The 72,089-nt window shown below is 33.0% G+C and overlaps 6 protein-coding genes across 20 annotated transcripts; 2 read left to right on the top strand and 4 right to left on the bottom strand.

The window, feature by feature from the left end:
* Positions 1-16,826: 16,826 nt before the first annotated feature.
* Positions 16,827-20,589, top strand: LOC139876897 (protein NCA1-like). 2 transcript variants are annotated; one of them, XM_071864297.1, is made up of 8 exons: positions 16,827-16,987; positions 17,646-18,014; positions 18,448-18,679; positions 18,906-19,051; positions 19,157-19,244; positions 19,368-19,514; positions 19,832-19,981; positions 20,190-20,589. In XM_071864297.1, the coding sequence occupies exons 2-8, from the start codon at positions 17,659-17,661 to the stop codon at positions 20,244-20,246; spliced, it is 1,176 nt and encodes a 391-aa protein (XP_071720398.1). In that variant the 5' UTR covers positions 16,827-16,987; positions 17,646-17,658; the 3' UTR covers positions 20,247-20,589. The 2 variants fall into 2 exon arrangements, with proteins under 2 accessions (XP_071720398.1, XP_071720399.1); XM_071864298.1 differs by having other exon boundaries at positions 16,843-16,987; positions 17,576-18,014.
* Positions 20,590-20,846: 257 nt separating this feature from the next.
* Positions 20,847-24,631, bottom strand: LOC139877374 (nudix hydrolase 23, chloroplastic-like). Of its 2 annotated transcripts, none has more exons than XM_071864798.1 (7): positions 24,244-24,631; positions 23,249-23,374; positions 22,431-22,522; positions 22,182-22,317; positions 21,638-21,778; positions 21,496-21,554; positions 20,847-21,043 (listed from the first exon to the last, which is right to left on the bottom strand). In XM_071864798.1, exons 1-7 carry the CDS (start codon positions 24,493-24,495, stop codon positions 20,983-20,985), a joined length of 867 nt encoding a protein of 288 aa, XP_071720899.1. In that variant the 5' UTR covers positions 24,496-24,631; the 3' UTR covers positions 20,847-20,982. The 2 variants fall into 2 exon arrangements, with proteins under 2 accessions (XP_071720899.1, XP_071720900.1); XM_071864799.1 differs by having other exon boundaries at positions 22,431-22,507.
* Positions 24,632-36,254: 11,623 nt separating this feature from the next.
* Positions 36,255-37,124, top strand: LOC139874383 (cyclin-dependent kinase F-4-like). Its single transcript, XM_071861826.1, has one exon. It carries the CDS (start codon positions 36,255-36,257, stop codon positions 37,122-37,124), a length of 870 nt encoding a protein of 289 aa, XP_071717927.1.
* A 907-nt stretch (positions 37,125-38,031) lies between these two features.
* Positions 38,032-39,310, bottom strand: LOC139874382 (uncharacterized). The gene is made up of 4 exons (XM_071861824.1): positions 39,260-39,310; positions 38,479-38,774; positions 38,352-38,406; positions 38,032-38,106 (listed from the first exon to the last, which is right to left on the bottom strand). The coding sequence occupies exons 1-4, from the start codon at positions 39,308-39,310 to the stop codon at positions 38,032-38,034; spliced, it is 477 nt and encodes a 158-aa protein (XP_071717925.1).
* A 2,283-nt stretch (positions 39,311-41,593) lies between these two features.
* On the bottom strand, positions 41,594-43,793 carry LOC139874381 (uncharacterized). The gene is made up of 6 exons (XM_071861823.1): positions 43,788-43,793; positions 43,649-43,741; positions 42,797-42,914; positions 42,402-42,705; positions 42,071-42,125; positions 41,594-41,695 (listed from the first exon to the last, which is right to left on the bottom strand). The coding sequence occupies exons 1-6, from the start codon at positions 43,791-43,793 to the stop codon at positions 41,621-41,623; spliced, it is 651 nt and encodes a 216-aa protein (XP_071717924.1). The 3' UTR covers positions 41,594-41,620.
* Positions 43,794-45,505: 1,712 nt separating this feature from the next.
* On the bottom strand, positions 45,506-52,442 carry LOC139876326 (uncharacterized). Of its 13 annotated transcripts, XR_011768038.1 has the most exons (9): positions 52,311-52,442; positions 51,146-52,238; positions 50,644-50,716; positions 49,769-49,895; positions 46,770-49,561; positions 46,576-46,662; positions 46,421-46,468; positions 46,210-46,292; positions 45,506-46,035 (listed from the first exon to the last, which is right to left on the bottom strand). XR_011768038.1 is itself a non-coding variant. In XM_071863636.1 (6 exons), the coding sequence occupies exons 2-6, from the start codon at positions 51,274-51,276 to the stop codon at positions 49,101-49,103; spliced, it is 378 nt and encodes a 125-aa protein (XP_071719737.1). In that variant the 5' UTR covers positions 51,277-52,238; positions 52,311-52,442; the 3' UTR covers positions 49,090-49,100. The 13 variants fall into 13 exon arrangements, 2 of the variants coding, with proteins under 2 accessions (XP_071719735.1, XP_071719737.1); XR_011768037.1 differs by having other exon boundaries at positions 46,576-49,561; XR_011768040.1 differs by lacking the exon at positions 46,576-46,662.
* Positions 52,443-72,089: the final 19,647 nt, after the last annotated feature.

The raw sequence follows: 72,089 nt of genomic DNA, 5'->3' as shown, positions 1-72,089 counted from the left end.
GGTTTTGGTTTTTAACTCACGGTTTAAATTTTCTCCCGGAAAGTTGAAGTCCCGATGGACGGGACCTTATTTGGTGAAACAAGCATTCCCATCGGGATATGTTGAGTTGTTTGGAAACGGAAATACCTTCAAGGTGAATGGTCATCGCTTGAAACTCTATTTTGATGGAGTGGACACCACGGTTCGAGATGACATCACCCTATTCCCCAACGCTAATTAGCTTGGGACGGAGTCGCGTGAACGACTCGTTAAACTTCACAACATGTATATAGTCCCACTCGTGTACGTATTTTAATATATTTGAGTGTTTTGAGTGATTTCTAAGTTATTATACGAACCAAGTTGTTTAGGGACCTTTCGAAATGTTTAAAACGCGAAAAAACGTCAAAAGCTGGTGCAACAGGTGCAGATGCGCCGCATCTGCAGACAAGAAAAATCCCGTAAACTTTGAATGCGCCGAGAAAGGGTCATGCGCTGCGTTTGGACCATCTGATGCGCCGCATCTGCTTCAGATGCGCCGCATCTGAGCCAGATGCGCTGCATCTTCTACAGATGCACTGCATCTGTGTCTGTATGTTGGATTCTGCCCAATTTTTTTGCACAAATACGGGAGTTTATCATTTTTTTTCTCATTTTTTCACCTACTACTCCGAATTCCATCTCATTCTCTCTCAAAATTTCAATCTCTACTCACTAATTGAACCGATTAATCCCATCTTTGAGCATCAAATCCGAATATCAACATGAGAAAGGTAAGATTAATCCTAAACACTTCATGATTCTTGTGTTCTTCAATCTAAAAATCAGATTTAGCTTGTTCTTAGTGTGAGGATGTTTGAATGTTCATGTTTTGGTCATTATATGCTTAAATTGTTGCTACTAATCCTTATTCATGCTCTAATTTCATGATTATTTGCTTAAATCTTTACTTTGGAAATTAGGGTTCTTCATGAATTTAGGGGTTTCGGACTTTTGGCCATTAAATTATTCAATTGAGATATTTTGAAGTTTGATTACTAGTATACATTAACAAAATCGCATGAACCTTTGTTGAATTACACGAACACACAAATTATTGAATTTTAGGGTTCTTGAATTAGGGATTTTGACTTTTGTTAACTAGTTAGTGTTCTAAGTTGAAGTTATGCAAATCATTACTTATGGTAAACACATGTGAACCTTAACTTGGTGTTATTTCGATTTGAAAGTAATTATTATATAAGTTAAGGATTATATGATTAAGCATTTTGATGAAGTTGTTGACTTGAGATGAATTTAATGTTCTAAATGTATGAAAACCATTGATTGCATATTGTTTAACATGCTTTTTGATGAATGCCTATGGTTCCATATGTTATGACATTGCAAGTGTTTGGTGAAATGAAGCATGCTATGTATGATTATACTTGTAAAGTGATTTGAATCAATTGGCATACTAGTTCATGTTTGCTAAGAGTGAAAATAGTTCATACCATGTTAAGATATTGGTTAACATAAACATTGAGATTTAATTGGAACTTAACATATCCACATGGTTTTCGCTAGGTACAATATGAAAGATGTTTTGAAATTCTTTAACGCTAATCAACTTGGTTTGTTATTTTGTTTGTTTGGTTTTGTTGTGTTTTTGTAGACTAGAGCATCATCATCAAACCCAAAATCAAAGAAGCAAAAAGCCCCAGCAATTGTAGATGAGGATACAAGTGAAGAAGAACATGCTGCTGAAGAGGAAGAAATGGATATTGATAACCGGCAGTTAAATGTCCATGGATTAACCACTCCGGATCCATGGATCAATGCAGTTTTGAGGCATCCGGAATACCATGAACGGATGAAGGCACTTCTACACAAAGATGTATATCCGGGGAAATATATCGATTGGACACCATTAGAGGAAGCCGGCGAATATCAAAATTTTCGCAACCTTTTCCGAGTAACGTATCACGGACATCGAATATATGCTTGGGAAAACCTGTTCAGAATGCAAGAAAAAGTGTATCCACTTTTAGTCAAAGAATTCGTTGGTTCACTTAGGGTTGATTACACGTCACCAACATCGGATACATTTATGAGATTTCGTCTTGGAGGGCAAGACAGGACATTAACGCTGCTGCAATTTGTGAAGGCGTTGGATATTTATGAAGGATTGCCACATCAACTGATGCAAAATTACTTTAATCAATGTATATACTATGTTTCTTCTTTTAATCATTCAGAAGCATGGGTGGACATGAGCAATACCGCATATAGTGCAAGCAAGCAGACTTGTAGCAAGCTACGTACCTACGAGCACCGATGCGTCCAACGATTCATTTCAAGTACCATAAACTGTCGAAAAGACAGTAGTGAAAAAGTCACCAACTTGGATATATGGTACATTCACGCGATAATGGATCACTCCCATGTTCATATCCCACGAATGATTCTCACTTTCCTCCTCGAAGAAAGGAAAAAGATTACACCAATCATGGGTGGCCATTTTGTAACCAGGATTGCCGAACATTTTCGAATCAACACAAGTGGGTTAGAGGAGAAACATATGATTGCCTTTGATAGAGTGAGTTATACAAGGGCGAACATTTTGATGAGAGGGTCGAACGGCCTTCTAACTAGGTATGAGGATCCCGTGAACAGGCAACCAGAACAACCCCAACAGCAACCAGATCCACAGCCGAATGTTGAAAGTAGTTCGGGTCCGGGAAATGATTGGGAGGCTTACATGGCGCGCCAGTTTTCAGATATGCGACTCCATAGTGATCAAAACACCTAAAAGGTAATTGATCACTACGATGCAGGTAACAGGGAGTGCAACATTACATTGATGTTGCGAATGATCGAACATGGTATACTCAAGCGGGGCAGCAAAATCAGCTTAATTGGATACATGAATAGACAGTGTCATACGCTGCAGATCCCGCTAACTATACCCCCTCTCCTTGGCCTGCATACGATCCTTGGGTTCGAATGGGTGATCCATATCCTGCGCCTTATCCTCCTTCTCCTAACCCGCCTACTGAAGACACTGCGGTTGTCCCTGCTCAAGGAACTTATCAGGGGTACAACCCCTCAATATTTCAGGACGACGACGCGGGAAATCAAAGCGAAGGTGGAGCTGGCCCAAGTAACTCATTTTGGGGATTTTTCTGAGGATGACGTAATTTTTCCTGATGTGTGACAGGTTTGGTTGATGTTGGTTTATTTCAAAAACAATTTCTTTTCAAGTTTGGTGTGTAATAACTAGATAATATTTTGGATAATTGTGATTTGAATAATTTAGATAATTGTAAGTGGGGTTTTTAGTACATGGAGTACACCCCCATTTTTTATTTTTATTTTGTGAATCGTATGGTACCTTTGTTTGAATTGCTACAGGTGAGCATTGTGCTATATGCTGCATTTTTACAAAGACTGGCAGTAAGTTCAGCACATAATTGATTGGTGATTGTTTTGTAGTTGCAAGAAGCGGATGATGTTCTTATGCTGGCATTCAGTTCAGCGCCATCATCCCGTGAACTTCGGTTTTAAACCTTGAAAGTAATAAACTCTCTTACACTCTTTGACCCTCTTGAATTTAAATTTTTCTGATTTCTTGTAACGAGGACGATACATGAACTCAAGTGTGGGGAGGAAGTTATAAATTCTTTCGGGTTTTTGATTTTAGTTAAAAAGGCTTAAAATGGTGAAAATTTTTAAACTTTTATCTTCATAAATTCAAATTTTGTTTAAAAATTTGTAGATTTTAAAACTAGGTGTATACACCGAAATTATTATCACAAAACAAATTAAGAAACAACCAAATGATTGAGTTTGTCATATAAAAGATATAATCATCATGCTATACCACATTCTGGATGAAATGAAAGTCATCAAGTAATTTGTTGTTCTAATAATCTAATCCAATGCTCATCCATGTAATGATTGTGATGGAAGTCAAGTCTTCCAATATGACACACTTGCTAACTTATGTTAGAAGTCGTAGTCCAGAACAGCTGTAGGTTGACGAAAAATCTTGAAAAGTCATCTCTATCATCGGCTGGAAATCCACCTCACCTCAGCATCAAACAGGGTTTTTGGTGGTCAGACTTATCCTAACCATGAGATGGATCTGTCTCGTACAATGGGGGGGCACAGTGCAAATTAGCTTTTAAGACTAATGAATCTAATCCCCATATGGATGATCTCCGTAAAGATCAACCGCATCTATGTTGACAGCAGTTAACATACATATGCCATAACAAATTGAGGTGTGCAAACTCATGGTTCACCAATGATATTTGGACATGATATAGTTTCTTCTATAACTTATGCTATTTTATGAACTATATTGTGTAAAACCATTTTTAGGACATCCGGTTTCAAGTTCCATGATACTTCAATCATGGGGGCGAGTAGCTTGCTAAGCGCCGACTGAGGCTTCGGTTTTCAGTTACCCTCAACCGGACTTTGAGGTTAAAACCGAAAAACTTGATTAGTGTAAAAACTAACATGAATAATTTTCAAAACATAAAAGGTTTTTAGCAAAGGTCCTAATTTCCCTAAGGATCCAAATTTTCAAGAAATGTGGACTTTAAAACCCACCTTTCGACTTTGGCGTGATTTCATTTCGCGTGTGTACTCCAAAGGTGTGTGTACTCAAAACGCGTGAGTTTGATTCGTGTGTGAAATAAGTGTGAGTGTGATATATTTTGACCCGAGTGTGATTTCCATATAGCGTGAGTTATTGTGTTACTAAATAACTTGTGTGTCTTGTGTATTATATCGAGAGAGTGTGAGTCCCATTTTTTTTGTGTTCTCATTTAAATAAGTGTGTTTACTGTATTAAATTTCGATTTCTTGTAAGTCTTGCTTGAGGACAAGCAAGGTTTAAGTGTGGGGATTTTGATAACGCCAAAATTATACATGTTTATTGTCGTTATTTCGATCCAATGTTGTTCCATTTGTATGTAATTGTTATACGTATGTATTGTAATTCATGTACATTTGTAAAAAGTCCATTGTGAATGAATAAATGAAGACCAACAGCGAAAACAGAGTTAAAACGAAGATCGAATGCATAAAACAGCCCGAAACCACTGAAACAGGTCCAAATGCGGCGCATCTCTCTTAGATGCGGCGCATCTTTACACCAAATAACTCCCGACAGTTTCAGATGCGGAGCATGAAGACTTCTGGGCCAAAATAGCAACAGATGCGGCGCATCTGAGATGGATGCAGCGCATCCAAGCCAGATGCGGCGCATCTGTCCCAGATGCGGTGCATCTGACCCCCTGCCGACAGTCCTGAGTGCAGAATCGAGCTGGAATCTACTGAACGTAAAGAGATGCGGCGCATCCCAAAGAGATGCGGCGCATCTGGTCACTTTCTGGCCAAAATACCTAACTTTTGAGGCTATTTAATGAAGCAAATGGCTACTTACTTGGGGACCTTCACTACTACATTCTCCCCCAGTTTTAAGACGATTTTCAAGGTCCAAGGAAGGCTGCAAGTTAATCTCCACTCTTTCAACATCAATATTAAGCTAGGATCGTTTATCGCAATTGGTACTATTGTTCTATATCTTTTTAACATGAATTCAACTTGTATTTACTGTTTCATTAGTTCTACTATGATTATGTTAGGCTAAAAGCCTTGTGTGTTTGCTTCAATGTAAGATTTATGGCTTGGGATTGTTCTATACTTTGATGTTATGCTAGTTATACATATGTTTGATTGATTTAATTATCTAGTTCAACCGTAAGAACCATTGTTATGCATGTTTATTGCAACCTATTAATGTGAGTTAACTAGGAAAACAATCTATACTTCAATACATCTAGTAATCTAGACGATTAGATACATACACTTAAGTGATTTTATTATGTGTTTAATTCGGTAATTGAATAAGTTCCAAAGCAACATAGTTATGAAATTACCTCAAGTGATTGTTGTAATTAAGGTTTTAAGTGAGTTTAACCGGGTTGAATCTAGTTAGTTAATCAATCTAAATCACCATGTTCTTTCAAGAAATCCATTGTTGTAACTATCTTTATATTCTAGTTCAATATTACGAGTTATGACTTGATTTATGTGAATTTATCAAAGGCTATAATTTGTACTTCAACACCTAGTGATCTAGACACCTATATGTGAATATAGGATGGTAATTGGATGATATTTAGGTTTTACAATCATGTAGTTTACTTAGAGTGATCTTAGTAAACTAGGTTTTATGTGAATTTAACCAAGAAAGAATCCTGTTGATTAAACATAGTTCTTAAGTTTATAGATATTGTGAAATTGATATAAACTACTCTTTTGTAACTATCGCATAATGGTTTTAATTATAAAAGAACGATCCCTGTCATCTATCAAGCATAGGAGTAAACACCTCATTCTCATTATTGTCATTCATTATATTTATTTACTGTTTCATTAAACAAAAACACAACTTCAAATATAAACCCCTTTTTTTAGAATAATTAATCGTGGTAAAATCATTTAAACAAACTTCTTCCTGTGGATCGAACTGGTCAATTTACTTGCTAGTTACTACATGATCGGGTTTTAGTTACCTGTATTATGTGTTAATTATTAAGCATATTGTCTACATTTTAAAGGTTACGTCTTGACACATCACTCGCATACACCATTAACCGTTGGGCTATTGCCCAATTTCTGTTTTAAACCCGTTTCCTTTATTTATTACCCGTATGAACGTATCTCCTTCTTCTTCAATCTCAAATTCGATTTGAGATCAAAACCAAGTAGCAACAAATTATCTAATTAGTTTTAGACTTAAAATTGATACAGAAACAGTTAGTGGGTGTTTAAATTAATTAAACTGAAAAAAAAAATACACTAAGAAGCTGGACAGGTCTCGTAGAACCCATGATGAACTAGAAATCACTTTTGAAAATTTAGACTGTTTTAGCTAATAATTATAACATAAAAAACATTGTAAAAGACTCCTATAAACTATCTGTATCCTCAATTGAACCTAAAACTTCATCTGTAAACCGAATTTAGCTATGAACAAAAAGGTTGACCTTTGAAAAATAAACTTTGACCTCAAAATTAGAATTCAATTTAAGGGATTGGAACAATAATTTGTGCAGATAGTTTGAGTATAAGGTTACAAACATTTCTTTATTCCCAGATTTTGTTAATTTGTTTGAAAATGGTCTTTTGAAAATTGAGTTTAAGAACAGGGAAGAAGACGGCTTCAGCTCTTTTTTTTTCTTTCTATTATTTCTGTTTCCCTCAATTTCGAATACTAGCAATGAATTATATATTGTAGATGTTTGAATAATACAATAACAGTAATTGTTTGATTTTGTAATTTAGCAATCAACTTGATCGACATGGTTTCAATCAGAAACAGAATGAGAAGGAAAAAAAATAAGAACAGGTTAAATTATCTGATTAAATTCGTACCAATCAATACCTTAATATCAGGCAATTAATTTAAACATGATAGTGATGTATAACAGGATACGTGATTAATCTGTATATATACTTATGTAACTGTATTACTCTGTGTATGTATTGATATATATATATATATATATATATATATATATATATATATATATATATATATATATATATATATATATATATATATGTATGAATTTATGTATATTTGATTTTCATATACCTATTTATATATATTTATTTATATATATATAACTGAAATTTATATATGCATTTGTATTTATATATATCAATATTTGTATATCTATATGTATCGAATTATATATATATATATATATATATATATATATATATATATATATATATATATATATATATATATATATATATTAATTATATAAGGAAACCTAATAATATTTATTTAAATATTAATTTTAATTATAAAACTAATAATAAAATTAATAATAATAATAATAATAATAATAATAATAATAATAATAATAATATTATTATTATTATTATTATTTATCATCATATAATAATACAAATATTACTAATGTTAATAATAATATTCGTAATAATAATATTTTAACAAATTATATATACCACATTCGTATCTATTGATTATATATTAATATCATTAGTATGACATTAATATTAGAAGTAATAATATTATTTTAACAATTATAGTTATACTTGTATTATTACTTATGTGATATTTATATATTAACTTTTATTAAATAATTATTATCTATACATTCAAAATATATCACAATATATATATATATATATATATATATATATATATATATATATATATATATATATATATATACTTTCATTTTTATTAACAACTTTGTATCTTGTATATTATATATCTAGTACACATAATTGTTCGTGAATCACCAGGCATATTCAAAGGGTAACGAATTTCATGAATATAGATTTCAAACTTTTCTAGACTCCACATTACAGATTTTGCTTAGCGTGTCGGAAACATATAAAGATCAAAGTTTAAATTTGGTCGGAAATTTCCGGGTCATTACAACGTATCTGTCACTGTAGACTTTATCTGACACGTTTCCTTAATTTTCTCCGTAATTCACGGGACCTTTGGAAGTATGTATAGATATTCTATATATAATTAGAATATCATTCGATATTCGAAAATCATTTCATATCAAAACCCTTTAACTGATCGTGAGAGATGGATCCTACACCTAGCTTGGATTTCATTAGTTCCGGAAGCGATTTTGAGATGTATATTGAAGCAGACTCCGAAGTCAATGAACCAGAAGTGCCTCAACCATTTAGTTATTTTTCTTTCTGGAGGAGATGGGGGTGGGTCCGAGACTTACTAACTCGATGGAGAAATTAAGAAGGCGAGCCTTACTGCGAACCAAACTTACCCCCTAACATCGGAGAAAACGATGTACTCACCGGCAAACATATGCGCAACACTGTATTCACCCTTCTTGCTAAAGTTTTCCACCTCGAAGGTCGCATTACTGCAATCTCAGAAAATATTCAACCTCTACTTCCGAATACCAATAGAAGGGGAATATTAGAAGAAGTTAGGAAACTTCGAATTGATAATCAAGATCTATCGAATCGGATGAGTGGTTGGATAGAAATGATAGAGGGTAGGATAGAAAATCTAACAAGGATGGTGCGTGATCTACAAGCTATACTTACTACACCAACATCATCACAAACCTCAGCACCAACAACACTTGTAGCACCGGCAACAACAGTACCACCATCAGCAGCACCAGCAGCATAACTAGTACCAACAATCACAACATCATCACAAGTCTCAACCTCGCAATCTATACCTCAAGCATAATCATCGTTCTACGAATCGCTCTACATAAACTATCTTCGTCCTTCATGGTGATTATGTAATCTCTAATATTTTAGAGATTATGTACTCTAGTTCTAGCCATAAATCTGATGAGTTTAATATCACATTGACTCGTTAAATCCATGATTACGTCTGAAGAAAATATATATGTATATATGTTTTCATAAAGATTGTAATTAAAAGTTTTATTGTACAAACTGTTAATGGGGAAAATATTTTAACGGGTAGGTAATACCTGAGGAATATTTAGATTCCACATTAATAAGTTGCACTGTACGTTCTTCGAATTTGATTCGACAGTCGTTTACTATCCTACTTACATCTACCGTTATACGTATCCATTCACCACAGAATAACCCTTTTCATTCAATTTCAAATTTGGATTTTGATCTATCAGAATCCAACAAGTGGCATAATGAAGAAAACATTTGATAAAATAAAAATTTGTTAGAAACAAACAAATAAACTATGAGAAATTTTGTTAAGAATCCACGCTAACAAAATCCTAGCTAACTGTTCCTAGCTAACTGATTACATTTTATTTATCGCAATTTAAATTCTCGCAATTTTATTTATCGTCATTTAATTTCTATTATTTACTTTACGCACTTTATTTATCGTCATTTAATTTCTGTTATTTATTTTCACGCACTTTAAATATCGGGACACGTATACAAGGTTTTGACATATCATATCGACGCATATATATATATATATATATATATATATATATATATATATATATATATATATATATATATATATATATATATATATATATATATATATATATATATATATATATATATATTATTTGGAATAACCATAGACACTCTATATGTAGTAATGATCGAGTTCTCTATACATGGTTGAGGTTGATTCTATAATAATATATATACTTTGAGTTGTGATCGAGTCTGAGACATGTACACGGGTCACGATACGTATTAATCAATTCGAATATTATATATTAAACTATATATGAATTATTGGACTGTCAACTGTGGACTCTCGACTGTGAACTAATAACATTGGACAATTAAAATAAATTAAAATATTGATTATAACATATGAAACTAAACAAATCTTCAAGTTTGCCACTTGATTTCAACTTAAACCTCATTTGTATCTTGACGATTCTAATTTATGTTCAAACCATTCATGATTCTTGAAAACACCTCAATCGAGAGGATGAACCAACCACATTTCATCTACAGAAGAAAAGATTGATGCATATAACTTTTCACCTGAAAACTCTCGGAAACTGAATAAACGTTTAACACGTAGTTGTGCTAATTCCTTAGTGTTATTATTACCCAAAATAACTTGATAATCTCTTTTCAAAGTAGCGAATTTTGTCACAGCTCCAGCAAGATAACTTCGACTTTTCGTTCGAAACAACCTTATTATAACCTTGATATATATGCGTGCTCTTTTATTATTACCGGGGAACCTTTCATATTCTACCATATTATCAGTAGACGTACCAGCAACCTCGTTGCTTATTGGTTTGAATCTCTCTGATAAATCATTATATCTATTTATTGAAACCCTATCATATACTCATCCGCATCTTGTAACAAAAACTGCCATACCAATTATCGGGAATCAACAATCAGTACTTTGAAAACGCACAACATATCTACATCAACAGTTATATGTATAACATTTATCTTTTAGAATTATGGTCTTTCATTCTGAAATTCTGATCAGCACTCAGTCTACAAACCAATACTCTGAATGTTGAAAAAGCTGAATGAAACAGTAGAAACTGTAGACAACCGTAAACGACCTTAATCGTCGGAAGTTTAATGATAAAGAATAGTATGTTGGAAAAGCTCAGAAAAGTTGAAACTGAAAAACGGATTGAGCTAACTATGAAGGAGGCCAAGGATAAATACAAGGACCATACCCTATATTCAAAGAATCCAGATAATTCTGGATCCGTTGAAATCTTTAGAGAATATCTTGCTCCGAAGTCATGTTAAAATCTTGCGGAAAATCTTTCTCCATCAACCATCAAACTTAGAAATTTTAAAATATCATCATCAATATCTTCGATATTTCTGAGGATATTTTCATAAATATTCTCGTCCGAAATTATATACCTCTTCGTGCTTTCTGTGTTTCATTATATTGGAAACTTCTGTAAAATCTAAGTTTAATTTATGAATAAATTCTGGAGAAATGTAAAGAAATTGATGCATGAATTAGTATAATATAATGACACTTGATCAACGTGATTATATTACAGTAAGTCATGCTGAGTTTCTAATGGAACGTGATGATTCACAGATCATAACGCAATCATGTGCTATGTTACACGACTCTTGTATTCTATTTAACCTCAAAAATATTAAGAAAGTATTTTCTTGATGATTCGGTCTTTACCGGATATTCTGGTAATTTGACAAATTAAATCGTGCCATTACGATTTCCTTCTTAGAACATTAACAATGTTTATTCCGAAGTTTATATCTGCGAATTCTGAACCATTACAAGCGGTGTTTAATCTCAAGAAGAAGAAACGAAGGGACAAAGCTCCAAAATATAAGAGAAAATATAAAGCCCAATAACAACACGGAGGTTACAAACCGTGGATATTAATACGAATAACAAAATAAAGACATGGTATAATTAAGAATAGTATTACCCCAAGGTAATAGTAGGAGTAAACAGATTCTTCTGGTGAAAGATTTAAAAGAGGGAAGACAGAAATGATAATTAAGAAAACATCAACGATTAGAACGGGATTACGCATTTCACAATCTTTTGGATGTATGGACTAAGAAAGAAAGTATATGAATGATGAGAATAATGGAACGGAAGAGTTTGATTTATAAGGGAAATATCAGACAGAGTAATCGAGACATATCACCGTATTTAATTATAGAGATCTTAATTTCCTTATTCGCCGAAGAATCAAATCTTATAGATTTTGAAGATTTTCTTTAATTCCTTGAATTCCGGAATTCAACCAAGGCAACGTCAAAAGCTAAGACGCACCTTATTTTCTAAATTCAACCATGACTAGTCAAAAATTATGATGAAACTTGTCTTTCTCACTTCACTCTTTTGTGATAACTTCACTCATACGTTTCGAATAATCGAATTGTCTTATCTGTATTACTTAATAATGATAAAACTCTATTTATCAACCCATATTCGTCATGAAAACAATTTTATTGTTAGCCATGACCACCTCACTCAAATTTCGGGACAAAATTTCTTTAACGGGTAGGTACTGTGACGACCCGGGAATTTCCGACCAAATTTAAACTTAAATCTTATATGATTTCGACACGATAAGCAAAGTCTATTAAACTGAGTCTCATAATGTTTGAACTATTTTCATGAATGCATTTGACTTTGACTATTCTCGACGATTCACGAACAATCATTTGTAAATACATATGTAGATAAAAAAATAAAAAAATAAAAAAATAAATATAAGTATATATATATAATATTTTGAATTAATAAAGTATACTTTAATTTATTTAAACTTAAAAGTAAAAATAATAATTAGAATAATTAGGTTACTGTTAAAATATATATATATAAGTGTTATTATGAAGCTATATATGATTTCTATTATATGTATATATATAATATATAAACATTAAATGTTTGGTTAATAATATCATATGATATAAGACTATTAAATATTATATAGATAACAAGATATAATGTTAACACATTAAACTTACTTATAAATTAAAATATAATTACTAGATCATGTACCTAAATATTAATAGTAATATCTGTATTAATAATATTAGTATATATAACATATAGATATGAAATTTTTTATGAAGAGTTGTTATATTACCATCATTATCAATTCTATTAATAACATTAATATTGTTATAATTTGTAGTATTATTGGTATCATTATCATTGTTGACATTTTATTATCATTATGATTAAATTTATTGAAAGTATCATTACTGTTATTATTACTATCATCATATTATTATTATTATTATTATTATTATTATTATTATTATTATTATTATTATTATTATTATTATTATTATTATTATTATTATTATTTTTAAATTGTATTATTATTACTATCTTTATTATTAGTAGTATTAGTTTTGTTATTAAAAATTAATATTAATGATTAATAGTAATTTTTATATTAGTAATAATACTGTGTTACTTAATAGATAAAATGCATACATAAATATATAAATAAATATACTGATAAACAGATGGATAGATAAAAAAAAAAATGAAAAGGAGAATAGATTTATACGTATACTAATTATTCAGATCACTATCATTTTTTTCCTCTTTCTCTGCTTTTCTTCTTCACGTGAAATTTAGTCGACCTTAATCATCACTACAAAACAATTTGGTGATCAATTCATGTCGCTGCGTTAATCATTCAATTACAAAATACAGGTATCATCTACTAAACAAAAAAAATGAACTCAGCTGAAAGATTCAATAAAACAACCACAGCCTTTGCTATTTTTTTAAAAAACCCATTTCACCTTTAAATTGATTTTAAACGAGATTACAAAAAGTAAAAATGTCAAGTTGTTAGGAATCGATCACTTAAACTATCTGTGTAACCTCAACTTCTAATTCCTCTTATTGATCTCAAATTTCGGAGTCAAAGTTTACAAAATAAAAGTCAACCTATTGTTCTTCATCAAAATTTGGATTAGTGTTTATGTTTTCGGATCAATTGATGATATAGAAGGTTTATAGGAGTAATTTTAAACACCTTTCGTGTTCAAAGTTTTGTCCAAAACAACTTTAAATGCGAAATCAATTTTTTTTATTTATTGATGCAGCGACGAACAGTTGATGTTCTTTTATTTTTTGTTGTTGTTGTTGTGTATCTATTGAATTAATGTTCCAAATATATATCGTATTAATTAAAATTCAATCTTTTAAATCATGTTTTGAAAATTTGTTTGATGAATTTGGTACTCTGGTCGACGTATTGTCTGGAAGAAGAAGCTGAGACAGAAAACCATTTAAATAAAATTATTCGTGGGTTTTAATCAGAAATGAGCAGCAGCTCAATTGGTTTGGGCGAATGTTGGGTATTTGAGAGGTCATGGGTTCGAGACTAGGCAGTGGCATTTTTAAAAAAAAAAGCCTTGAAAGGTAGTTTTCTATATCAAAACTATTATTATTATTATTATTATTATTATTATTATTATTATTATTATTATTATTATTATTATTATTATTATTATTATTATTATTATTATTATTATTATTATTATTATTTAACAATTAGTGTTATCAATATCATTATTGTTATTATTATTATGTTATTAATATTACTAATTATTATTATTATTATGGTTATTGTTATTATTGTTAGTATTATTATTATTATTATTAGAATTATTATTATTAAATATTATAGATGATATTATTATTAATTATTGTTATTATTAATAATATTACAAACATTGTCACTATTGGCGTTATCATTAAAAGTTATTATTATTATCGTTATTAATAATTTTATAAGACTAATATTAATATAAGTATCACTATTATTAGTATTATTAGGATTTACATAAGTATTATTATTAATATTATCATAACCGGAATTATATTATTAAAGATTAACATAACTATTATTAAAAGTATCATTACTTTTAATTTATCATTTTGTTAAAACTACTACTAATACTATCATTATTATTACTAGTATTATTAAAAATTATTTTTATTATCATTATACTTATTTTAGTACTATTATAACTTGTACTTTGTAAATAAAAGATTAATTATATAAAAATATATTTAATGCTCATATTTTAAATATATAAATATTTTCATATATAAAATGAATATATATAATGAAGTAGCTAAATTAGTAATATGAAAATTATATCACAACTAATAATATATATATAATTATTCGATTACAATTATGTGTATTAATATACATACAAATGTTATAGGTTCGTGAATCTGAGGCCAACTCTGCATTGTTCAATATAGTCATATGTATTTTTGCTACAAAATACATTAGGTGAGTTTCATTTGCCTTTTTACCCTTTATATTTTTCGGCTGAGAATACATGCGCAATATTTATAAATGTTTTACAAAATAGACACAAGTACGTGAAACTACATTCTATGGTTGAATTATCGAAATCGAATATGCCCCTTTTTATTAAGTCTGGTAATCTAAGAATTAGGGAACAGACACCCTAATTGACGCGAATTCTAAAGATAGATCTATTGAGCCTAACAAACCCCATCCAAAGTACCGGATGCTTTAGTACTTCGAAATTTATATCATGTCCGAAGGAGGATCCCGGAATGATAGGGGATATTCTTATATGCATCTTGTTAATGTCGGTTACCAGGTGTTCACCATATGAATGATTATTTCTGTCTCTATGCATGGGACGTATATTTATGAGAAATGGAAATCTTGTGGTCTATTAAAATGATGAAAATGATTATTTATGTTAAACTAATGAACTCACCAACCTTTTGGTTGACACTTTAAAGCATGTATATTCTCATGTACGAAAGAAATCTTCCGCTGTGCATTTGCTCATCTTAGAGATATTACTTGGAGTCATTCATGACATATTTCAAAAGACGTTGCATTCGAGTCGTTGAGTTCATCAAGATTATTATTAAGTCAATTATAGTAAGATATATTATGAAATGGTATGCATGTCGTCAACTTTCGATGTAATGAAAGATTGTCTTTTCAAAAACGAATGCAATGTTTGTAAAATGTATCATATAGAGGTCAAGTACCTCGCGATGTAATCAACTGTTGTGAATCGTTTATAATCGATATGGACTTCGTCCGGATAGATTAGGACGGGTCTCTACATTGTCCCCCTTCTTTGTAAGGTAAAAGTAGTGTTTCCCATTTAACCCAAGCTATGTTATATTTATCGCTAGTCCCGACCTAAAAGAATTTTCGTCTCATACCTTCGAGCGTGTTGATGACATTTGAAGGTGCACGGAATAGGGATAAGGCATATAATGGTAAGCTACTTAGTACCGATTTAATGAGGGTAAGACGGCCACCGAGAGACATCGATTTTGCTCTCCAATCTGCTAACCTAGATTGAAATTTTTCAATGATAAAATCCCAATTGCGAAGGTGACTCATTTTTGACCAATAGGAAGGCCAAGGTACATGGACCAGAAAGATCCAACTCGACAACCGATATCATTCGCCATTCCTTCAATGGCCTCTTTTGTTACTTCAACTCCAAATAAGCAACTTTTTGAAAAGTTTACTTTCAATTCGATTTTTTTTTTTTTTTTGAAACATTTAAGTAATTTGAACAAGTTGTTCACATTTCTTTTGCTCCACTCTCTAAAAAAAATGAGAAACATGTAAGAATCTAGTTGAATTTGATTAGCTCATATATAATTCACATCATTCTATTTTATTTCAACTGTAAAGAATATATAATTCTCATCATTTTATTTTATGAATTATTTTTTGTAAAATTGTAGCGTTTATTTTATTAAAAGTTCTACTTAAGGGCTAGTAATATAAACTAACTAATAACAATTCAGGGACTTCTTTGTTAAAAAAATTCACCAACCACTAATCGACGTCGTATCGTGTCTCCATTTTATCCAAAAATTAATTAACAAGATTTCACTCATCGTTGCAATCTAAATTATTGACGAACATCGCCATTTCCTGTTGATCAAGTTATTGAAATCCGCACAACATTACAGGTTTAATCTCAATTCGTAATACTTCTTATTTGTTTCTTATTGATTTCAATTCAATCATAAATAATTCATCATCGATTCGTAAAATTTGATTTGAGATATGAAATAACTCATTAACTAATGAATATCTAAATTGTTTATTATATTGTAACATATTTAATTTATTATAATTAACACAGTTTCTGTTCAGTTGAGCGTTCAATTGTATCAATTGATTCATTCTAGAAGATATCATAAAATTAGGATTTCTAGGGTTATGTATGAAGCTAACTCTGAGCTCACAGAAGATACATATTGTGCTATTTATTCACCATTATTATCAACTTTTTTTTTTTTTTTTTATTTTTTTATTTTTTTATTTTATCTGTGATTCATTTTATGTAAGTTAAATTCTGAATATGAAGATAACAACATGAACACTTTATTGTCCTAAGATGAATCTTGATACATATATGTAGTTATGTACTGTATTATTGTGAGGTAGTTTGCATACACCAATAAGTTGAATGTGCTTATATTCTTGACTTATTTCTATCTAAGTTTCAGCTTAAAATATACCTGTATAACTATCCGTTTTATTATATATTGCAGATACTGAATTAATTGATTTGGTTTGTGGAAGATTATAACTGTAGTTACGATTCTCGTTCTTGACTTACAGATATTTGACCAAGATGACACCTGTTGGTCCTTTTGTTAAAGCAGCTCGACCTGATGACGGGCCTTCGAAAAGGTTAAGTGATAACCAAAATAAGCAGCAAGGTTGCCCAATGAGTAAAGAAGGTCAAAATAAACAACAAGGTTGCCCAATGAGTAAAGATGCTCAAACTAAACAACAGGGATGTCCAATGAGTAAGGAAGCTCAAAACGAGATTAAGCAAGATTCGGGGGAGTCTAATGTCATTCCCGCCAAATGCCCTTTTGGATATGATTCTCAAACTTTCAAGATAGGCCCTTTTAGTTGCCTAATATGCCAAGCGCTACTTTTCGAGAGTAGCCGATGTGTTCCTTGTACCCACGTGTTTTGCAAGTAATACACTAGAACCAGATTTTTTTTTATTTATGCATGTTGCACATGTACACAACTAGGAGGTGTTTGGATAGCGTTTTGAACTGATCACCTGAAGCTGATAAAGTTTTGTGTTAGAATTAAAAAAAAAAAATATATATTGCTTTTGATAAAGTATTCAGTTTTATATCAGCTGCAAAAAAAGCAACTAATTTTAAAGGGTAAAATAAGTTTGCTAATTTATGAATTTTTACCTTTGAGGAGACTACGATTCCCGCTTAACTTTGAAGTTTTCATATACTGAAATAATAAAAAAAAAATCTTTTTTCTTTTCTTTGTTTTTTTTTTTTTTTTTTTTTTTTGACTATGGTGAACATCCCCTTAATTATATTCTTGTCATATTTTAAATGGCACGATTGATTCTGATGATTGTTTTTTGCTTGTATAATTATAGAGCATGCATATCACGGTTCAACGATTGTCCTTTATGTGGGGCCGACATTGAGAAGATAGAAGCTGATGCTAATCTTCAAAGTGTAGTGGATCGGTTTATTGATGGGCACGCTAGGATTAAGCGATCTCCACTTGATACAGACGAAAAACAAGTAGTTGGTGAGAAAAAAACAGTGATATATGAAGATGTATCCTTGGAGAGGGGTGCGTTCTTGGTGCAACAAGCCATGAGAGTATGTTACATAACCTTAATAAGCATGTTATTAGGATAAAGCTAATTTATCTTTGTATGCTTATGTCATGAATTATATGATATTGAACTATAAGATCAGATTATTAGTTGTAATCACTACTATTAAACACAATTTTTTACTTTATAACGGACATCAAAACACATCCAAACTCTAGGTGAATACACATTTTATCTTAATTTACTTAATTGCTATGTATCGTGTGTAGGCATTTCGTGCAAATAATGTAGAAAGTGCGAAATCAAGACTAAGTATCTGTGCACAAGACATACGAGAACAGCTTGAAGTATCAGGGAACACATCGGAATTATGCTCACAGTTAGGAGCTGTTTTGGGTATGCTTGGTGACTGCTGGTATGTAATTTTTTTTTTTTATATATATATATATTTTTAATTTTTTTGTACATATTAGACTGTTTATATCTTGGTTTTTACTTAAACTATCTTTTAATGTTGCAGTCGTGCAATGGGAGATGGTAATTCTGCAGTTACTTATTTTGATGAGAGTGTTACTTTCCTTTCAAAAGTAGAAACAGATGATGTAGAGGTATAAATAGTCTAATATGCTATAATTGTAAAAGTGCAATTTTGACTCGTTTAGCTTCAAATGGGTCGATTTTGAGGTTTATATTTAGGTTGGATGTTCTTATACAGAGTCAAATGTTTGCAGGTAACACATACACTTTCAGTTTCTTTAAATAAAATTGGCGATCTTAAATACTATGAAGGTGACTTGCAATCTGCAAGGGATCATTACTTTCGAGCTTTAGATGTTCGTCGCAATGCTATTAAAGATTCTTCTAAAGCTCCATCTCAGGTCATTTTTACAATATTAAATATGTTTTTATTTTTTATATATTTTTTTATTCATGTTTGACTTCTCATGCCGAGTATTTAATGAGTATCCTGGTTAGATGTGAAAATGGAACGGGTCATGAGGTTTTTTCCAATTCTTTCTACAACTAAACAGGATCTTGAAAATGATTATAAGAACTATGATACATTAATTAATGATAGTCTAATACTATAATTATATGAACATTTTAGTTAATATATTGAATCTGTCCGTTTGATATCATTAGAGATAAACCATGACCTGAGTTGACCCATTGACTGCTGTGTTTGTTATTCCAGGTTCTGGATGTGGCTGTATCTCTTGCAAAAGTTGCTGACGTGGATAGAAATCTTAATGCGGATGACTCTGCAACAGAAGGGTTTCAAGAAGCCATAAATTTGTTGGAATCTTTAAAAATAGACTCTGAAGAAAATGCATTGGAACAGAGGGTAAGAAACTTATCTGCTTATTAGACTAATTCATTTCTAGGGTTAACAATTACATACGAAAATAGTTGTAGGAAACAAAAAGTTGTCACTGGTTCAATCCATTCACTTATACATGAGTCGAGTTGGTTGTTAGATTGAAACTTTATTCCGAAATTGTACAATATTTTCTTAAAGTCAGATGTGTTTAATCTTGTACTTGTAATTGCAGAGACTTTCGGTGTTGGATTTTCTCAACGGTCAACTCTCAAAGAAGCAATCCAACTGAAAGTCAAACTAGAAAGATGGCTTGTTTTTTGCATCTTCATAGAGCCACATAAGCTTCCCAGCTTTTAGTGTGTTCATATAACGAGTTGTTAAAGTCGATATCTACTATAAGGAGCTAAGTCATACGTTGCTCGAAAATAATGTTTAGCTTGGTTGGTTACTATGCGCATTTTCTGTTTTCCCATATGATTTGCACTGAAAGCAAGTGTCGTTAATATGTACTGCAGAAGTTGTATTTTTATGGTAATTACTCATGTATATAAACCTGTATTGTAAGTTTCTAAGCTTTTTGACTTTATGTAATATGCACTTACAAAATGCTTATGTATCAGACTTTTTCATTACATTTTTCACGCCAACTGAACTCGTGTAAGATGGGTATGTGTCAAAATGGATACAGTACTTTTTTGTTAGCTGGGTTTGATTAAAATCTTTTGAATACTCTATTAATATTGCCTCATGGATAATACAGTAGTAGTTTGCAACAAAAATGAATATTCATGCATTTAATATTTCCGAAAGAATTTCGTAAGGATTCTGTAACCTGTATGGATGATTTATCAAAACGACATCAAAGCAGGTAACAAACATCTTCGGAAAAAGTAAAAAGTTGAAAATTTTCTTACTATCATAAAATACAACTTTACATCAGGGGCGGTTTGTGTACTGCGACAACCTAAACTATCAGTCACATTTTACAAGATGAAAATGTTGACAATCTCAACTGTGCATTTTGGTCAACACCGTAGATGATAGTCGAGCGTATATGCCTGAATTTCAGAAGGACTTGTGCCAGGCCTGTCAATAACGACAACAAGTGCTTGTAAACTAACTAGAATTGTAGTTTTAACGATATAAGAAAAGTGCTTTTAGCGATATAAACAAAGTACTTTTAATGGTATTCAAAAGACGTGATCTTTACACTGCCATTTTCATCCATACAACACTAGTTAGTGGTTTAAGGTTATGTTAACATCACTATTCACTATGATTGTTAATAACATGAAACCATGTTGCTATGAAAAGGGCCGGAAACAGTTACATGATAACCCGGTTAGACCGCATACAACCCAGATAACTTGAACCAGTTATCTTGTTTACCCGTTTACCATGTTGCTATGGTTAACAAAAAACGAAAGTATGATGTACAAAGTGTCAAAGTGCGTTTAATAATGGTAAAAGTGTGAACGGTTGCTATAGTTACATTCATCAATATATAACATATATTAGTAGAACGAGGATAAGTATACCTCTTGTTGATAATCACATAATGAAATTTTGGTCTTCCAACCTTAATGTCCTCAATGTACTGCAAAAATGGAAGAAAAAAATGGATTTACTTAAGTTATTAAACAAAAATAGAAAATGAAGAACATTGAAAAGAGCACGTACCAGATTTATTGTAACAAGCATTGATGAAAAAGAAAGAGATTCATAAGGGATGTCATCAAGTGCAAAAAGTCGACACTCAGATGATTCGGGGCCCGGTGAAAAGTGCGGCGTTATCAACTTTGCCAAGAAAATCATATAAGTCTGCACTTATAGTAAAGAACAAACATAATTTTAGGCGTGTTTGGATAATTTGGATATGAGTAGATTATGTGATACCAAATAACCACAATCAGATATTATATATTATAGAAAATTAAGGGATAATGATATCAGAAAGGTCTAAAGTTAACACCTTTTGTTATTGTATACTTGTATGTATTCATGTTCTATAAATTCTATTGTATTTATAAAACTTTCTAAAACATATGATGTATGTTATTAGTTAACTTCTAACAGTAAAAACTTATCAACACGGCTAGAATTTGCAATAATCAATTTCAAAACCCAAAACACATATCTAAACACCCCCTTAGTAGACAAAATCGCATACAACACAAAAGTAAATCGCTTGATATTTAATATTTTAAGGCATCAGTTGGCTTACTTGGCCTATGATAGGTATGTCTAATTGAGCGAAAGGGGAAATAATTTCCACTTTAGCCCCTGCTTCTTCCCATGTTTCCCTAACCGCCCCTTCTGTAGCTGATTCCCCAATTTCCATATAACCGGCTGGAAGTGTCCTGTGATGAAACGGTTTCACAAACTAAACACTATATACACAATACCGCTTATGAAATATATATGTAGATCAAATCGATGAAAAGTATTAGCATTTACAATCACGTTTACGTACCAAAGACCAAAAGACGGTTGTATATTTCGCTTGCATAGCAAGATCTTGTTATCGTGCTCAATTAAACAACCTACTACCTGAAAAGTTATCACCTTTTGGACTTCAGACAAAATATATCAATCAATAATGGTGGACCAATATTTTGTGACAGTATAGGGGTTGCAATAATATAAGTCGACTTCTGGCCTTATTCTAATGTAAACGAAAATCCCAAATCCATTTAATTAGCTGAGAAAAACACCAACTTACATAGCATCCCTCAATGATAAATTAATACTCCGTATAATCATAGATAACATTATTAAAAACCTATATATTATATAAACTAACATCACATCATCTTTTTTGTAAATAATTAATTTTTAATTTTTTTTTAAATTTTTTTTTTTTTTTTTGGGTTTGCAGAGGAAACCTCGCTAGCGACAACCACATTGGGTCCCCGCTAGAAACTAAAACCCCCTGGGTGACGAGCCCTTCGAGCTATGCGCACATTGGCGCCCCCTCTAGTAAAAAGCCCAATTAATTCAATCTTGGGCGACCAAGAATTGAACCTGGGTCTCCTGCTTCATTGGGAACTCGGTGGCCACTGGAGCTATGCCCAAGTGGTTTATTTTTTAAATATTTATATTTGAAATATTCATATTTAATATATTATTTGTAAAAGTTAATGGTCAATGTCCATCTCGAACGACTCGGCATTTCAAGGTCCAGACCGACTCGTTTCCGTCTCACGACTTTTTCAACCTTGTATTTAGGGATGCACTAATGTAAAGAAATTACAATTACATACTGTAGTATACAGAAAAAGAGAAGCATACCATTTTTGGATTCAAATATGAAATTTTTCCACAAAGGGTGCAAATAGCTCTCTCTTTCTCCTCACCATCCGGTATCTCGTACTTCGTTGGGCCACCACAAAGCTGACAGAAATTTATTTTACGCCCCTGCATAGTAATAGTAGTAGATGTTACACATTAGTGGAAACTAGGGTTAAACAAGAAACAGATACTCAACTAAACATACATACAAGCATAAACATATTAACATATCACCTACATTCAAGTTTCACTTCATATGATGTTACTAGCACTATTTAAAATAGTACCTTTTATTGCAAACAATTATTTCTACCAAAAAGTTTCTATTCGACATTCAATGTTTTGGACTTTTGGGATAGGGTATTGTTGTTGTTGTACCAAGGAATCAGGGCGTCTTATACGGTCTGCGAGTGTGGGCAATCGCACATGGCCCCAAATTCTTTGAGATTTTTCATGTTGTTTCTTTGAGATTTTTCTATTTGTTGATTACTTTCAGTGATTTATGTGAAATGAAAAGTTTAATTTTTATAAGGGTCCATTTTCTATTTCGAAAAGCGCCTTCAAAATTACAAAATTAATGAGACGCCCTGCCAAGGATCAATATTGAGGGTTGTTTAAAAAACATAACCACTCCACTTTAGCAAGGTATGATTCTTAAAGGATACAGCTTTATTGCTTTCCAAACAATGCAGTAGTTATGCTTTTAACAAATGCTAATACTATAAATCAATATTCCCAAATACATACAAAAATTGTTTCCTAATACAACCCATTTACCAATGAACAATCATAAACAAATTATGATGCATCTAATTTTGTTCAATTAGAAAACAATGCAGCCAACACTCCAAATGAAACAAGAATTCATACCCACAAAAGTAAGAGATCACTTTTTTAATACAAATTCAACACCTTTTTGTTAACCCACCAATGTAAACATAATTTACTTTCATAAAGTACCAACTTTTACAAGGAAAAACAGAAATGAAACTTACAGTTGATCTAAAAGTAGAAGATGAGGGTGGAGATGAAGATGATACATCTGGGTTTGATTCAGAATGAATAGAAGATGCTCGAAATTGACGAAAACAACGAGGTGTTCTTGAAGTTATCAATAAAAGGGGTGATGGTCTTCTTGAAGATAATGATGATTTTGCAGATATTGAAATAAATGGATGATTTCCGTGATAAAGTTTTAATCTTTGATAAAATAAAGAAGAACCCAGATAATGTATGCTTCTTAGCATTTTTATTTGAATGAAAAATTTGAACTTTTTTTACATGAAAATTTGAAGGTATTTTGGAAAATTAAAAAGGGATTGTTAAAGAATCTTGATTTCCTCTGTTGAGATATTGATTCTTGATGAATTGTAGGATGAACTATGAATCCTTTGAATGGATTTTGATCATTGGGTGCAAGTTTTCCCCAAATCCAGTTGTGGAGAACATTAATTAAAGAATAACAGGAATGGTCCTCCTATTATGTTTTGATTTCAGGTTTTAGCCGGGTGACCAATAAATTTTAAGAGTTACATATTCTATTTATCATGGGTAATGATATATATTATCTTTTTTATGGAGTTAAGCTATCAAATATTTTTATTTTTGTTTCAATGTAAATTATATACTAAGAAAAATATTAGTGAAGATCACATACTTTCAAAAAGTGTTCTAACTTTGACTACTGGTGACCAATTATCTGCGTGTGCAATCCCTGAAGCTAACGGACGTTAACAAAGTTGAGATTTAGGATACGATTTCTTCATGAAAGTTGTTCTAATTCCATCACCTAACACTCATGAACTAAAATCAAGATCTAACAATTCTAGAAACGATCCAATTGAATTGTTGACCAAAACCTCATAAACTTTGACTTTTTGATTTGTTGTTCAAAGATGTATTTTTTTTTTAAAGGCAAGCTTGCATCGGTCCGGACCGAAGCCTAGTCATCATTTGCACACACACACGCTTTCGGGCAGGAAACCCGAACCACACTCTGAGGATCCGACCCTTAAACCATCCCGAGGGGCAGGCGGGCCGGATCTTAGTCCCGGAGCGGGTCGGTAAAACCTTCCATTTGGGCCACCTTCAAGGAATAATGTTTCAATTCCTAGAGCGGGTGACGAGGTTCGAACCCGAGACCTCTAGCCCTACGAGTACACAAGTGTAACCGCGGTACCATTGAAGCAATGCTTCGTTGGTAGTTCAAAGATGTATTTTAACACGGTCTGATGCAACACGAAGCTTTAAGGAGTAATCAGAAACCTGAAACTCTAATCAATTTGATCTACGGATGCTTCTTGTTAATGTTCGTTAGCCCCAAGGACTGCTTACGCAAGTAACCGGTTACCAAAAGATGATATCAAATTAATGACAACAACAACGAAACTCAATCCCGCAGATGCATCCGTAGATCAAATTAATGATCTATCTCAAAAATGAATATCTCAAAAATGAATTTAGAAATATCATTTATCGTTGAATCGTCCTAAAAATGAATTTAGAAATATCACTTCTCATTTATCTATATCATTGAATTGTCTTAGAAATGAAGTAAGATTCTTTAATAATTTGATTGATCAAGTTGATTTTTAATTTTGTCTAGTAAATAAATTGAACAAATTAAAATTATAAAAAAACACTTATAATAATAGCTTTCTATTTTTCTTCGTCATAAAAGCTATAAGTTTGATATATTAAGTAATTTTATTACTTGAGACTTGAGAGTATACTAATCCCTTAAAATAAGGACTCCCTTCAAATAAAATTCTAAAATATTAACACATATAGTGATAAAGTAAAGTATAATATTAATTGTTATTATTATATTTTAATAATTTTTTTTGAATTTTTTTGAAATAATAATAATAATTTCTTTATCTCTTTATTATATTCTAACAATCAAACAAAATATATATTTGCAAAACAAATTTGCAAAAAAAGCTGATATGGGAAAATGATGCCCCTTGAATTATAAAGTTAAAATAAATTCACACCATTAGATTTAAATGACAAGAACTCTTTACAAAGAATCAAAACCCGTTGATAATATACGCATGCATTCCACCGCTTTTGAGCCCTATCATCAAAGTAAATAAATTCTCGCTCCCAAATCATTCATCATTCATCGAGTGAATTACATAAATTCAGATCTGTAACAACCCAAACCGTAACCGACCAAACACGACGAAATTGCAAACAAAAAAAAATTTTCTGGTGCAGACCATCTGCGCGGCGCGCCAGATGGCCGCGCGGCGCGCCAAATCGCCTGGACAGCCCGCTGTCCCCGGAAGTCTATTTAACGAAAATGTTTGACTAGTTCCCGACATTTTTAGCCAAAACGCTTTTAACCATACATTCATATATGTAAAACTAGCACATAACTAAGGTTTGAGCGAGTTTTACAAAGTGGGGCCCACACGTGCCCAAAACGCCACTAAGTTTAAAAATACAATGTTTAATACAAATTAGAGTTTCGACCACGAAAAGTTTAATTGCCAAACGATACAACGAGCATGGTATTTGGGTTAAACTACCCAAGTCTCGGTCAAACTCCAAAATCATCTCATCCCAAAAGCGTCACTAAACGAGACGGGATCTCTAATCCAACCGGATGCCCTTACCCTTGTCCACACCGGAACCTATAAAAATAGTAAACAACGAGAGGGTAAGCAAAGCTTAGTGAGTAAAACATATATATACATGCATATACAACTTACCCACACGCATCCACGATATCAAATAACACGTAACAAATCTCGATAAGCAAGCTAGTATCACCAAACGTATCACTAGCAATAATCATAGCATAAATACTCATAACAATAATCAAATGCTAGTATGAACAACAATAAATCATGGTTAACCAATCTCTTCGCTAGGGAACGACTTCGCGAAACAAGTCATCGATGTTCATAACATTCGTTAGCTTCCAAAAACGGCTATGGCATGCTAACCCCCCGAGGTGTTCCAAAAACGGCTATGGCATCACCCCTCAAGTGTTCCAAAAACGGCTATGGCATCACTTGCTCAATGTGAGTAGAACACGGCTATTACTCACGCTTTCGTACACCAACACGGCTATGTGTACGGGTAACTCAAATAACAATGTGGGAGTAAAACACGGCTATTACTCGCCACTAAATGCACAAACACGGCTATGTGCCTTAATACAAAACATGGACTAATACGGCTAAGTCCCACAACCTTGGTCACAAAACGGCTATGTGACACCATCAACACGGTACATAAATCATATACATACATATATAGATATTCCACTCACCTTATGCCGTCGGTGATTACTAAACCAAGCTTGAATTCCGAGGTAACGTACCTATTTCACAAGCATATAATCAATCAATCGACTTGGCCTAACTCATAACACACATCATCCTAGGTCATCTTGACCCATTTTGACACTTAACCCTAATTTGGGTCATTCTTACCAAAAACCCTAACTCTTGGCACTCAAGGCCTTCATACATTTCAAATCACTAGATTTTAACACAAAACACTAACGTTAACCAATCTTGGTCCATTTTGACCCGTTTGACTCAATAAAAGTCAACACACCCATTTTGGGTCATTTATACCCAAATCACACCCATTTACACTTCCCTAAGGTGTTCTAGCAAATTATTAGCCAATTAGGGTTTCATAACAACAATTAATACCTTTAAAACCCTAGCTTACACATAATTAAGTCTACATGACCCAATTTACCCAAGAACACCCAAAATTAACCAAAAGTGGGTTTTATGTCCACCTTTGACTCAAACCCTAGCCCTAAATCGAATTAAACAAAGGAATTAAGATTAGAGCATACCACAACTACCAAAACGAAGATAATGACGAGATGAACAACTTTAGAACTTGGGCTTTAGCAAGAAACCCTCTCCTTCCTCTTCAAAGTGAGCTTTCCCTCTCTAAAACTCACTCTCTCACTAAAATAAATTGGGAGGTGATATGGTTGGTGAACAAGGGAGTAAATGAGCTCCCAAACTACTGAACCAAGCATTAAACTCGGCCTTGATGTGAAATTACCAAAATACCCCCAAAATATCTAATTTAAAAGAAAGGGAGAATCTGCCAGTCATATGGCGCGGCGCGCCACCAATCCGCGCGGCGCGCAACCCTCCCAGTCCAGCTTCTTTTGCCTTCTTTAATATATACAACCAACCCCGATTCGAGTACCGCACAATACACTTATTTACACATATGTACACTATAAATAATCGGGTCTTACAACTCTTCCCCACTTATTCGGATTGCGACCTCGCAATCCATGCCGCATGACAAGCGGGAAGATAAACCAACACAAACTCTTCAGGTTCCCAAGTGAACTCGGAACCCTTATTCCGCCGCCATTGAACTTTAAAAGTCCTAACCTCCTTATGCCTCAACCTCTTGACCTTTTCATCAAGTATTGCAATTGGCTCTTCAACATACCCCAACTTATTGTTTAGCTCAATTTCATCTAAAGGCATCCATGAAGAATCATCCGCAAGGCACTTACGGAGGTGAGAAACATGAAACGTGTTATGGATCCCCGCAAGCTCTTCGGGCAATTCCAATCGATATGCAACTTCACCAACACGAGCTAAAACTTTAAACGGTCCAATAAACCGAGGACCTAACTTTCCCCGTTTTCGAAATCGAATAATACCCTTCCATGGCGAAACCTTAAGCATAACCATGTCGCCCTCTTGGAATTCGATCGTTCGTCTACGTTTATCGGCATACGACTTTTGCCTATCTTGAGCCTTTTTCAAATGCTCCCGGATAATATCAATCTTGTTATTCGTCTCTAGAACCAAATCGGTACTCCCGATTTCCCTTTGTCCCACTTCTCCCCAACAAATGGGAGTTCGACATCTTCGACCATAAAGCATCTCGTACGGTGGCATCCCGATACTAGTATGAAAACTATTATTGTACGAAAATTCCACCAAAGGTAGATGCTCATCCCAACTACCACCGAAATCGATAATGCACGCCCGTAACATATCTTCCAAAGTTTGGTTCGTACGTTCGGTTTGACCGTCCGTTTGAGGATGATACGCCGTGCTCAACTTTAATTGTGTACCCATATCTTCGTGAAACTTTTCCCAAAATCGAGATGTAAAACGGGTATCTCGATCCGAAATAATAGATATAGGAACGCCATGTCGCGAGACCACTTCCTTGATAAACAACTTAGCCAAGGCCTCCGACGATATTGCTTCTTTAATGGGAAGAAACAAAGCACTTTTCGTCAACCGATCCACTATAACCCAAATCGAATCATATTGAGTTCTCGCCGTCTTAGGTAATTTAGTGATGAAGTCCATGGTAATGTGCTCCCATTTCCATTTCGGGATCTCTAATGGTTGCAACTTACCATACGGCTTTTGATGTTCGGCTTTAACTTGCAAACAAGTAACACATCGTTCAACGTATTTTACAACATCACGTTTCATGCCCGGCCACCAATAATCTTTCTTCAAGTCATGGTACATTTTCGTCGCGCCCGGATGAATGGAATATTTCGACTTATGTGCTTCATCGAGTAGCACCCGTCGGTAATCACCCGTCTTAGGCACCCACACCCTTCCTTGAAAGGACAACAAACCCCGCGGACCCATAGTAATAAACTCCGATTGGCCCACAATTCGTTCCGTGCGCTTATCGTGAACATAAGCCTCTATTTGGTCTTCAACCATCTTTTCAAGAAAGTCGTTAGTGATAATCAAACGTAACGATGTTATACGTATCGCCGGATGTTGAGTCTTTCGACTTAACGCATCCGCAACCACATTCGCCTTACCCGGATGGTAAAGTATCTCACAATCATAATCTTTCACCACATCCATCCATCTACGTTGACGATAATTCAAATCCCTTTGAGTAAAAAGGTGTTTCAAATTCTTATGATCCGAATATATCGTACACTTGACACCATACAAGTAGTGGCGCCAAATTTTCAACGCATGCACAACCGCCGCCATTTCAAGATCATGAGTCGGGTACCTCGTTTCGTGTTCCTTTAATTGTCGAGAGGCATAAGCAATGACTTTACCCCTTTGCATAAGAACGCACCCGAGCCCATTTAAGGAAGCATCACAATAAACTACCATGTCTTCGACGCCTTCCGGTAACACTAACACCGGAGTTTGACACAACTTCTCTTTCAATAATTGAAAAGCAATTTCTTGCTCGTTTTCCCAATTGAACTTAGCACTCTTCCTCGTCAACTTTGTTAATGGAGAGGCGATCTTAGAAAAGTCTTGGATAAACCGACGATAATAACCGGCCAATCCGAGAAAACTCCGGATTTCCGTAGGCGTAGTCGGTCGTCCCCAACTCTTCACCGTCTCAATCTTCCCCGGATCCACTTGGATACCGCCTTCGTTCACAATGTGGCCAAGAAATTGGACCTCTCTTAGCCAAAATTCACATTTAGAGAACTTTGCATACAACTTCTCTTTTCTTAACGTCTTCAAAACTTCGCGTAAGTGACGTTCATGTTCGTGCATACTTTTCGAGTAGACTAGTATGTCGTCAATGAACACAATAACCGACTTGTCCAACATAGGTTGGCACACCCGGTTCATAAGATCCATGAATGCCGCCGGTGCATTCGTAAGACCAAAAGGCATAACCACAAATTCATAATGCCCGTAACGCGTTCGGAAAGCCGTTTTCTCAATGTCTTCCTCACGGACCCGCATTTGATGATAGCCGGACCGTAGATCGATCTTGGAGAAATACGTCGCGCCTTGAAGTTGATCAAACAAATCGTCAATCCTAGGTAACGGATAACGATTCTTGATCGTCACTTTATTTAGCTCACGGTAATCGATGCACATGCGCATACTACCGTCTTTCTTTTTCACGAATAAGACCGGAGCGCCCCACGGCGAAGCACTCGGTCGGATAAAACCCTTCTCTAGCAACTCTTGAATTTGATTCAATAGTTCTTGCATTTCCGTTGGTGCTAAACGATAAGGAGTTTTAGCAATGGGAGTAGCCCCCGGAACCAACTCAATGCGAAACTCGACTTGTCTTTCCGCCGGAACACCCGGTAACTCATCCGGAAAAACGTCTTCAAACTCATTAACTACCGGAATTTCACGAATAGGTGGTGGCTCATTACGAGTATCAACAACATAAGCAAGGAAAGCCATGCCACCGGTAACAACGGAACGACGTGCCCGTGCAAAAGTGCATATCGGCACCGGTCTTCTTCTCTTATCGCCATGAATAATCATTTCTCCCCCACTTGGGGTCTTCACACGAATACACTTATCATGGCATGCAATATTGGCTCTATAACGATCGAGCCAATCCATACCAACAACGATATCAAAGTCGCCCAAGGTCATTGGAATAAGATCAATTTTAAAAGTTTCGGCACCAAAAACAACATCACAATTTTTACACACATCTACCACTAGCACCGTCTTGCCGTCCGCTATTTCGACTTCTACCGGACGACTTAACTTAGCTAGCGGACTATCAAGTTTAGGCACAAATTTAGGAGACACAAACGACAAATTTGCACCGCTATCAAAAAGAATCCTTGCCGGATTAGAATTAACCATGAAAGTACCTGAAACAACTTCGTTGGATTGTTTGGCTTCATCGTTCGTCATCAAGTAGTTTCGCCCTCTAGCCGACCCCGCCGCCTTCTCAATCTTCTTAACATGATCATTATTCAACTCGGGGCATTCCGGCCTCTTGTGCCCCACTTTACCGCAATTAAAACACGTAACCGTCTTGACCGTGCATTCACGGGCGTAATGACCCGACTTCCCGCAATTAAAACAAGTGGGCGCAAAAGTACCCGTGCCACCTTTCTTCACACTATTAACGCTCTCGGTGCCTTTCCTAGACTTCTTGTTTGAAAAATTCGAATAGCTCGAACCTTCAAACTTCCTTTTCGAGAAGACAAAATCACTCTTCCTAGGCACCTCCGGCTCAAAACCCCGAGCCAACTCAAACAATTCATCGAAAGTCTTAGCCATACCCCGGCTAATCTTGCTCTTGTAGTCGGCATTCAAAGTACGATAAAAATCTTTCATAAGCTTATGATCATCACCCACATACTCCGGGCAAAAACGAGTCTTTGCCAAGAATGTAGACTTGAGGGTAACTAAATCCATGGAACCTTGTTGCAAATGATGCAACTCGTCCCGAATTCGATCAAGATCGGATGAAGTTCGGTATTCCTTGAAAAACTCTTTCTTGAACTCCTCCCACGTCAAGCCCATGCATTGCTCCTCGCCATACAAATTGATTTTATCATCCCACCACAACTTGCCTTCTTCACGTAACATGCTAGACCCAAACCTCGCCTTCTTCTCGGGAGGACACTCCGCGGTACGGAAGGCCCCCTCGATGTCCGAAATCCAACAAGTACTCTTCAACGGATCCCTCACCCCATTAAACGTCGGAGGTTGAGTATCCTTAAAATTTTTGTAGTGGAAGTCTCTCTTTCCATCACCCCCTTCACCTCGAGGATAAACGTTTCTAGCATCAAGGGCCTCTTCAATAGTGGCCTTCAATCGTTCATTTATCATTTCGGTCACTTGCCCATCGACCGACTCTTGGAAGACCCTTCGGACATCCGCAAGAAAATCCGATTTCAACTTCTTAAAGACGGCCTCGACCTTGGTCGAGAACTCGGCGTCTTCACTTGTACTCCCGTTTTCATGATCAGGACCGTTTCTCGTCTTCATTCTATAAAACGAATTAGGTTAAACTATGAAACGAAAGGACAATTATACTCAATTACATACGTATACACCACACTACCCCATCTTGCTCAACAATCGTCGTACATTGCTTGTTTGACCCGATTTGCACCCGTAGTAATGGTAGCTAGTCATTACCACGCAAGCACGTCGCGCTAACTCGCTAGTACAACGTCCATCTCGCTTGATGATTGCTAAACACAACACAAACAAATAGCGCATGATTAGTTCACATAATCCTATGCACTAATCATACCGGTCCGACCCAAAGTCCTACAAGTCCCGCATAAACACGCACAAAAAGTCTAAGTCTAGGCGCCTATCTCAAGTCACCTAAATCCCTTAGACCATGCTCTGATACCACTTGTAACAACCCAAACCGTAACCGACCAAACACGACGAAATTGCAAACAAAAAAAAATTTTCTGGTGCAGACCATCTGCGCGGCGCGCCAGATGGCCGCGCGGCGCGCCAAATCGCCTGGACAGCCCGCTGTCCCCGGAAGTCTATTTAACGAAAATGTTTGACTAGTTCCCGACATTTTTAGCCAAAACGCTTTTAACCATACATTCATATATGTAAAACTAGCACATAACTAAGGTTTGAGCGAGTTTTACAAAGTGGGGCCCACACGTGCCCAAAACGCCACTAAGTTTAAAAATACAATGTTTAATACAAATTAGAGTTTCGACCACGAAAAGTTTAATTGCCAAACGATACAACGAGCATGGTATTTGGGTTAAACTACCCAAGTCTCGGTCAAACTCCAAAATCATCTCATCCCAAAAGCGTCACTAAACGAGACGGGATCTCTAATCCAACCGGATGCCCTTACCCTTGTCCACACCGGAACCTATAAAAATAGTAAACAACGAGAGGGTAAGCAAAGCTTAGTGAGTAAAACATATATATACATGCATATACAACTTACCCACACGCATCCACGATATCAAATAACACGTAACAAATCTCGATAAGCAAGCTAGTATCACCAAACGTATCACTAGCAATAATCATAGCATAAATACTCATAACAATAATCAAATGCTAGTATGAACAACAATAAATCATGGTTAACCAATCTCTTCGCTAGGGAACGACTTCGCGAAACAAGTCATCGATGTTCATAACATTCGTTAGCTTCCAAAAACGGCTATGGCATGCTAACCCCCCGAGGTGTTCCAAAAACGGCTATGGCATCACCCCTCAAGTGTTCCAAAAACGGCTATGGCATCACTTGCTCAATGTGAGTAGAACACGGCTATTACTCACGCTTTCGTACACCAACACGGCTATGTGTACGGGTAACTCAAATAACAATGTGGGAGTAAAACACGGCTATTACTCGCCACTAAATGCACAAACACGGCTATGTGCCTTAATACAAAACATGGACTAATACGGCTAAGTCCCACAACCTTGGTCACAAAACGGCTATGTGACACCATCAACACGGTACATAAATCATATACATACATATATAGATATTCCACTCACCTTATGCCGTCGGTGATTACTAAACCAAGCTTGAATTCCGAGGTAACGTACCTATTTCACAAGCATATAATCAATCAATCGACTTGGCCTAACTCATAACACACATCATCCTAGGTCATCTTGACCCATTTTGACACTTAACCCTAATTTGGGTCATTCTTACCAAAAACCCTAACTCTTGGCACTCAAGGCCTTCATACATTTCAAATCACTAGATTTTAACACAAAACACTAACGTTAACCAATCTTGGTCCATTTTGACCCGTTTGACTCAATAAAAGTCAACACACCCATTTTGGGTCATTTATACCCAAATCACACCCATTTACACTTCCCTAAGGTGTTCTAGCAAATTATTAGCCAATTAGGGTTTCATAACAACAATTAATACCTTTAAAACCCTAGCTTACACATAATTAAGTCTACATGACCCAATTTACCCAAGAACACCCAAAATTAACCAAAAGTGGGTTTTATGTCCACCTTTGACTCAAACCCTAGCCCTAAATCGAATTAAACAAAGGAATTAAGATTAGAGCATACCACAACTACCAAAACGAAGATAATGACGAGATGAACAACTTTAGAACTTGGGCTTTAGCAAGAAACCCTCTCCTTCCTCTTCAAAGTGAGCTTTCCCTCTCTAAAACTCACTCTCTCACTAAAATAAATTGGGAGGTGATATGGTTGGTGAACAAGGGAGTAAATGAGCTCCCAAACTACTGAACCAAGCATTAAACTCGGCCTTGATGTGAAATTACCAAAATACCCCCAAAATATCTAATTTAAAAGAAAGGGAGAATCTGCCAGTCATATGGCGCGGCGCGCCACCAATCCGCGCGGCGCGCAACCCTCCCAGTCCAGCTTCTTTTGCCTTCTTTAATATATACAACCAACCCCGATTCGAGTACCGCACAATACACTTATTTACACATATGTACACTATAAATAATCGGGTCTTACAAGATCGTCAATTCAACACACCTATTATCCGATTTCGTAGAGCAACATCAGGTTTAATTACCAACTTATCACCTTATAGGGAAAAGGTAAAATGTTCATATCTCCGGTCTTATCAAAATCATGTATATTTAATTACAATTTAGTAAAAATTAGAAATATCTTCAATTTGAATTTTTTTGATTAATTAATCAAAGCTCAATTTATAATTAAAGTTTAAAATCTTACTTGATTTTGAAGATTAGAAAATCAAACATTCATACTTTTTACTAAGATTTTAGGATTTGTAGTTTTATTGAGAACACATAATTCTAATCTTAACCAAATCATAACTCTTGTTTTATTATCTTTATTTTACTTTGAATAAATGCATAATTAAATAAAGTTGAGTAAATATAGAATTCTAATTGTTCATTCACTATTTTTTAACACACAATTCTATTCTGAACCAAATCGTAACTCTTGTTTTATTGTCTTTACTTTTCAATTAAGTAAATATATAATATAATTAATTACATAAAATTTACTATATATAGAATTATAATTGTTCAATAACTATAATTTTAAAAGATATAATTTCATAAATCAGGAAATCTGATCTGATTACTTTAAGCCCAAGTAAATTTCTTGAAAGGCAAACACTTTAAGCCCAAGTAATTAACTTTCCTTATATCAATCAAACAACTAAATATAACCCTAAGGAACTACAATAATGGAGTAACACATTACAAATCCAATATTCACAAATCAAAAATAACATTTCTTCAATTAGTTGATACTTTTGTAATTGTTATATCTGATAGAAATAAATAATGGATCGATACGTGAAAATGGAAGAACTAGGAGAAGGATCGTTTGGCGTCGTATGGAAAGCATTGGATCGAAAAACTGGTGAAGTTGTCGCGATCAAGAGACTTCACCAACCGTATTACTCGAAAGACGAATGCATGAATTTGATAGAAGTTAAGTCACTTTTGAAGATGAAAAATCATCCAAATATCGTCAAACTTAAACAAATCGTTCGAGAACACACTATTGTATACATGGTATTCGAGTACATGGAATGCAATCTTTATGAACTTACGGCGGGTCGAAAGAAGTCTTTTTCAGAAACAGAGATAAAACATATATGTTTTCAGTTATTTGAAGGTCTTGCATACATGCATTATAAAGGTTATATTCATCGCGACATTAAGCCCGAAAATATATTAGTTAATGAAGATGTGATAAAGATTGGTGATTTGGGCCGAGCTCGTGAGTTAGATGGTCGAGTGCCGTATACAGATTCAGTGGCAAATTGTTGGTATCGAGCTCCTGAGGTTTTTCTTGGTGCTGAGGTGTATGATTTCGCGATCGATATGTGGGCCGTGGGTGCGATTATGGTTGAGTTATTTAACCTTGAACCGTTGTTTGAAGGTGATAATGGTGCAGTTGTGATGGACAAAATCTGTCGGGTTTTAGGTACGCCAACGAAGAGTACGTGGAGTTCGGGTATTGATCTTACAAGTGAAAATGGTTATCAGTTTCCTGAATTTGATGGTGTGAAGCTTTCTGAATTGTTACCAACTGCGAGTTCTGAAGCGGTTGATTTGGTTGGTGAGTTGCTTACGTGGGACCCGTGTAAGAGGCCGACAGCTTTAGAGGTTCTTCAACATCCATTTTTTGATAGTTGTTACCCTTGATCGAGTTTAACGAAGGTGACGCGTTATTAAAGACGAAAAGTTCAAAAAGCTATATGAAAAAGATTCAGAAAAAAAGTTTAAAAAGCTATGAAGATGATTGAGAAGAGTGACATTGTTTAATGTGTGAAGTTATGCATAACTTCTTAATTGACACTATAAAGATGATGTTTCTTTCATGGTTGACATGTTTTTCATCTATGAAGTGCTGATTTCAAAGGATTTGAAGATGTGGAGAAATGTGTATGGAAAAAAATGTTTGTTGGTGACAGTTCATTGGGCCCTTAGTGCTGTGGTCTTGTAGTCGGTTTAATTTTTGTGCTTATTTTCGTTTTTCTTGGTTCTTTCGTTTTGCATTGGTGTTTTAGTGGGTCTTGTAGTCGGTTTACTTTTTATGCTTTCGTGTTCTCTAGTGTTTTGTGTTTTCATTTTTCGGTTAATAAAAATAAAAACAAAAACCTTGTTGATCATGTATGTTTCACTTATTTGACTCACCTTTTTAGCTCTTAAATTCTTTAGTTTAGCCTTTTAACAACCCATTGCAAATGGGTTGATATTGCTACATCTAGTTGTGATATTAGGAGCTTTGTGACAAATGTGCATAACTTTTGACAAATGCATACGAATCTGATACTAACATTTGCTGTCTGAATCAACACACACATATGGAAGCCAAAATTTTGATACAAGTGCATGTAGCAAGCAGGTAACAAAATAAGACCAAAATGTATAAAGACAACTAGGTAACTAACTGGTAACATATGAAATCAATGCCTGCTGCAACGCGTTCGTCCAACCAACAAAAGTAATATGGTCGTAAAACGGAACATAACTATAGCAATTAGCTCGACGACAGAACTTGAAAATCCATGTGTCTAGTTGGCATTGGTTGAAGACGCAACGCACTCTCTTAATTTAGTGCCAATTTGTCACATAGTGATTCATACGCTGCGTTGCAGACCTTGAATTTCTCCTCGGCAATAGCCTGTTTATGTAGAGACCATGTTACTAATAATTTTATTAAAGTGAATCAAATAGTTGTTGGTATGAATACAAAAAATGCAAAAAGGTATTATAGAGAGCATGGGTTAAAAATACGTTTTGGGTGACTTTCAACTCATTTGACCTGTTTAAGATCAAGCATGAATCATATTAACGCATTCATAAGTAAATGGGTCAAAAGTGCCACATCTTTTCAGTTTTTCAGATATAAATGGGATGATTTCGTACCTTAGAAGAACCTTCATGACGATCTGGATGCCACTTCAGCGCACATACTCGATATCTGGAAAACAGAATACGAGACATTAAACAAAACAATTATATAAAAAAAATGTAGAAGTTTTAACAAGCTTACGCATTTTTAACATCTTCAAGGCTCAAAGGGCCGGAACCACTCAACCCAAGGGCAATTCTGTCTTTTACTACACCAGGTTCCACTCTGTCCGTATCAGACGAGGACTCTTCTTCTTCATCATCATCGTCTTCAAACTGATGTTTCCATTTCCACGAGGTACGATCTTCATTATAAAAGCCCGAACAGCTCTTTAGTGGTTTACCGTTTTTAAAAAACCAAACGTTGAACCCCTTTCCACCAAACGCTTTGTGGCAAATCGTCTCCACTTCTTCACCATCTTCACCAACATGTTTTACCTGTACAACGAAGTACACATTTTTGACCCATTACCCAAACCTCTCATTTTACAGCTCCCTATTAAACTGCAATAATAATTAATAATAAAACCTATCATAGGTAAAAGACTGAGAACCATACTATGGCTGCGTTTTAACCAATGTTGAAAAAGACGCGAGACGGGGTCAAGACGGTAGGATCTTCAAACGTCGCAATGGAAAAAACGGGGTCAAGACGGATGTTGATTATCGTTAACTTTATATATATATATATATATATATATATATATATATATATATATATATATATATATATATATATTCAAACATAAATATTTCATGGTAAACATAGATATTTGCGTTTAATTTAAAATATTTATGTTTGAAATGTTTATTTTTGAAATTTATTTAAAAAGTTGGTCAACATCAGTCTCGACCCCGTCTCGGACATTGTTGACCGTCTTGGTGTTTTTGACCGTTTTTTAAACGTTGACCGTTTTTTTAACCGTTTCTAGGTCCGTTGCAACGGTAGCATGGTAAACCGTGGCGACGCCCATCTCGGACGTTTTTTACGACACTGGTTTTAATGCTAATCAATGGAATTTTTGTTTCATTTTTCCTTTTTTAAAAACTCATATGATCACAAAAAACTACTACTATAATAGTGAACCATGTTTTCTGAGTAATAACCTTTCTTTGGAGTTTGGAGGTTGTAGAGTCACTAAACCACAACTATAATGTGTTTAAAATCTTATACACTCAACTAAAGATTACTTAAGGTTCTTCATTTATATATGGGTCTAACAAAAGTTCTGATCTTTTTGCTTTTAAATAAAAACCCTATTGCATTTAGTCCTAATTTATTATTCGTATTCTTGATTTCTTGTTGATTTCTTGTTGGTCAAAAAGTACGTCAATCATAAATTATATGTAAATGTAAATTATTTTCTCTACGTGGGATTGATAATTACTTAACATTTTCATCTTATTCAACCATTCTGCTTCAATATTTTTACAAAAATGAATGCTAATTATGATTCTTGAAATAACAAATGAAATAAAAATTGAAACTTTGACATCAAAATTGCAGAATATTTGTCCACACAAACAAAGAATTTTCTTGTAATTAAAGGAAGAAAAAATTTCAAAAAAGTGAATTAATTTACGAGAATTTAAAGGAAGGACTTACGGATTCCCAGGGGGGGCGTCGTCGGCGATCAAGAACAGGGGTTGAATGAAAGAAAAGAGCTTTGAGATTAAAAAAATAATTAATATTATAATAATTAGTATTATTATGGTTTAAGTTAATAATTAGTGCTAATTTGGTTGCCCTGTTCATGTCTGCAAAATTACATGGGAAACAAAATTAAAGAATGACAGAAGGCGGTGTGTGAGTAGAGAAGAAGCTATTTAGGGGGAGAATTTTCAATATATTTAAGTTAGTTCTCAGCCATTTTGTATTGTGTACGGTGAATATAATGAAAATTATTTTTGGTATAACTATGCTTATTAAATATTAAAAGGGGTTCTAGCACAAAAAAAAAAAAAAAAAAAAAAAAAAAAAAAGGCAATTTGGTGTAAAAGCTATGAAGATGATTCAGAAAAGTGACATTGTTTAAACTATATGCATAACTTCTTAATTGACACTAGAAAGATGATGTTGCTTTTTTTAAGGTTGACATGTTTTGCATATATGAAGTGAATTTTCTATAGTATAATCTTTGTTGATCATACATGCCTTGACTAGTTGACTTATTTGAAGTACTTCTTTATTAGTTAAACTAGTAAAATGGGCCCGCGCGATGCTGCGAGGCTTCTGGGTTGCGCATTCATAGTTAACGGAGCGTTATGTATTTACAGAATAGATAGTACCTAGGTGTGTGTATGTATTAAATATATCCGAGATATTTAGCGTTTTTTTTAGAAGTGTCCGTTTCGCGTATAATTAGTCCTGTTGTGTTCATAAGGTTTTTTTGAGTTGAACAGTGTGTTCGAAAAAATTTAACGCGAGGCGAGCGGAAAGATATGTCCCGTTGAAAAAATGGGTGAAGTTTAATTAAGATTTTTAATTAAAATATTAAGTTTCATGTTTAACCCCTGAAAGAGGTGTTGGATTTGAAAGTTGGGAAAAAGTTGAGGGGGTGTTTGGTTTTTTTTTCCCCCTTATCTACTATTGTCGTTTTGACAATTTTTGTGGGGGGTTGGGGTCAAAACGACCAAAACCCGTTGGGGGTTTAGTATATAAGGTTAAAACGACCAAAACCCGTTGGGAGTTTAGTATATAAGGTTAATTCTTTAGCTTAGCCTTTAATCCATTGTAAATGGGTTGCTATTGATACATCTAGATGTGATGGTCTGCGTACATCAGAGTATGGGGTCGGATTACTCGCCTCCCGAATAGCCCGAACAGAGAAAATCTTCTACCATTTACCTTTTTTATAAAGCAGTTAATGTTGACGTTTACATGGCGGTTATTAACAGCACAAGCGGTTTTTTTTTAGCACATTAATGATAGCCGCTAGTGCTGTGTTAGTTAAATTCTAAAGTTTAACATGTGACAAAATATAACCAAGATGTATAAAGACAACTAGGTAACATCTGTTTTATCTTATGTATCACTCTAAAGGGTGGCAAAAAAACACAAACCATTACAATTTGTTAAGCTAAATATAATCAACTTGTACAATACAAATTGTAAACCACCTATCAGCACCTAAAAACAACATGAAATCAATGTCTGCTGCACCTCATCCAACAAACGTAAGTGGTATGATCCTATAACGGAACAAAACTATGGCAATTAGATCAACGACGTCTCACACGAAGACATGAAAATCCATGTCTAGTTGGCGTTGCTTAATGCACACTTAATTTAGTGCCAATTTGTCACATAAAGATTGATACGCTGCGCTGCAGACCTTGAATTTCTCCTCGGCAATAGCCTGTTTATGTAGAGACCATGACAAACGGGTCAAGTAGGGTCTCTTTTTGTCCATATTTAACAAATAACTAATGCCTTGATTATGATTGTAGAAGAAAACTCTATGTTACTAATAACCATAACCATATAAGTAAATTAACGAAGCAATTTACAAAGGGTATGGGTTAAAAATACGTTTTGGTGACTTTCAACTCATTTGAACTATTTGAGATCAAAGGACAAATCATATTAACCCATTCATTAGTGAATGGGTTAAAAGTGCCACATCTTTTATGTGACCTAGAAGAACCCATAGAGTAAGAGGTTCGACAACAAATAGTCGAAGGACTTTCCATTTATTAAAAAATATACTTTACAAAAATTGGATGTGTCGTACCTTAGAAGAACCTTCATGACGATCGGGATGCCACTTCAGCGCACAAGCTCGATATCTGGAAAACAAAATACGAGACATTAAAGGTCAATAAAAAACACTAAGCCATCTTTTGAATAACTTTTTCCAGTTTATAACTTATCTTTGGAAGAAAAAAAAAAACTTGCTTTAGAATTAAAAAAAAAAAAAAAAAAGTTTGTAGAATATACTATTTTGGACTTAAAAAAAAGTTAGATATTAAACAAGAAAAACTGTAACTTTCTACTAGGGTTATTATTAAAAAATCTTTGCAACACAATTACAGAAAAAAAATGCAGAAGTTTAAAAAGCTTACGCATTTTTAACATCTTCAAGGCTCAAAGGGCCAGAACCACTCAATCCAAGGGCAATTCTGTCTTTTACTACACCAGGTTCCACTCTATCCGAATCAGACGAGGATTCATCGTCATCATCATCATCATCATCGTCTTCAAACTGACGTCTCCAATTCCACGAGGTTCGATGATTATTATAAAATCCAGATGAGCTCCTTTTTGGTTCATCGTTTATAAACGACCAAAAGTAGAAACCGTTCCCGCCAAACGCTGAGCGAAAAATCGTATCGAATTCTTCACCGTCTTCATAAAACTGGAATCCTTCTGAAAAATTATGTAAGAACAACTTTTAAACATGAAATCGTAACGTTGTTTAACTCGACTAAATTGCTTTGCATAATGATGGGTTGCTTACTTTTGCGGGCCCTAGCTTGGGACCCCTTATTGTTGGCTCTGGGCCCGCCACTACCACCTCTATACCATGTATTTTCGCGTCTTGAAGATGAATCAAATTCGTCATAATCATGCCAATCCTAGATTAACAAAAAGAAATGATCAACAGAAATTCAAAATTTTCATGACCTGATGAATTATGTTTTATCACTTACAAAGTTAACAAGCAAACACAGATAAAGATAACTAGTGAGGATGGTCAAATGTGTCAAACGGGTCAAAAGACACCCAAAATGTATCAACACTTTATAAATCATTAGACATTTTGAACAACTTGCCTCGAAATAAAAAAAAAAAATTCTTGAAGTTACATACTTCTTGCATCAAAATCTGACACGCCAATTAGTAGTAAATAAATATATTAAAATTTTAGACAAAAATATGTCGAGTCAACCCAACCTGTTTTTACCCGTACAAAAAGTACACATTTTGACCCATTACCCCTGTATAAACTACATTAACAACCTGGTCATTGATAAAAAGAGTAAGAGCCACACTACGGCTGTAATCTAATGATAATCAATGGATTTTTTTTTTTCATTTTTCTTTTAAATAGCTCATATGATTACAAAAAACAATTAAATAGTTAACAATATTTTCTGAATATAACTTTTTTCGGACGGTTTTTGAGCTCTACTTTTATACTCTAGCATTTAACCAGATTGACCAATATTTTAGCTAAATCTTTCAGCTTATCAGTTGGGAATAAAATGCAGCAACCAAAATGACATCATTATATTATATGGGTTAGAATTGACACCACTACAAAACACCCAAATATCATGACATCATTCTATGTTATCAACGGGGTTACCTGAAAAAGATTTTCGGTAAACGCATTGGCGTTTCTTAGCAATTCTTGGTTAGCATAAAACTTTCGCTGTTTTCTTGAATTGATGTTCGGTCTCTGCAAATACCATGAAGTAGCAATGTCAATTTCAACGATTATATACCTGCATTATCAAACATAAACTACTAATGCCTTTTAGGTTCCAACCATTACGAAATAGTATAAACTACAACCGACGGGTATAAAATTGGCATTATGTAACTCCTAATTTAACCATATTAAGATATTAAGATGCTACAGCAACTACAAAATAGTGAAGCTAAAGGATAAGTACAAAATACTCACCCTTGATGAACTCCTGTAAAAACTTCCAGGCTGCTCAAAACAAGATAGGGAAAAAAAAAATTAAAAAAAATCACTAGTTAGTTCAAATTTACAAAGCTAATCGTAAATCAACGCAACCATAACTATATATTGTTGTACTAAATCATAAACACTCAAGTAAAAAATATTCTTCATTTCTATATGGGTATAACAAAAGTTCTGATCTTTTTCCTTTTATACAAAAACCCTAATTCATTTTAGCCCTAATTTATAATCATTGTTGACCAACACTACGTAAATCATAAATTATAAGTAAATTACATAACTTTTTCGTCTAAGTCAACCATTCTGCTTCAATTTTATAAAAATGAATGCAAATCGTGACTCTTGAAATAACAAATAAAATTAAAAATGTAAACTTTTGAGACAAAAATTGAAGAATATTGATCAACACAAACAGAAATTTATTGTGAATAAAGGAAGCAAAAAAATTAAAAAATGAATTAATTTATGAGAATATAACGAAGGGACTTACAGATTCCCAATGGGTGCGTCGTCGGCGATCAAGAACAGGAGTTGAATGAAAGAAAAGGGCTTTGAGATTAAAAGGGGAATTAATAATATAATTAGTATTGTGGTTTAAGTTAATAATTAGGGCTAATTTCGTTGCCCTGTTCATTTTTGCAAATTACATGTATACACGGGAACAAAATTAGAGAATGAAGAAGGCGGTGAGGAGAAGCTGTTGACGCCTTGACGGGGAGAATCTATCTATATTTCTATATTTAAACTAGATTTAAGACATCGTGCGTTGCACGGGACTCTTCAACAAACAAACTTGATTCGTAAAATATTATATCAATTAACGATATGATAAGGACAATATCACAAATATTGTTGTGGTTGAAATACTTAAGTATATTTGTTATACTTAAGAGCTCGTGCATTGCACGACAGCTCCAAATCAAACTAATTACATTTGGTTATGTTAGTATTGAGACTTAGTAGCTTTAATATACTATCATAATTAAGAAACTCTTTAGTATTGATACTGTTTGTAATAAAAACAGATGTATTGAAATGGTTAGTATTGTAAACATTAATATTTAATAAAATTGCATTGTAGCTTTCAATTGTTCATAGTCAGTTATATTATCTCCAATTGCTAGTGCGCTAAGTTTACCAGATAATCTAAAGCAAAAACAAATCAAATTAATTCTCCTTCTACATTTACAAATAACATGTATCGAAAAGATGCAGAACTAATATAACTGATAATAACTTTTTGATAGACTTTTGTCGGCATTTATTTACTACCTAGATTTCGCTTTCTAACACATGTACCATTGAACAAAGCAACAATATGATTTCAACCTATTAATATTACAACAACTATAACATATACAAACAATCAAAATAATTTAAAGGATGAAGAAGTAATCGTACCACATTGCGCAACATCAGTAGTAGAATTATCCAAATAAAGTAAAAATATGAAATATTGTTCACCGTTGTGACTGTTTAAGCTGCCAAACTGTTGGCGACCAAGTAAATGCCATGTGGTGACGCATAAACAAATGACATCCGTCAATTTAAAGTAAAAAACATGCGTCCGGAAAGCTTTATGTCACTGATTGAATGCATAATAGTATTCATAAATCACAAAAAGAAATGATAATAAACAGAAACACGAGCTTTCGACTGGCCTCTTCTTTAACTATGCAATGCCAATATCAAAAAGTAGAATGGATGGCAACTGAAGCAAAAATCACAAATCAAAATCATGGATTACAACAAAATCAACTCTTGAGAATATAATAATATAATATAAGTTTACTAGCCTTTAAGAGCCCGTGCGTTGCACGGCGACTCTTAATCAACGAAACTGTATATGTAAAAATGTTATGCCAACTGAATGTTAAACACAAAATAGGGAATTCTACAAACACATAAACATTGCGATGAGTACATGCAATTATCCCATACGAATGAGAAATGAACTTGATGAGTCATTAGATAAGGTATTGTATAATTATGCCATACTTCTTTTTCATTTGATTCTTCAGAGTAATAGCAATTCGATCACCCTAACACAGGAAAAAGAAACAAACTTGATGAGTCTTACCTTGCCCTCCCGACTGAAACACATGAGTTAATTGTACCCAAGTCATTCCCAATAAGTTAATTTCATATAAGTATCGAACTGTATCCTCACAGCATATATGATAACGTAGACGGCGGTTAGCAGTGCTAACTTTTACCTGTTCAAAGAACCAAAATGAGGCCGAACAGTACTCACAAACCCGGTCACAATTACCAAGTTTTTTATAATATTTAGTTACACCTATAATAAACAAAACAAATAACATCAATATACAATATAAGAAACTAAAGAGAATCCAAATAGAAATGAAATGCCATAAGTGAAAACAATCAGTTAAATACAAAACAATTAAAAACAAATATACTCACCATCAGCCTCACGAATTAACAGTAGAATTAACACCAATATTTGGTTGTCTGGGAGCGACCAATAAAGAAGCGGATTCAGACACAAACAAAAGAACCCAAGTGTAGTATAATTACACTATAGTTATTACGGGTAAACCCAACAGTAGGTTCATTACCATTAGGCTATATCCATCTCTATTAGTGATTAGGTCAATGAATATACTTTATACTCAACAACCCATCTAGCCACCCTTTCCCATGATCTATATTCACAAACAATATATTAACTTTAAGACTTAAAATCAGACACAGAATGTTACATTAATATACATAAATAGCAACATGTGATTTTTAAAGTTTTAGTTTTTACCTGATAGAACGAAACAAATGGCGTCCAGATTCTCTGAAACATATTGGACCTTCTACACATTCTTCTATGCATATAAAACGTTAAGTACCTTCCGAGATGCGACCTGCAGAATACCAATGAGTACCAATGCCAATCAAAATAGAAAAATTATTAAATGTAAAATTTGAGAAGGGTGAAGGCATTGAGAACAAATACTTGAATCCTAACATTGATGGACAATTGCCTGCGAAATGGGTCAGGTACTTAGAGCAGAAAATAGTAAATGAAGGAGGGTACTAACCCGTACAAATATGATGCAATCATAAAAAAACCAATGTTAGAAGTACTACTCGGTAATGTATATGTTTGTTCTAATGTTTTGTCTTCCAAAAAATTAAACTTACAGAATGAACTATCATACAAAAACGTATACTTAGCATCCGTACAACCGCATAAAAGTATATGAATCTTCCCATAACAACAACATCAAACCCAAGATCTTTTAGTAAAAAATACTTATTAGTATAACACCTATGACACAGCTATTGGGGTTTCATTCAAGATTTACATGTGTATCCCTTAGCCTCTCCAACAATGATGTTACATTAAACCTGCATATTTTTCCCCCTTATTAACCATTAGTTATAGATGTACAGTACCACTTTCATGCATATGAAATACTAATTAAAATTCTAACTCGAACGTCTTAATCAAAATATTATAAACTATATAACATCATAAATTAAATCTATATATCTACCTTATGGATAAAAAAAGAGTATCACTTCAGAAAAATTTCAAAATATATAAAAATCAATCTTTACAAAACTTCACATAAAAGTAAAGAACAGTTACATAAATATTATTAAAACTTATAGGTGAATGTGATGACCTAGAAACCTCCTCTGTAATAACCCTATCTGTGTATTCAAAAGACAATGTTACTGTTCTAAAAAGGTACAACATATGTTGATCAGAAATTAATCAGTAGCAATAGCAATTTCTACTAAAACACGTTATAAAAGAAGCAAAACAAATGCATATAATGAGCAAGTGCAATCATCAGGTAAAATAGCATGTTATCAATTAGTTGGCATTGTTAAAGCAAAACTAATTTATTATAGTTCAAATGATAAAAACACCGAACCTAAAGGAGGAACCTGTCTAATTCAGAAGAGATCTTATATGTCTTCTTGCATCCTTCTCCACTTATACGTTCGGTACCTGTTATAAATATACATGGCTATAGTCAATATAAGATTTTAAAAAAGACATGTACCATGTGTGTAACTATATGAAAACATATAAAGTTGTCACTTGCAGCAAACTATTATTTAAGTCATCTATGTGATTAATAAAATGTAAGTGACAAAAAAATGTGGAACACAGATACAAACAGACATGAATATACAAACACCATAAAACTGATTATGCAACACTACTATATAGAAAGTGAGATGGATTTGCCATTTTACATATCGAGATATTTAGCAAGATCACAATCAAGTTTAAAAAATAAGATTCGAATACAACTTTAAAAATAAAAGATATTATATGAGCTGGTAAATTATACAGATAATGCACCTTAGAGTTGATGAATTGTACTAAAAAATTATATTCAAACAGACATCAACATATACTTAGAACGATCACAATCAAGTTTAATAAAAGCCAATTCACACATAACACACACCGTATACAATGAATAAAATATACAGAGAAATCCCAATTGCCTATTAGATCAAAATTATAGACGTTTGAAAGAATCTTGTAATAATGAACAATTTGGTGATTGAACAAAAACAGACCCACAAAATAAGTAACTGTAATGGAATTTCCAGTTCATAAATTAGTAAAATTGATAATATATAAAAAAAATGCGATTGATTACCGGTCACTCAAATTAACGATGAACAAATTGCAATTGATTGAAGACATCCGACGGTGATGTATTGTATCAATTATAACGGCTTGAGCACAGTTGGGTGATTTTGATTGTTGTTCCGATTTATCCTTCGACGACTTCATTGAAATTGAGTAAATCATTCGGGTGCTTCATCAGTGATTCTTATATTTCGAGTTTTATAATCGATGAATCAGATGGTGGTAGTTTGATCTTGTTTTGGATCGGATGGCGGATCGATTGCGATAATCGATGGATCAGATGGTGGTAGTTTGATCTTGTTTTCTTTTTTGAAGGTTGAGGGGTTTGGTTGGTTTGGGTTGTGTGTAGAATTAAAGAGGCGTGATTTCTGGAATATGTAAAGCATACGACGATCTACCTGGTGTATCAAAGTTTTAATTCTTCGACTACCAACCCTAATTTCAATCTTAATCGAAACCCAAAACGATTTAATCACGCTGGTACACAATACAAAACCATTTCAATCTTAAAACTTGTATGAAGCCACGAAAAGATACGAAATCGATTATGCTACAATCGATTTGAAATTAGGGTTTCTAAAAGGAATCGAGGTGTGGTGATTGAGAAGAGAGAAGAACAATTAGAGAAGGGTAAGTGACAGTTCCGATTGAATCCGTATAGATTTGAGACATTGTTTTTTTATAATTTACGGATTTAAAAAAAAAAAGACTGAATTTATTTGATGTATGACAAGTGTCAGATTAGTAGGGGTAATCCTTAGGTTCTGACAGGTAGGATTTATAGTCATGCTTTATGTGATGTAGGGGATTAATATTGAAAAAACTGCATGTTGTCGCTACTGTTAGCAACTAAAGATATACTCACCTTCAAAGAGTGTGATACTTAATTACCTTATTATGACCCATAGCAGGATTAAGCCTCATTCCACCTAAACAATAGATGAAAAAACAATCAACTAAACTTCTCATTTCCCATATTATTACAACTAATATGCTTTCATATGTATAGCCTTCCAAAATTCATCTAGTCAATACTAACATAATAAAAGCTCTAAATGCCAATTCAAACAGAAAATGTTATACTTTATGATGAAATATCAAGACACTATTTGCCTTAACAACGGATAGAATGTTACCTCTTGCAGTGTATGCACCGAGTGTACCTAAAAAGTGCAGATATCTCTGCTGCATTTGTTCCCTAAGGCACCGAGTAAACTTCATAGGTCCAACTCCCACGGCTTTCAGACCCAATTTGTGCATTATCTTACAATGTAAAAATATCACATAGCAAATGTTCACTCAATAAACACATAAAACATGGCCACTTTCTCATCCAGCTAATACTCTCTTTTGGTTGACTTTAGGGTCAGAAGGGTCATGCCTCCAATATATAGAAACTCCAACATTTTATGGTAATTAAAACACTGATAATACATTTATCTATTTGCTATAAGGATAAGCACTACCACATAAACCAATCTCATAATATCAGTGATTAGCTTACTACTCTTTCATATAATTTTACAAGACAAAGATATTATTAATATTAAGTGGCAACCGCCTTGTATTAGCTAATAACATTTCAATTCATTTACCAACATTTGATAAATGGGTGTCATATAATGCATTTCATTAAACCCACATGAATCTAAAGCATTGTAGTACAATTTGTTGTATTATAAACATATTACACAATAAAATAGTAGAATCTAAAGTCATGGTATATTACACCTACACATAAAAAATTATTGGTGTCATACTGATCACATGACAGGAATTATTAAGTAATTTAAAAGGGCTTCTAAAGTATTTGAGTTGTTTCACAGTTAATAAAATATTTTATTGGACCCATCTGAGAATAAAAATATTCCAAATGAACACCACTAAACAAATGGGTCAAGATCACCACCTTTACAAATTGCAAAAGGGGCCAGGCCTTCCCACATTAGCCCGGTTACTTTATTAAGACAACAAAAATATTAAGAAGAATATATAACAAATATGAATTTACCTGTAAAGCGCTGCATATTCCTATTTTGAAAGGGATGAAAATATTTACCCTTATCACCATAAGGGCATGAACCCTACAAAACACTAACACAAAATGGATCGATGTTAAAATGGGTTTACGGCTCGTTTTTTTATCAAACTGAGCCGACTGCCCAAAATCATTCCAAAAAGCCCAAAAATAATCTTCATATGTATCGGTAACTTCATCCAAAATTACCCAAACCGGACAAAATAAGCACCTTTACCTTTAAATGGTTCAAAATGAACCGTTAAACGTAAAATATGTCACAAGTGATTTTTTTTGCAAAAACCAAATTTAAATTCCAATCTGTGTCCAAATCGATTACTGCCCAACTTCACACTAAAGTAACCAAAATATTCAGATGGATCCAAATAGACACCAAAATGGTTTTGTTTTGTTACATACTACTTTATATATTTTTTATGGTCACAGATTGACAACCCTAGAAGATCACATTTTAAGTTTTTAATGTATATATAACCTAAATATAGACTTAAAAGCAACATCACAATTCAAGCTGATCCAGATTGAACAACCTGAAAAAAGAAATGCAAAATTTGTAACGATCATTTCAACGAAGAGAACAACACAAACTGTAAATTTCAGTTTCATACATTTTCAAAATCATAGACGTACAATACCAATTTTATGGGCTAAAACATAATCTATAGACATCTGATACAAAATTAATCTTGATCATATGACTATCTGTTACAGATCGTTCACTTTCCCTTATTGAATTTTAAGAGGATTTGCCCATATCCTCCTCCATTTATTAATCTATTTCTCTCATACTCTACATACTCTATACACTCATCTTATGTAAAATCCTATAGACTCCTTTATGTCATCGTGTACACATACAACCATAAGCTACACATAAACTACACATCCAATTCAACCTAATATGTAACTGAATTCACATATGGAGTCATAAACTACAATTAATTCTAGAAATAAATAGGCCTAATAATAAACACACACATACACTTGTACAAATATATAGTCATCAATCATCAATATACATAAGCACATGGTTTAATGGACGATAAGACAATTTGGTTCTCATAACTGATAATTGGACCAATTGCATTGGTATGTGTAAAGATTATCGATACAATGAAACGTTGAAAACCATCGATATATAAACGACATGATTAGCCTAGGGACATTGGTGACCTAGAACCATAAGCGTAACAAATCACCACCTGGTAACAGACTATTAACAGCATATGCAGTAATGCAGTTGCTCTTCCCAGGGAAACTTTGCAAATTAGAAGTATGGATACAGAATACCATATTAAGAAGTATGGAAATATAATAAAAACTAATCAATAGAAAAATTAAACAAATAAGAAAAAAATAATTAAAATTAAAAATAAAGTATAATCCAGAACCTGAAAACCAACCATCAAAGTCTGATTCTTGGAATTGCTACGTAAATGAGATTGAAGGTAGAAGAAACGTTTCCGAAATACAACAATCGAATGGGATATAATCAACAATCGATGAACCCTAAAACACTAATTTCCTCCGGTGACAATCAACGGATACTTGAATGAATCGACAAAGACCTAAATTGATAATTAAATTTACAATGCTTTTATCTGATAACGTGAGTTATTTAGAAACCTAAAATCGATTACCTGAAAACACCCCAAATCATCCCAATTTACATCGATGCGTATTCAGGGTTGATGAACGGCGATTTAATTTTATCCATCTTTTTGTAAGGGATTTGATCGGTGGTATGCAATCGAAGGTAACCCTAATTTAGGGTGAATCCGCGATGATTTGAAAAGAGAGAAAAATAGGTTTGATTTAATCTGTGACTGGTTAATTAGGGACACGCGTCATTATTAGATAATTAGCGAATTTTTTAATTATAAATTATGATAAAATTAGGATTTGTGAGGATGAATATGGTGCTGACAAGTGTCTGATTTTTGTATGGGATTTATATATAGATATAAAAGATATAAAAGATATAAAAGATAAAAGATATTTCTATATTTTAAAAAACTAATTCTCAACCATTTGTATGGTGAATAAAATTAAATTTTTATTAATAATTTTTCTTTCCTTTTTTTTGTAAAACGAAAAATTTATAACAATTCTTATCTCAGAAAGAGACAAGAAAGCAAAGATACAACATAAAGCCATGAACTAGGCTCGAAGACAGTAAACAAGATCTTACAATAAAATCGACCTAACGCTAACTACCCCCAAGCCTCGCCACGAATCTAGCAAACACCCTAACATACACACATAAAAAATGAATCAATTACAAAACTACCCACTAAAAACACTACAAAAGCACAAACAATCAAACACCAAACACCGGTGCTACCTATAACAACCCGGAAATTTCCGATTAAATTTAAACCTAACCTCTACTAATTTCGACGATTCACGAACCATTATTCATTAATATTAATTCGTTATATTATTATTATTATTAATATCATTTTTACAAGTATTATTACTACAAATATTATTAATGTTATTATTATTAATAATTATTAATAACATTAATAGTATTATCACTTTTACTAAAATTATTAAGATTTTTATAAATACTTAATATTAATATAATGAAATATCATTATTATTATTACCATTATAAAACAATTTATTAATATTTCATTAATATAATTATTATTATTACCATTAATTATTATTATTTGCAATTATCATTATATTTAGTATTGTTATTTAAGAATTATTATTATTATCATTACTAATATTATTATTAGTATTATTATTATTGTTATATTAATACCACTTATTTATAATAATATTATTGTTGATAATTATCATTATTTATAATATTATTATTATTATCATTAGTAATAAAAATATTATTATTATTATTAATATAATTATAATTATTATTAGTATTATTAGTATTATTATTATAAATATTAATTACTAATATCAAATAAAAAAAAGTCAAAAATCATGAACTAACAGCTTTTGATTTTTATATTTTTTTAAAATCATATCTGCTTTTTATTTTATTCAATCGTGAGTTTTTTTTAATTATCGTGATCTATTTTTTTATACGCTACTGGCCTTGTTTTTGATCTTTAGTGATCGAGCTCTTAAATTTTTGTTATAAAACCAGTGGATTACATTATCAATAGGATACAAACGAATTCATACAAAAATTTATATATATGTATATTTTTTTTTCGTAATCCCTGTTCTTGAGCTTTTTAACCAAACCACGAAAACGAAATCCATTTCAAAATCTAATATTGCAGTCTTGTTAGGAATCGTTCACTCAAATTATCTGCAAAATATCATCTCTCAATTCTTCAAAACGAATTCGAATTCTTGAGTCAAAGTTTTTGAATTTAAAAGTCAACAAATTGTTCTTGATCAAATTCGAGTTTATTTTGATGATTCAGATTAAATTGACGATTTGTATAGTTTCTAGGAGTAATTTTAAACATAATTCGTGTAGAAAATTTGATTTAAAACGTCCTCAAAATCAAAAATCAATATTGTTTTTTTTAAAAGAGTAGCGACAGCAGTAGCTGTTCGTGGCCTTTTTTTATTTTTATTTTTTAATTTTTTTTCTTTCTTCTTTCTTTTTTTCTAAGTGTTGTTAAATAACAATTACAAGAGTTTATGTGCTGTTATGAAATCCTAAAATCAATTTAGTGTTTGATATTAAGATTAAATGGCTTGGATCGATTGATTTGTGAAGAAGAAGAAATAGTGAGACAAATAGTTAAAGGATATATAATTTAATCCAGGTAATAAACCAGATAAACAAGCACATACGAGTGGTGTTGGGTGTTAAGGGTTAGCGAGAGGTCGCGGGTTCGAGTCCCGTCCTGGGCATTTTTTTTTAGAAAGCTCCTAAGGTAGTTTCTCATATTATTATTATTATTATTATTATTATTATTATTATTATTATTATTATTATTATTATTATTATTATTATAATTATTATTGTTGTTGTTATTGTTGTTGTTATTATTATTACTAATATTAAAAACATAATTATTATTATCACTAATATAACTAATATTATTATTATTATTATTATTATTATTATTATTATTATTACTACTAGTATTATACTATTAGTATTATTATCACTAACTTTGTAAGTATTATTATAAATATCATTAAGATTATTAGTAGTATTATATCATTATTATTATCATTTTAAATATTATTATCATTATTATGATTAGAATTATTATTATTATTATTATTATTATTTTGAAAACAATACAAACTATTATGATTATCATTGTTATTAGTATTCGTATCATTCTTAATAAATACTATTATTATCATTTTTAACATAGGCATAATTATTATTATTATTAAAAATTATTATCGTAATTATCATTTTTACAAAAATTAACATTTTTGCTATCATCAAAACTATATTATTATTATTATTATTATTATTTTTAAAACCTTATTATGATTATTATCATTTTTACTACTAGTATTATTATTGTTGTTACAAAATAATACAACTCATTATTCATTATCATTATAAATATTATTTTATCAAACAAATACTTATATATAGAATATAGAATATATATATATATATATATATATATATATATATATATATATATATATATATATATATATATATATATATATATATAAGTATATATATATACAAAATATATAACGATTGAAATAATATATATAAACTTATTCGATTACAAGTATATGTGTTAATATATATACTTGATATAGGTTCGTGAATCCGAGGACAACTCCGCACTTGTTCAGTGCCATCATACACATAATTACTACAAACTATCATATCGTATTGTGAGTTTTCATAGTTCCCTTTTATCTATATTTTTGGGCTGAGAATACATGCGCTACTTTTATAACTGTTTTTATGAAATGAATACAAATACTAAAACTGATTTTTCGTGAGTTTTCATAGTTCCCTTTTATCTATATTTTTGGGCTGAGAATACATGCGCTACTTTTATAACTGTTTTTATGAAATGAATACAAATACTAAAACTGATTTTTCGTGAGTTTTCATATGCTCCCTTTTACTCTTTACATTTTTGGGCTGAGAATACATGCGCTACTTTTATAACTGTTTTTATGAAATGAATACAAATACTAAAACTGATTTTTTGTGAGTTTATTTGATTCCCTTTTACTCTTTACATTTTTGGGCTGAGAATACATGCACAACTTTTATAACTGTTTTACACGCTAGACACAAGTACCAACTTTAAACTATGTTATACCCGGCTATGTCTGACTAAGTCCCTAACTGACAAGTATAAACACAATTTTTCTTCGGGGCAAACTTTGAACAACTTTTGGATCTACGTGATCTACTAATTGGTCCATGTGAGACCAAGCTTATGAACAACTTTTGGATCTGCGAGATCTACTAATTGGTCCCTGTGAGACCAAGCTTATGAACAACTTTTGAATCTACATGATCTACTAATTGGTCCCTGCGAGACCAAGCTTATGAACAACTTTTGGATCTACGTGATCTACTAATTGGTCCATGTGAGACCAAGCTTATGAATAACTTTTAGATCTGCGTGATCTACTTTTTGGTCCCTGCGAGACCAACTTTATGAATAACTTTTGGATATGCGAGATCTACTAATTGGTCCCTGCGAGACCAAGCTTATGAACAAAAATTTTGTGGTCTAACACTAATACTCATTTTTATGACAAACCTATGAACTCACTCAACCTAGTGTTGACTTTTTAAGCATGTTTATTCTCAGGTACTTAAATATTGTTTCCGCTGTATATCTGCTACTTTGATGATGATTGCTTGCCATGCTTGGAGTCTTCATTACATATCATACCAATTAAAGACATTTAATGCATTGTTCATTAAATACAATGTAATTTATTTATCTTCCGCTGCAAAACTCAATATGACGTCTCATATAGAGTCGTTCTCGTTTATACAACTGTAATTTGATATACTTAGTGACGTTATTCTTCCAGGCCCTATCTGAAGGACGTCACAGATTGGTATCAGAGCAGTTTGTTGTAGAGAACCAGGATTGCATTTTATGTGTGCCTTATACAATTAGGTACCTTAGTAATGTAGGACTACAACTTTTCTTGACCATAGTGCCTTTAACTGTTGCCTTTAATTGTTAAATTGTGATGACCCGGAAATTTCTGACAAAATTTAAACTTAATCTTTAACGTTTCCGACACGATAAGCAAAGTCTATGAAGTTAAATCTCAAAATTTTGAACTATTCAATTACCCTTCGATTGTTCTCAACGATTCGCGAACAATTATATGTAAATAGATACATATGCTATAACTTGAAAACGTAACAAAGTGTTATGAAAATGATACTATGCATTAACCTTATTGGTTTGATTCGATTGTTATTTAGATAAGTTAACTAAAACGTTTAAGATGAACCAGTAAAACACTAATTTACTACAGTATTTTCGAATTTCTACAGTACCTGAAAAGCTACAGTGTTTTTAAAAATCACTATTTGCTACAGTAAAAAAAACTTTGCTGCAGTAACTTTGCTACAATAAAACAGTATTTTAAAATGAATATATATATATATGTATGTATATATATATACTATGAGACGATGATTTATAGAAGCAAATAATCAAAACACTTAATTGATTAAAGCTACACTTCGAGTGACATAGTTTATCAATGATTAAGTTTAATTTTTGATAATGGTACACGTCGCGTAACGAAAAGTATTAGTTTTCTAAGCGTACGAATATGCGTTCGAGAAACCGGAACCGGGACATAAGTCGAGTGATGACGTACGACTTATCGGAACAAAAGTTACAAGTTAACTATGCATGTAAATATAATATAATATATAAATAATTATATAAATTAAATATAATATATATATTATATTTAAATATGTCGACAAACTAAAATACAAAACGATTGTGAGCTGGAAAAAGAGGCCATGCGATCGCATGGCCATTGTGCCTCAGACCCATGCGATCGCATGGGAAGTCTGGACAGGCCACATCTATTTAAACTCGGTCTGTTTTCTGATTTCTGATTCATTTGTTTCTTATCTATCTATCTATAGATATTACTCCGTATTATTTATTTTATTTATTTTATTTATTTACTAATATTATTAAATTAAAGATTATTATTAATCTTATTAATATTAGTATTATTATTATTATTATTATTATTATTATTAGTAGTATTATACATAAAATACTACGACGAGGTCATGAGCGTGTCACTTTCAAAATGGTTTTTCGAGCGGGATAGAGCTAAGGAAATTATGGGTTATAGCTATGGAGGTTATGGGTATGATTTGGGGATTATGCTCGTAAAGTCAAACCTAGTGTTTATCATCTCTGTTACGTTTATGTACTTTCCTACAATATTGAATCTCAATATTGATACGTTGAGATCTACGGTTATTTGGTAATCCGAGTTTCGGTCACATTTTGGTGAACGACTTTATATGCGGCTAAGGTGAGTTTCATTGCTCCCTTTTTAATTGCTTTGCAATCTATATTTTTGGGCTGAGAATACATGCACTTTATTTTAAACGCAATGGATACAAGTACATACTAAATTCTACACTTAGTTTGAACCGAAAATCCCTTAGCTTTGGTAACTGTTAACTGCCAGTTATAAGAACTGGTGGGCGCGAGTAGTAGTATATGGATCCATAGGGCTTGACATCCCCGTCTGTTCCAGGTATAGAAACCCTAGCCTGAACTATAAAACAGACGTATACTATTTGAGTTTAGTACACGTTGTATTGCGTGTATTGTACATGTTGGTTGCATGTATGTTAAAACAGGGATACTTATTATAATGTTAAAGTTTAGTTACCAGAGTGCTCAATCTTATAGAATATTTTGATAAACGTTTCTGAATAAAACAACTGAAATCTTGTGGTCCACCTTTATATACAGATTATGCGAAACACTAAAACTATGAACTCACCAACCTTTGTGTTGACACTTGTTAGCATGTTTATTCTCAGGTTCCTAGAAGTCTTCCGCTGTTTGTGTGATGACCCGAAAAATTTCGACTAATTTAAACCAATTCTCTATACGATTTATTATTTTAACACGTTAAACAAAGTCTGTTAGATTGAGTCTCAAAATTTTAGAACTGTTTCATATATACAATTACCTTTGACTACTCTCAACGATTCATGAACAATTATATGTATGTATATATATATATGTACAAGTAAAAACGACTTTCCTACAGTAAAACCCTAGTTGCTACAGTAAAAATTACTTTGCTACAGTAAAACACTATTTGCTACAGTGAAACCGTATTTTGCTACAGTGCTACAGTGAAAACGACTTTGCTACAGTGATTTGCTACAGTAACACACTATTTGCTACAGTAAATACTATTTGCTACAGTAAAACACTATTTGCTACAGTAAACACTATTTACTACAGTGCACTATTTGATGTCGACGAACTTGCAAACAAAAACGGAAAAGGCGGCCATGCGATCGCATGGCAAAAACACTGAAAACTCATGCGATCGCATGAGCTACAGTAAATCGAAAAGTAATATAAATACGCAGTTTTGCTCGACGATATTTTTCATAAATATATCTGTAACTTAAATTTTAATTTATAATTATAATTATAATTTAAGTTTAATAATAATAAAGTATATTCGAGGGTGTTTTAATTCGGGTTTCAAACCGCTTTAAGCTAAGGAAATATTGGGTATTGTTCGGGGTATTGTTCTTGAATCCAAGGCCAACCATACAGTCATCTACCATCATTACGTCTACGCAATTTGCCTACAATATTGAATCGCAATATTGAACTGTGAGTTATAGTCTCCCTTTTTAAATACTTTAAATATTTTTGGGCTGAGAATACATGCAATTTATTTTAAACGCTATAAGACACAAGTACATACTAAATTCTACACTGAGTTAAACCGAAAATCCCTTAGCTTTGGTAACTAGTAGCTGCCAGTACATAGGATATGGACTGGTGGGCACGAATAATTGTATATGGATCCATAGGGCTTGACATCCCCGTCCGAGCTAGAGCGCTAGCCTTTTAACGGACGTATGTTATTTGAGTTTAAGACACGTTGGTTTGCGTGTATTAAAACGAATGGGGTAATTATCACTATAGCGTTAAGTTTAGTTACCAGGGTGCTCTGTTACGTAGAATCTATTGATAAACTTTTGATGAAATTTTGTGGTCTATCTTTATATATGTTTATGACTCGAGCAATTAAACCTATAACTCACAAACATTCGTGTTGACTTTTTAGCATGTTTTATTCTCAGGTCCTTAGAATGCTTCCGCTGTGATGTGCTTGTTGCCTGCATGGAGTCTCTCATGCTTTGTACAAAGTTTATTGCATTCAAAATAAAACTGCGTTGTGTAATAAATAATTGGACTGTGATGTCAACCTGTAAATTAAAGACTTATGTATTTCGAGGTTTTGCTTATACCTAAGCACTTGCCCACATGTTTATGACTTTCTATGTTTAGAAAGTCACTTATTTTAATGAATGCAATATTTTATCAAAACGTATCATATAGAGGTCAAAACCTCACTGTGGAATCAATGATTAACGTGCCGCGTCAATAGCGATTTTGACGGGTCGTTACAGTTGGTATCCGAGCTTGAGGTCATAGGGAACCAGAAATTACATTATTGTGTTTAACTAATAATTGTTAGGATGCATTAGTGAGTCTGGACTATGACCATATCTGTTTTTCCTGATTTTTGCTTATTATTTGGTCAAAAACATTATATGTGATATATTTATATGCTAACATAATTGTTGTTTCAATTATGTGATAGATGACTTCCTCTAATCCTATCATTTTGTACGACTCGGAATCGGACACTGAATCTATTCTATCCACAACTGAAAAGGGCGTTCCAATACTTATTAAAGAAGAAATTGTGTTAGCCGGGGAATCTCAACTCCCGGTAAACCCAGAGGAGGTTCCAGCTCCACCCAGCTTTAGTTTTCCGGAGCCACAGTATCGTTGGCATGGACCCATGATCCCTGGAGTAAACGAGGATCGTCCATTTCTAAACAAATATGGACATTGGTCCAGATATACCGCCGACGGGCGGGTTGTGCCGATTACGCCTGGCAGATTTCGGTTCATGACCACCGGTACATATTCTTGCAGTTCGTCATCATATTCTCCTACACATGACTCAGACAGTTCGTCATCAGACGAGATCAGTAAGGAGGAGGATTTCGCTAATGAAATAAAAGAGATCACTAAGGAGAAATTCCAACTTGCTATAGATAATAAAAACAACCACAATAATAAAATGCCCTTAATTATTAAAAAAGAACAGGACCATTCGATCCGTAACCACCCTTATTGTATTAAACCCACTGAGGAAACGGGTACCTCAAAACCCCAACTAAAAATAAAATACACTGCCAGAATGTCTGTCGGACCATGTGCACACAAACAATTGGCAGAGAGAACCAAATGGGAAGAAGTTTCTGATAGTTCTGAATGAACGACCTCGCAACCATAAATCTTCCATGCGCTATTATATTGCTTATGTGTGCTACTCTATCTTGTTATGTAAAATAAGCATATGTAAAATATCAGTATTGTATGGTATTGTATTATTTTGGTTTATTAATAATAAATGCATGGAATGATTATTTGTATTATTACTACTTCTTATTATTATTATTACATAATAATGTAGTAACTCGCTATAATTTTTATAGTAGAATATTATTAGGATTTTAGTAGTTAATTCCTTGTACTAGCTATTATGTATGAACTTAACGGGTAGGTAATACCCTAGAAATAATTATAAAATGCTAATAAGAAGAAAATGCTTTTATAATAATCGGTTCATATTATTAATATGCTACGATTAACTATTGACAACTCATTTTACCTATAATATTCTATATGATTAAATTATATCTGTTGTGTTTATTGAAGAAACATGTCTCAAATGTCGGATGCTGAGTTTGAGCAACTAGTCGAGAAACGTGTGAATGAAAGAATTGCTGCAACCGAAGCAGCAAAAGCAACAGCTGAAGCAACAGCCAAAGCAGCAGCCGTAAACACAAATTCACGAAACGGATGCTCATACAAAACTTTTCAAGGATGCAAACCACAGACGTTTAGTGGAACTGAGGGACCAGTCGGTCTAACCCGATGGTTTGAAAAGATGGAGTCCGTTTTCAAAATCAGTAATTGTGCGAATGGAGACAAGTCAAAGTATGCTTCGTGCACGTTGCAAGATGGTGCACTTACTTGGTGGAACAATTATGCTAAAGCAGAAGGAATAGATACGGCATATGATATCTCTTGGGAAGAACTGAAAAAGATGCTAATCGAGGAGTACTGTCCTCGAAACGAGATCAGAAAAATGGAATCTGAGTTACGTAATCTGAAGGTTATCGGCGCGAATCTCAATAACTATGAAAAGCGTTTCATGGAACTAGCCTTGTTGTGTCCCGAATTGGTTCCAAATGAGAAACGAAAGATAGAAATGTATATTGACGGTTTATCGATCAATATCAAAGGAAATGTTACATCGTCCAAACCAAATACGATGCAGGAAGCCATGACAATGGCACACCAACTCATTGACCAGATCACAGAGAGTTCGATTAAGGCACCAATTACCGAAGTCAAGACAACTGAAGGAAAGAGGAAATGGGAAGACTATAAGGGCAAAAGTACTCACCTGAAGAAACAAGAAACTTTTAAAGGTAAACAAAATGGGGCAACTGCAAGTCCAAACTATAAGGGACCCCATCCGTTCTGCAAAAGATGTTACACACATCATGCAGGTTATTGTCAAGTGGTCTGTGATAAGTGCAACAAGAAAGGACATGTGGCGAAAGATTGTTATGCCACCGTTTCTGAAGTAAAGACAAAACTGACCGATGTCAAGAAATGTTTTGGATGCGGGAAGTCTGGTCACTTTATAAATCAATGCCCTGATAAGGAGAAGAACAAAGAACCCGCACGTGGGAGGGCATTTAATGTTAGTGCCAGTAAAGCACGTGAGGATCCTAATCTTGTCACGGGTACGTTTACCGTTAATAATCAACTAGCTTCTATTATGTTTGATACGGGTGCAGATAGAAGTTATATGTGTAAAGACTTTAGTTCTAAACTAAAATGTGCATCATTACCTCTAGACGATAAATATACTATAGAATTAGCTAATGGTAAACTGATAAAAGCCGATAAAATTTGCCATGGTTGCGAAATGAATCTCGCTGGTGAAACCTTCAAAATCGATTTGATACCCGTAGAATTAGGAAGTTTTGACGTAATCGTTGGCATGGACTGGATGTCCAAAACAAGAGCGGAAGTTGTTTGCGCTGAGAAAGCAATCCGCATCCCTCGTAAGGATGAAACGTCATTAATGATTTATGGGGAGAAGAGCAACTCAAAGCTGAACTTTATCAGCTGTATGAAGGCCCAGAAACTTATAAGAAAAGGTTGTTATGCTATTTTGGCACACGTAAAGAAGATCGATACTGAAGAAAGAAGCATTAATGACATGCCGGTTGTAAGAGAATATCCCGGAGTATTTCCAGAAGAATTACCGGGGCTACCTCCACACAGATGTGTAGAATTCCAGATTGATCTCATACCAGGAGCTGCACCTGTAGCCCGATCTCCATATAGACTTGCACCTTCAGAAATGCAAGAATTACAAGACCAGTTGCAAGAATTATCGGACCGTGGATTTATTCGTCCTAGTTTTTCACCTTGGGGTGCTCCTATTCTGTTCGTCAAGAAGAAGGATGGATCTATGAGAATGTGCATAGATTACCGAGAATTAAATAAATTAACGATCAAGAATCGGTACCCATTACCGAGGATTGATGATTTGTTTGATCAATTGCAAGGATCAAGTGTTTATTCTAAGATTGATCTACGTTCCAGATATCATCAACTGAGAGTGAAGGAAGAAGATGTTCCTAAAACCGCGTTCAGAACCCGTTACGGTCACTATGAGTTTCTAGTCATGCCTTTTGGATTAACTAATGCTCCAGCAGTATTCATGGATCTAATGAATCGCATCTGTAGACCGTATTTAGACAAATTTGTCATTGTTTTTATCGACAACATATTGATTTACTCGAAGAACAAGGAAGAACATGAGCAACACTTAAGACTGGTACTGGAGATACTCAAGAAAGAAGAATTGTACGCAAAATTTTCGAAGTGTGATTTCTGGTTACAAGAAGTACAATTTTTGGGCCATGTTGTCAGTAAACATGGAATTAAAGTTGACCCCGCCAAGATCGAAGCCATTAGTAAATGGGAAACCCCGAAGGCTCCAACACAAATTCGCCAATTCTTAGGTCTTGCTGGTTACTACCGAAGATTCATTCAAGATTTCTCTAGAATCGCCAAACCCTTAACTGCATTGACTCAAAAGGGAAAGAAGTATGATTGGTCCACGGAACAGGAATCCTCATTCCAGTTATTAAAGAAGAAGTTAACGTCTGCACCCATTTTGTCATTACCGGAAGGAAATGATGATTTCGTGATCTATTGTGATGCTTCACGCCAAGGTTTAGGATGTGTATTAATGCAACGCACAAAAGTCATCGCATATGCCTCACGACAACTAAAAATTCATGAAAAGAACTATACGACGCACGATTTGGAACTTGGAGCAGTAGTTTTTGCACTCAAAATATGGAGACACTATCTATATGGCACCAAGTGTACAGTGTACACCGACCATAAGAGTCTTCAGCATATTTTTGATCAAAAACAACTCAATATGAGGCAACGTCGCTGGGTAGAGTTGTTAAACGATTACGATTGTGAAATCCGTTACCACCCCGGAAAAGCTAATGTTGTAGCTGATGCCCTAAGTCGAAAAGAAAGAGTAAAACCTATTAGGGTCCGAGCTTTGAATATTACAATTCGTACTGATCTCACAAAGCAAATTCAAGCAGCACAGTTAGAAGCTTTAAAAGAAGAAAACGAAAAAGGTGAAATGAGCAAAGGGTTAGAAAAACAACTTGAAGTAAAAGCCGATGGAACCCTGTATTTTGCTGGTAGGATATGGGTACCAAGACATGGTAACCTAAGGCAACTAGTACTAGATGAAGCATACAAAACGAGGTACTCAATTCACCCAGGAAATGGGAAAATGTACCACGATCTCAAGAAGTTCTATTGGTGGCCTAATATGAAGACAGAAATTGCTACTTATGTAAGCAAATGTTTGACGTGTGCAAAGGTTAAAGCTGAGCACCAAAAGCCGTCAGGATTACTGCAACAACCAGAAATTCCGCAGTGGAAATGGGAAAGAATAACCATGGATTTCATTACGAAATTGCCAAGGACTGCAAGTAGTCATGATACTATTTGGGTGATAGTTGATCGTCTAACTAAATCAGCTCACTTCCTACCAATAAAGGAGACAGACAGTATGGAGAAATTAGCACGCCTATATTTGAAGGAAGTAGTTTCTAGGCATGGTGTACCCATCTCCATCATATCTGATCGCGACACCCGATTCACATCACGTTTTTGGCAATCATTACAAAAAGCATTGGGAACTCGATTAGATATGAGCACCGCTTATCACCCACAGACAGATGGTCAAAGTGAAAGAACAATACAAACATTGGAAGACATGTTACGGGCATGCGTGATTGACTTTGGAACCAGTTGGGATCGACACTTACCGTTGGCAGAATTTTCATACAATAACAGCTATCATACGAACATCAACGCAGCACCATTTGAAGCACTTTACGGTAGAAAGTGCAGATCTCCTATCTGTTGGAGTGAAGTAGGAGAAAGACAACTTACTGGACCAGAAATTATTCACGAAACCACCGAAAAGATCATTCAAATACAACAGCGATTGAAAACGGCCATGAGTCGCCAAAAGAGTTATGCTGATGTAAGAAGAAAACCGCTAGAATTTCAAGTGGGCGACAAAGTCATGTTGAAAGTGTCACCCTGGAAAGGCGTTGTACGATTCGGTAAACGAGGAAAGCTAAGTCCTAGGTACGTAGGACCCTTTGAAATCACCGAAAGAATTGGAACAGTTGCTTATCGATTAAAGCTACCGCAAGAACTTAGTAGTGTTCACAACACATTTCACGTGTCAAATTTGAAGAAATGTTTAGCTGAAGAAGATGTCGTAATTCCTCTTGACGAAATACGAATCAATGATAAACTCTATTTTATCGAAGAACCTGTTGAAATCATGGACCGTGAGGTCAAACAATTAAAACAAAGCAAAATACCGATAGTTAGGGTTCGTTGGAACGCAAGACGAGGACCCGAGTTTACTTGGGAACGTGAAGATCAAATGAAGCAAAAGTATCCACATTTGTTCACTGATATCGCTCATGAAACAGGTACTACTCAAAATTTCGGGACGAAATTTTCTTTAACGGGGAGGTACTGTGATGACCCGAAAAATTTCGACTAATTTAAACCAATTCTCTATACGATTTATTATTTTAACACGTTAAACAAAGTCTGTTAGATTGAGTCTCAAAATTTTAGAACTGTTTCATATATACAATTACCTTTGACTACTCTCAACGATTCATGAACAATTATATGTATGTATATATATATATGTACAAGTAAAAACGACTTTCCTACAGTAAAACCCTAGTTGCTACAGTAAAAATTACTTTGCTACAGTAAAACACTATTTGCTACAGTGAAACCGTATTTTGCTACAGCGCTACAGTGAAAACGACTTTGCTACAGTGATTTGCTACAGTAACACACTATTTGCTACAGTAAATACTATTTGCTACAGTAAAACACTATTTGCTACAGTAAACACTATTTGCTACAGTACACTATTTGATGTCGACGAACTTGCAAACAAAAACGGAAAAGGCGGCCATGCGATCGCATGGCAAAAACACTGAAAACTCATGCGATCGCATGAGCTACAGTAAATCGAAAAGTAATATAAATACGCAGTTTTGCTCGACGATATTTTTCATAAATATATCTGTAACTTAAATTTTAATTTATAATTATAATTATAATTTAAGTTTAATAATAATAAAGTATATTCGAGGGTGTTTTAATTCGGGTTTCAAACCGCTTTAAGCTAAGGAAATATTGGGTATTGTTCGGGGTATTGTTCTTGAATCCAAGGCCAACCATACAGTCATCTACCATCATTACGTCTACGCAATTTGCCTACAATATTGAATCGCAATATTGAACTGTGAGTTATAGTCTCCCTTTTTAAATACTTTAAATATTTTTGGGCTGAGAATACATGCAATTTATTTTAAACGCTATAAGACACAAGTACATACTAAATTCTACACTGAGTTAAACCGAAAATCCCTTAGCTTTGGTAACTAGTAGCTGCCAGTACATAGGATATGGACTGGTGGGCACGAATAATTGTATATGGATCCATAGGGCTTGACATCCCCGTCCGAGCTAGAGCGCTAGCCTTTTAACGGACGTATGTTATTTGAGTTTAAGACACGTTGGTTTGCGTGTATTAAAACGAATGGGGTAATTATCACTATAGCGTTAAGTTTAGTTACCAGGGTGCTCTGTTACGTAGAATCTATTGATAAACTTTTGATGAAATTTTGTGGTCTATCTTTATATATGTTTATGACTCGAGCAATTAAACCTATAACTCACCAACATTCGTGTTGACTTTTTAGCATGTTTTATTCTCAGGTCCTTAGAATGCTTCCGCTGTGATGTGCTTGTTGCCTGCATGGAGTCTCTCATGCTTTGTACAAAGTTTATTGCATTCAAAATAAAACTGCGTTGTGTAATAAATAATTGGACTGTGATGTCAACCTGTAAATTAAAGACTTATGTATTTCGAGGTTTTGCTTATACCTAAGCACTTGCCCACATGTTTATGACTTTCTATGTTTAGAAAGTCACTTATTTTAATGAATGCAATATTTTATCAAAACGTATCATATAGAGGTCAAAACCTCACTGTGGAATCAATGATTAACGTGCCGCGTCAATAGCGATTTTGACGGGTCGTTACAGTTTGCTTATGTGTTAGACAAGCTATGTGCATGGAGTCTTACATGATATATTTTTTAAGGAAACGTTGCATTCACCAAATCATCACCATGTATCTTATTTTGACTGCATTGTCAACGAAAGTATTATTGTAAATTATTATTTACGGTGATTGTCTATATGTAGAAATCATCAGATGTCGAAAACCTTTGATTTAAATATTCATTTATGGTGTGCCTTTTTAAAAGAATGCAATGTTTACAAAACGTATCATATAGAGGTCAAATACCTCGCAATGAAATCGATGAATGACTTGTTCGTCCATATGGATTTGGAGCAATCGTCACATAAATGCTACACTATACTATAGAAACTTTACTTATCTTAGAATGCCGAGCCAATCTAAGAAACTCTGCTCACTTTCCTAAGTACTATCCAATTCCGCCACCGCATTTAAATGCAACACCATGATTTCAGAAATTCTTGACATTCCTATGTCATTTATCATGGTTTTGTGTATTACATATGTATTACATGAAACATTATCCATGATTTTTGAAACTCCTATAATTGTTACTATTCATATTCAAATGTATATAACTCCCTGTTATATCACGTACCTATATGCCTTATGCCTTTATGCATCGGTTTGCGAACCAAAAAATGTCATTGGGTTATCACAGTATACGAATTGAAAGTCTTTAATCGAAAGATTATTAGATTACATACTTATCATTTTATGATCTCAACACGTCATACTGCCATTATTGGAGTATAGACAAATCATATCTTATCATATCTATCCCAATAGATTTTGTCTAACACTTTTCCTAAATTTCCTTCGTAAATTACGGAAATCTTTTTTCTATATATACGTATTCAAAGAGACGAATATATCAATCAGTATCCAACACTTATTTCATATCAAACCCTACTCCAAACACATAATATGGATTCTTCGAACTCCTCGAGCTCTAATGGCAGCGTAACCAGAACAAACGAACCAATCACCCATCATCTATTCTAGATGAATTGGGGATGTGTTCGTATGACTTAAACACTTGAAACAAAACAATATTCTATCCGTTGGAATTCACGAAAGGCCCCGAGCATACCTGGGAACGTGAAGACCAAACAAAACGTAAATATCCTCGTCTATGTACGAACAACGCCGATTGATGGCAACAACTAAATTTCGGGACGAAATTTCTTTTAACGGGTAGGTACTATAACAACCCGAAAATTTCCGATTAAATTTAAACCTAACCTCTACTAATTTCGACGATTTACGAACCATTATTCATTAATATTAATTCGTTATATTAATATTATTATTAATATCATTTTTACAAGTATTATTACTACAAATATTATTAATGTTATTATTATTAATAATTATTAATAACATTAATAGTATTATCACTTTTACTAAAATTATTAAGATTTTTATAAATACTTAATATTAATATAATGAAATATCATTATTATTATTGCCATTATAAAACAATTTATTAATATTTCATTAATATAATTATTACTATTACCATTAATTATTATTATTTGCAATTATCATTATATTTAGTATTGTTATTTAAGAATTATTATTATTATCATTACTAATATTATTATTAGTATTATTATTATTGTTATATTAATACCACTTATTTATAATAATATTATTATTGATAATTATCGTTATTTATATTATTATTATTATCATTAGTAATAAAAATATTATTATTATTATTAATATAATAATAATAATTATTATTATTAGTATTATTATTATAAATATTAATTACTAATATCAAATAATAATAAAAAAGTCAAAAATCATGAACTAACAGCTTTTGATTTTTATACTTATTAAAAATCATTCTGCTTTTTATTTTATTCAATCGTGAGTTTTTTTTAATTACTGTGAACTATTTTTTTATACGCTACTGGCCTTGTTTTTGATCTTTAGTGATCGAGCTCTTAAATTTTTGTTATAAAACCAGTGGATTACATTATCAATAGGATACAAACGAATTCATACATAAATTTATATATATGTATATTTTTTTTTTTCGTAATCCCTGTTCTTGAGCTTTTTAACCAAACCACGAAAACGAAATCCATTTCAAAATCTAATATTGCAGTATTGTTAGGAATCGTTCACTCAAATTATCTGCAAAATATCATCTCTCAATTCTTCAAAACTAATTCGAATTCTTGAGTCAAAGTTTTTGAATTTAAAAGTCAACAAATTGTTCTTGATCAAATTTGAGTTTATTTTGATGATTCAGATTAAATTGACGATTTGTATAGTTTCTAGGAGTAATTTTAAACATAATTCGTGTAGAAAGTTTGATTTAAAATGTCCTCAAAATCAAAAATCAATATTGTTTTTTTTTTAAAAGAGTAGCGACAGCAGTAGCTGTTCGTGGCCTTTTTATTTTTATTTTTTAATTTTTTTTCTTTCTTCTTTCTTTTTTTCTAAGTGTTGTTAAATAACAATTACAAGAGTTTATGTGCTGTTATGAAATCCTAAAATCAATTTAGTGTTTGATATTAAGATTAAATGGCTTGGATCGATTGATTTATGAAGAAGAAGAAATAGCGAGACAGATAGTTAAAGGATATATAATTTAATCGGGGTAATAAACCAGATAAACAAGCACAGACGAGTGGTGTTGGGTGTTAAGGGTTAGCGAGAGGTCGCGGGTTCGAGTCTCGTCCTGGGCATTTTTTTTAGAAAGCTCCTAAGGTAGTTTCTCATATTATTATTATTATTATTATTATTATTATTATTATTATTATTATTATTATTATTATTATTATTATTATTATTATTATTATTATTATTATTATTATTATTATTATTATTATTATTATTATTATTGTTATTGTTGTTGTTATTATTATTACTAATATTAAAAACATAATTATTATTATCACTAATATAACTAATATTATTATTATTATCATTATTACTAGTATTATACTATTAGTATTATTATCACTAACTTTGTAAGTATTATTATAAATATCATTAAGATTATTAGTAGTATTATATCATTATTATTATCATTTTAAATATTATTATCATTATTATGATTAGAATTATTATTATTATTATTATTTTGAAAAAAATACAAACTATTATGATTATCATTGTTATTATTATTCGTATAATTCTTAATAAATACTATTATTATCATTTTTAACATAGGCATAATTATTATTATTAGTATTGTTATTATTAAAAATTATTATCGTTATTATCATTTTTACAAAAATTAACATTTTTGCTATCATCAAAACTATATTATTATTATTATTATTATTATTATTATTATTATTATTATTATTATTATTATTATTATTATTATTATTATTATTATTTTTAAAACCTTATTATGATTATTATCATTTTTACTACTAGTATTATTATTGTTGTTACAAAATAATACAACTCATTATTCATTATCATTATTAATATTATTTTATCAAACAAATACTTATATATAGAATATAGAATGTATATATAAGTGTGTGTATATATATATATATATATATATATATATATACAGAAATATATAACGATTGAAATAATATATATAAAATTTTTCGATTACAAGTATATGTGTTAATATATATACTTGATATAGGTTCGTGAATCCGAGGACAACTCCGCACTTGTTCAGTGCCATCATACACATAATTACTACAAACTATTATATCGTATTGTGAGTTTTCATAGTTCCCTTTTATCTATATTTTTGGGCTGAGAATACATGCGCTACTTTTATAACTGTTTTTATGAAATGAATACAAATACTAAAACTGATTTTTCATGGGTTTTCATAGTTCCCTTTTATCTATATTTTTGGGCTGAGAATACATGCGCTACTTTTATAACTATTTTTATGAAATGAATACAAATACTAAAACTGATTTTCGTGAGTTTTCATATGCTCCCTTTTACTCTTTACATTTTTGGGCTGAGAATACATGCGCTACTTTTATAACTGTTTTTATGAAATGAATACAAATACTAAAACTGATTTTTTGTGAGTTTATTTGATTCCCTTTTATTCTTTACATTTTTGGGCTGAGAATACATGCACAACTTTTATAACTGTTTTACAAGCTAGACACAAGTACCAACTTTAAACTATGCTATACCCGGCTATGTCCGACTAAGTCCCTAACTGACAATTATAAACACAACTTGTCTTTGGGGCAAACTTTGAACAACTTTTGGATCTACGTGATCTACTAATTGGTCCATGTGAGACCAAGCTTATGAACAACTTTTAGATCTGCGAGATCTACTAATTGGTCCCTGCGAGACCAAACTTATGAACAACTTTTGGATCTACGTGATCTACTAATTGGTCTCTGCTAGACCAAGCTTATGAACAACTTTTGGATCTACGTGATCTACTA

Source organism: Rutidosis leptorrhynchoides, chromosome 11, assembly GCF_046630445.1.
Source record: "Rutidosis leptorrhynchoides isolate AG116_Rl617_1_P2 chromosome 11, CSIRO_AGI_Rlap_v1, whole genome shotgun sequence".
In the NCBI taxonomy this organism is placed as follows: domain Eukaryota; kingdom Viridiplantae; phylum Streptophyta; class Magnoliopsida; order Asterales; family Asteraceae; genus Rutidosis; species Rutidosis leptorrhynchoides.
This window is presented reverse-complemented; position numbering and strand designations above follow the sequence as displayed.

What these genes read in the sequence shown, in the direction of transcription:
- LOC139876897 (XM_071864297.1), top strand. Translation starts at nt 17,659, where the DNA reads ATGACACCTGTTGGTCCTTTTGTTAAAGCAGCTCGACCTGATGACGGG. An exon ending in GGTATGCTTGGTGACTGCTG is followed by an intron (nt 19,052 to 19,156) that starts GTATGTAATTTT and finishes TTAATGTTGCAG; the next exon opens with TCGTGCAATGGGAGATGGTA. An exon ending in TAGAAACAGATGATGTAGAG is followed by an intron (nt 19,245 to 19,367) that starts GTATAAATAGTC and finishes AAATGTTTGCAG; the next exon opens with GTAACACATACACTTTCAGT.
- LOC139874382 (XM_071861824.1), bottom strand. Translation starts at nt 39,310, where the DNA reads ATGGGCGTCGCCACGGTTTACCATGCTACCGTTGCAACGGACCTAGAA. An exon ending in TTGCAACGGACCTAGAAACG is followed by an intron (nt 38,775 to 39,259) that starts GTTAAAAAAACG and finishes TTCGTTGTACAG; the next exon opens with GTAAAACATGTTGGTGAAGA. An exon ending in GTCATGAAGGTTCTTCTAAG is followed by an intron (nt 38,107 to 38,351) that starts GTACGAAATCAT and finishes CTACATAAACAG; the next exon opens with GCTATTGCCGAGGAGAAATT.
- LOC139874383 (XM_071861826.1), top strand. Translation starts at nt 36,255, where the DNA reads ATGGATCGATACGTGAAAATGGAAGAACTAGGAGAAGGATCGTTTGGC.
- LOC139877374 (XM_071864798.1), bottom strand. Translation starts at nt 24,495, where the DNA reads ATGCTAAGAAGCATACATTATCTGGGTTCTTCTTTATTTTATCAAAGA. An exon ending in CATATTTGAATCCAAAAATG is followed by an intron (nt 22,523 to 23,248) that starts GTATGCTTCTCT and finishes GAAGTCCAAAAG; the next exon opens with GTGATAACTTTTCAGGTAGT. An exon ending in TGCTTGTTACAATAAATCTG is followed by an intron (nt 21,555 to 21,637) that starts GTACGTGCTCTT and finishes CCATTTTTGCAG; the next exon opens with TACATTGAGGACATTAAGGT.
- LOC139876326 (XM_071863634.1), bottom strand. Translation starts at nt 51,276, where the DNA reads ATGAAACTGAAATTTACAGTTTGTGTTGTTCTCTTCGTTGAAATGATC. An exon ending in GCTTTTAAGTCTATATTTAG is followed by an intron (nt 50,717 to 51,145) that starts GTTATATATACA and finishes AGTGTTTTGTAG; the next exon opens with GGTTCATGCCCTTATGGTGA. An exon ending in GAATATGCAGCGCTTTACAG is followed by an intron (nt 49,896 to 50,643) that starts GTAAATTCATAT and finishes TTACATTGTAAG; the next exon opens with ATAATGCACAAATTGGGTCT.
- LOC139874381 (XM_071861823.1), bottom strand. An exon ending in TTACCGAAAATCTTTTTCAG is followed by an intron (nt 42,915 to 43,648) that starts GTAACCCCGTTG and finishes TTGTTAATCTAG; the next exon opens with GATTGGCATGATTATGACGA. An exon ending in GTCATGAAGGTTCTTCTAAG is followed by an intron (nt 41,696 to 42,070) that starts GTACGACACATC and finishes CTACATAAACAG; the next exon opens with GCTATTGCCGAGGAGAAATT.